This window comes from Arachis stenosperma, chromosome 7, assembly GCF_014773155.1.
Source record: "Arachis stenosperma cultivar V10309 chromosome 7, arast.V10309.gnm1.PFL2, whole genome shotgun sequence".
Taxonomy (NCBI): Eukaryota; Viridiplantae; Streptophyta; class Magnoliopsida; order Fabales; family Fabaceae; genus Arachis; species Arachis stenosperma.
In genome coordinates, this window is record NC_080383.1 from 72,476,799 (window position 1) to 72,548,887 (window position 72,089).

A 72,089-nucleotide genomic window follows, 5' to 3' on the forward strand; every position below is an offset into this window, starting at 1 on the left:
AGGACATGTGAAAGTATGCCAACGTATGTAAATATGGTATTATGGACATTTTTTTATTTATTTGTTACTTTGTTTGTGCTAACCTTTGACACTCTAATGTATTGTGTTTCATAGAAAAAGTTTATTCTTCTAATAAGCTCAAAACCGTGGGTAATACAAGGATTTAGTCGACCATGAAAAAAATACAAGGGCTAAATTAAAAAGGAACATTTTTTGAAGTACAACACAAAGAAAGAAATGATAAAGATCCAACCATTAGAGATTTCTGAGATTCAATTTCACAAACTAATTCGGTATTGGAGTCTTCCAACTATCAAAGTAATGTTATCTGTCTTCTATTTCTTCCTACGTACCATCAAGCCATACTATTATTATTATTATTATTATTATTATTATTTAGTTAGTTAGTTAGTTAGTTAGTTTAGTCCTTGGTTCTTTATGTGATTAGACTTGGTGTTTCAAAAAAAGTTGATGTGATTTTAAAAGAGAAAGAAACATGTTTGCTGAAAATTATAAGATCTCTTCTTCATGTTTATATTCAGGCTATGTCTACTAAGAATACTGAAAATAGGTCAAAGCAAACATGTCCTTACTAAATGGGATCCACAAACTTTGGAATAGTGCACAAAAAATTGGTAATATAACTTATTTTTTTGTGATTTCTCCTTTGTATCCATGGTGTAGTTGTCTAGTTAGTATGCTTCATGTAAGCTTTTCTTTTCATACTCTAGTGTGACTCTAAAGAGAACAATAAAGAACCATCAAGGACTGAAATGTTCACAATAACTCGCACAAGTGAAAAACAAAAAGAAATTGATCCTAAAACATAAACAACAGTTGTGAGTTGTTTGTGTTGTATTTGAATTTGAACAATATAGATTCTAAATAGATTTGTATTTATGTTAAGTTATTATGACTTTGTATTTCTATTAGTTATCACTTTTGATAGATTGAACTTTAAAACTGTATAGAGGCAGGAGAAAATCATGAGGATGTATTTGTAGCAGTGCTAGGAAAGGACCAACCAGGTCGAGTTCATTGTTATGGAGATTTGATTACAAAAAATTCTCTTAAAAAAGATGAGGAGATTTTCCAAGCCATAGTTGAATACATTCACAATGTCTTATCATTAGAGATGAAGATGGTTGCCGTATGTGGTCTATTAAAGGTGATGCTACACCAAATCAATGCTAGAATGAGTGATGAAGAGGTAGCAGCCTTAGTGTAAGCTGGCCAAAATTTTTCTTTGGATGCTTCAAGTAATAGATCAAGAAATGCTCTCCATTCTTTCGAATCAACTCACATTCCAGCCAACAATGATGTAAGTAACTATCTTTTTCATATTATTGTCATAGAGAGATACTGGTGAAAAAAAAAGGAAAAAAAAGATGGTCATTCCCTTATTGCTCTGGATTATAGAATTCTATTTCTATTGGTTGAATTTTCTGTTTGTAGTTCATGCAATTGTTTCTGGCTGAATATGCATTGTTGATTGTTGAATTTTCTGGTTGTGTAATTTTGATTGTTCTTTATTTTTCTTACAAATAATAAAGTTGACTAAACCTATCCATTAAGGCATTAAAAATTCAAGAGAGTGGAGAAAAATGTGCAACTATTTTTGTTACTTGATTTTATTATAAATCAGTTAGTTGTTAGTCCGTGATGTCTATGCATTATGTGGTGGAATTCGTATTAGTAGTTAGTGTATAAATAAGGCTTCAGCTTGTAGTTTTAGTTAGCTAGTTAGTTTTACAAAGTATATGCTTCTCTTAGTTAAGCTCAAAGTGTCATCTTAGCTCTTCTTTGTAATAATTCTATTTTGGTAATCACACAATAACAGTTTTTTTGCAATTCAAGCAATCACTGTTTTTCACTCCCCTTTACTATAGCTTTGATGATTTGACTGTTGTGTATTTTTCAAATAATAAAGTTTTTTAGGTTTCATTAAAAATAGTGATAAAATATAAGATGCACAATGGAGCTCACAATGGAGCATGGTAGTAGTGAAAATAATAGAGCTCACAATGGCTAAAATACTAATCATGAAGTTTGATATTTAATGAAGTATGTAAAGAAAGTAGACATGTAATAGTTGTTAGAATTGTAACCATGGGTAGTTGTTATCATGACTTTAATTTTTGGTATTTTGTTAGAATGTTGTCATGTAAAGAAAGTCTGGTTTTTTTGTGACACGTTTTATGTAGGTTGGATTGGTTGATTTAAAATTATATGTGTAATTTTTTTTGTCATTGTTTGAGTTATTCTTTCAAAATATGATTTAAAATTATATATGAATTTTACAAGTTTTTATCACGAAGATTAAAAAAAGTGTAACCATAGATTTTTTTAGCTAACTTGTAGCCACGGTTAAAATGAGTGGCCATATTATACTGTAGTCATCAATGATCACGCTTAAAAAAGTTGGCCATAACTGAAAACATTGGCACAGTTCAAAAGCGTAGCCATACCTTCATCTATTGACACACTTATGAATCGTTACCACAACCACATGTGGTAAGAAAGTGTGGCAGTATATTGATGAGAGAACTTTTGCGTGGTCTAGAAATTTGCGGATAAATCCTCGTTGCAAGTATAGTTTCTAAACCTTCAAAAGTCCTTTCATACAAACGTTTTGGGTGTCACAAGTAACAAACCCCTTTAAAAATTGTTAACCGAGTATTCAAAACTCGGGTCGTCTTCTCAAGAAACTGCGAGGAAGTATGTTCTTATTATTGGCTATAAAGGTTGTGAATTCGGGGTTTAGAAGGTGAGAAGCAAGTGATTTAAATGACAAGTAAAGTAAATGGCAATTAAAAATAAATAAATAAATGTAAAACAACTTTTGACAAGATGAGGGAATTTAGAGGTCTAACTTAGTTATCTCTCTCAACTATAATAAAAGTTGAATCTAAACTCCACTTGGTCAACCTTTACCAGGGCAAAGGAAAGTCAAGGGACTAATTAAATTGACCTTTGAATCCTAATTATTTCCTAAGAAAAGGTTGGGATTATTTAGGTTCAGCTCAATTAGCAAGATAACGATTATTAATTACGTTGAGTTCAATAACTGTTGAGTTACTAAATTATTAATCAGAACCAAAAGGGGAAAAAGTAAAATTGCTGGAATAAATAAAAATATCTTCAATTCGTAAACAATGATAATCATAAATTAACAAGAGCAATAATAAACTGAAAATACCTCAATATCATTAATTCAAATAATTATCTGTAACATGGAATAATTCATAAATTAAATTATAAAAGTAAATGATCAATTCAAATACTGGAATAAATAATTATAGAACTAAAATAAAAGAACATTTAAAACCTGGATCCAGAGTTACTCTTGAAACAAGAAGAAATCCTAAATCCTAAAAGAGAGAGAGAAAACCTCTCTCCAAACTAGATCTAAATCATTGAAAACTAAAATTATGAGAGGCCTGATTATGAATGGATGCATTCCCCCACTTTATAGCCTCTAATCTGTGTTCTCTGGGCCGAAAACTGGGTCAAAAACAGCCCAGAAATCACTTCCAGTGCTTTCTGGTCCGTACAGGTCGCGAAAAAGTGACGCGGCCGCGTCGTCCACGTGACCGCGCGGATTGGGTGTTGGCCAGGTCACGCGTCCGCGTGACCCACGCGTTCGCGTCGCCTGGCGTCGGGGAAACTATGGCAAATTATATATCAAATCGAAGCCCCGGACGTTAGCTTTCCAACGCAACTAGAACCGTGTCGTTTGGACCTCTGTAGCTAAAGTTATAGTCGTTTGAGTGCGAAGAGGTCAGGCTAGACATCTTAGCAGTTTCTCCAACTTCTTGCATTCCTTTCACTTTTGCATGCTTCCTTTCCATCCTCTGAGCCATTCCTGCCTTATAATATCTGAAAACACTTAACACACATATCAAGGCATCTAATGGTAATAAGAGAGGATTAATAATAAGCAAATATAAGAACAAAGAAGCATGTTTTCAATCATAGCATAAAATCAGGAAGGAAAATGTAAAACATGCGAATTGTATGAATAAGTGAGTAAAGAGTTGATAAAAACCACTCAATTGAGCACAAGATAAACCATAAAATAGTGGTTTATCAACCTCCCCACACTTAAACAATAGCATGTCCTCATGCTAAGCTCAAGAGAAACTATAAAGAGATGAAGAGGAATGGTGAAATGTATGAAATGCGACCTATGAATGCAACTACATGCTAAATGTTTCTACCTACTTGGTTAAGAGTAAATAAGTTCTCCAAGACAAAAATAATTCAAATCCCACTAATTCAAATCATATAAAATAAGGACAGGTAAACTTGTGAGAAGATAGCTCATGAAAGTAGGGAACATAGAATCAAGCATTGAACCCTCACTGGTAGTGTATATCACTCTAACTCTCAAGTGTCTAGGGTCAATCTCTCTATTCTTCTCTAGTCATGCTTTCTAAACTTTGTTCTTCATCTAACCAATCAACAAATATTTAATGTACCAATGCAAACATCATGAGGTCTTTTCAAGGTTGTAATGGGGCTAAGGTAAGGGTAATGGTATATATATAAGGCTAAGTGAGCTAGTGAAGTGAATCCTTGAGTAGTCTAAGATCTCACCTAACATATACATACTATATAAAAAATTTAAAATTATACTTAGCTTCCCATAATTTTTCCTACTTTTGTATTACATGCTCATGTATCAAATTTAATTTTGAATTTCGTCCTATGTGCATTGATCCTTTTTATTTTGCATTGGGGATAATATTACTTTTTTTGTTGTATCCCCTTATTTAATATATTTTTTATTTTTTATTTTTTTTTTCAATGCACATGGTAATTTAATTATTTTGACTTCACATGAGCATGCTTCCCAAAAATTTTATTTTGAATTATTTCATTCTTTTCAACTTCCTACCCTTTGTTTTTATCATCCATGTTCCCAATAGGTTTTCCACACTTAAACAATTACACAACTTCTATCTTAAGCTAACCAAGGATTCAACTTGGGATTTTAAATTTGTTTTTCTGCTTAAGGCTAGTGTTGTGATTTATAAAATAAGAGGGAATTAAAGGCTCAAGGGGGCTAACAAGAGTGATGTAAAAGGTAGGCTAATTTTGGGATAAGTAAGTTAGAATCAAACAATGGCCTCAATCATATGCAAGCATGTAGATATATTAAATATGGACATACAGAATGGAACAAAGCAAAGATTGCAATTCTAGAGAAGGAAACACACAAAAATAATTATGGTTAAATAATGTAACCATGTAAATAAGCTCAAAGTCTCACAGGTTGTGTGTTCTTTAGCTATAATTCATGTTCCAATTACAACTTCAAACAAATTTTTAACATAAAAATTTTCAATTTAAATTAGTGAAATTTTTCAAAAATAGGATCTTAAAAGAAATTTATTATTTTAACCAAGTAGTAACTAAATGCACAAAATCATCAAATAAATATGCAATCAAATATGCAGATGCAACAATGAACAAATAAAGAAAATAAGATTATTGGTGTTAAAAAGAAAGTACTAACCCACGGAGATCGGTATCGACCTCCCCACACTTAAAGATTGCACCGTCCTCGGTGCATGCTGAGATGTGCAGGTGGACGGGTCGTTTCAACTGAAGCTTTTCTTCAAGATTTTGCAGATGGACTTGTCTGTCTCCCCATGTAAACGTCTTCCGCTTCCCTTCCGGGTGGCCATCCTGAAAAAAAAAAAGGAAAGAAAAGTAACCCAAAAATAAAGATAGAAAGTAAATGAAATATGGGTTGAGTAATGCCAAATGATAATAGTCTCATTTACATGGAAGCTTCAACATGTTCGTGAGAAAATGATAGAAACCATGGCATACCAGTGGTATAAAATTTGCCACATAGGGGAGGAGAGTGTAAGACAATATAAATTCATGTCAATGCAAAATTAATACAAATAACATAAAAGATTAACATTGACTTAAATAGTATTGCCCAACAGTGTAAAACAAGTTACCAAAATAAATTCAAGAAAAGATGTAACAGTTGAATAAGAAGGGATATTTAACACCAATGGAAAAAAAAATTCAGAAAAGAAAATAAAAATATGCACAAATTTAAAATGCAATGAATGAGATATGCAAATAAATTAAAATAAAATAAAAAGAAAAATAAGAAGAATGAGAAGGGAAAGAAGGGAAGAGGAAGTAAATAAGAAAGGAGAAGAAAAATTAGGATTTGGAGGAGAGAAAGATAAGATATATGGCAATTTTAGGGTGAGCTGTGCGGCGCATGCGACGCGGCCGCGGAAGGCATGCGTTCGCGTGGGTACGCGTCAGGTAAGACAACGTGATCGCATCAGTCACGCGGTTGCGTGACCCGTGTTGCGCTGCTGGCGCGAGTGCAGCCTCGCTCCAGCACAACTCTCTGTTCGATTCAATTTAATTGCCAAAATTGGGTGACGCGATCGCGTGGGTCACGCGATCGCGTGAGTGTGCGTCAGAAAATAATTGACGCGGCCGCGTTGGCTACGCGGTCGCGTGACAAGGATTGTGCTTCCAGCACCAATCCAGCACCACTCTCGCACAATATGGCATTGTGCACCCTTTTACGTCGAAAATGCAGGGCACGCGGCCGCGCGGGGCACGCGGTCGCGTGGGAGGCCATACTTCCCATTCGATGCGGACGCGTCAGCGACGCGGTCGCGTGGGTCGATATGTGCCATTAGCACGCCTCCAGCCACGCTCCAGCGTGACTCTCTGTTCACTTTTAATTTTCCTTTCTCTCCAAGCGACGCGGATGCGTCGCTGATGCGATTGCGTCGCGTAGCGAATTTTTTTTTTTAAATGCATGAACAATGCAGAATGCAATGATTAATATGAGTGCTATGCATGATTCCAGGTTTACTAAAGTAAAATGAAAAGGAAATAAAAATAAAAATAAATAATGATGAAATAAACTGAAAAAGAAATGACCATACCATGGTGGGTTGTCTCCCACCTAGCACTTTTAGTTAGAGTCCTTAAGTTGGACATTGGAGGAGCTTCCGGTTAGGGTGGCTTATGTTTAAAGTCATCCAAAAATCTCCACCAGTGCTTGGAATGCCAATAGCCTCCGGGGTCCCAAACTAGGCATGTGAAGCTTCTGAACAGCTTCAAACAGATTTTTAGGTTCCCGGGGTGATAAATGTCAGAATAAACTCCAGGATTCCAAGCCTTGCTTTTAAATCCGCCTCCGTCCTGATCTACATGTCTCCATCCGGGCGGTTTAAAAAGTAGAATCTCACCGTGGTGTCCAAACGTTCTCCGTGATCCATGCAATTGAGTATGATACCAATCCGTGTACTTCGAGGTGAAGCGTGGAACCTTATTGAACCTTGTGCACCAGCTCTGAGTACGAGCCATTTCCCTCTTACTCTTAAAGCCGCAGAGTGCTCTAAGCTGGCCATCTGTTTCAAGCAAACCATATTCAAGTGAATAAGTGAAGGTATAAATTAAGGATTGTACCCACTTGAAGCTTGTATTAGGTGATAGTGGCCTTGGGATAGGTGTTTTTGGTGGTTCTGCAAGTTCTGTTTCCTTGTGCTCCTCTGTGAATTCCTCCACTTCCTTGCAAAGATCTTCAATTGTACCTGTATCCTGGTCAAAGTCTTCTATGTCTTCCTCATCACTCAAGTCATAGATTGGAGGTTGAGAGAAATCCACCTCTGCATCATCTTCATATTCACTTGGGGAAGATTCTTCGATTTCAGAGAATTCACTTGCGGATGCAAGTTCATCACCAAGAGAGCTAGACTTATGAATATCATCATCAAGGGAATTTGCTTCTTGGATTATTCCGTCTAATTCTTTATAAACGACTTGCCTTGGAGATTGCACAGTATCTTCCTTAGCATCAACTGTAGTATCCTGGACGGAGTTTTCCTCAATTCTGGATTCCCAAGGAAGTTCAGCATCGCCTAGATCTTCAACCAACTCTTCTTCTTGAACAATGACAGCTTCTTCCGCTTGTTCTAGTACGAATTCATTCTCTGCCTTGTCCACTAGAGTCTCTAGTATTTCTTTCATGCTACGCTCTTCATCGGGTGGTCCACATGGAGCTGTGGTTGATCCTTGTATATTTGAGCGTTTAGTGGCCCATTGGATTAGTGCGTGCTCCAGTTGTTGAATGGTTGTTTGAAATTTAGTTATTGTTTCTTTTAGGCGATCCTCTGCTTCGTGGTTTGCTGGACTTAGACATGATACATAGGGAAGTAGTGATGACTGGGAACGATTGGATTGGTATTGGGGTAAGGAAGGATCATATGATGGCGAATGGTGAAGAGAAGCTTGTGAGTGTGGTGGTTCGAGGTTATGTTGAAAGGACGGTTCATATGCACGGGGTGGGGCATGTTGGTAGTTACAAGGTTGTCCACCATGTCTTTCAGCTGGGTATGCGCGGTAGAATGGTCTTTGTCCAGGATATTTCGGAGGGTGTTGCTGCCAAAAGGGTTGATTAGATCCTCTTGGTTCCATCCATCCTTGATTGGTCTGACCTTGATGCACATTCCTGCTGTAACTTCTATTTCCTTTAACAATATTAGAACCAAACTCAAAGCGAGAGGGGGTGAGAGTTCATAGTAGCAAATAAAGATAAAAAGGAAAAACGAAAATAAATAAACAAGCAAAAGAAAAATATTTACAATAACCAATAATAAGGCACACGTTAGCAGTTCCTCGGCAACGGCACCATTTTGATGAGAGAACTTTTACGTGGTCTAGAAATTTGCGGATAAATACTCGTTGTAAGTATAGTTTCTAAACCTTCAAAAGTCCTTTCATACAAACGTTTTGGGTGTCACAAGTAACAAACCCCTTTAAAAATTGTTAACCGAGTATTCAAACCTCGGGTCGTCTTCTCAAGAAACTGCGAGGAAGTATGTTCTTATTATTGGCTATAAAGGTTGTGAATTCGGGGTTTAGAAGGTGAGAAGCAAGTGATTTAAATGACAAGTAAAGTAAATGGCAATTAAAAATAAATAAATAACTGTAAAACAACTTTTGGCAAGATGAGGGAATTTAGAGGTCTAACTTAGTTATCTCTCTCAACTATAATAAAAGTTGAATCTAAACTCCACTTGGTCAACCTTTACCAGGGCAAAGGAAAGTCAAAGGACTAATTAAATTGACCTTTGAATCCTAATTATTTCCTAAGAAAAGGTTGGGATTATTTAGGTTCAGCTCAATTAGCAAGATAACAATTGTTAATTACGTTGAGTTCAATAACTGTTGAGTTACTAAATTATTAATCAGAACCAAAAGGGAAAAAAGTAAAATTGCTGGAATAAATAAAAATATCTTCAATTCGTAAACAATGATAATCATAAATTAACAAGAGAATTAATAAACTGAAAATACCTCAATATCATTAATTCAAATAATTATCTGTAACATGGAATAATTCATAAATTAAATTATAAAAGTAAATGATCAATTCAAATGCTGGAATAAATAATTATAGAACTAAAATAAAAGAATATTTAAAACCTGGATCCAGAGTTACTCTTGAAACAAGAAGAAATCCTAAATCCTAAAAGAGAAAGAGAAAACCTCTCTCCAAACTAGATCTAAATCATTGAAAACTAAAATTATGAGAGGCCTGATTATGAATGGATGCATTCCCCCACTTTATAGCCTCTAATCTGTGTTCTCTGGGCCAAAAACTGGGTTAGAAACAGCCCAGAAATCACTTCCAGCACTTTCTGGTCCGTACAGGTCGCGGAAAAGTGACGTGGCCGCGTCGTCCACGCGACCGCGCGGATTGGGTGTTGGCCAGGTCACGCGTCCGCGTGACTCACGCGTTCGCGTCACCTGGTGTCGGGGAAACTATGGCAAATTATATATCAAATCGAAGCCCCGGACGTTAGCTTTCCAACGCAATTGGAACCACGTCGTTTGGACCTTTGAAGCTAAAGTTATAGCCGTTTGAGTGCGAAGAGGTCAGGCTGGACAACTTAGCAGTTTCTCTAACTTCTTGCATTCCTTTCACTTTTGCATGCTTCCTTTCCATCCTCTGAGCCATTCCTGCCTTATAATATCTGAAAACACTTAACACACATATCAAGGCATCTAATGGTAATAAGGGAGGATTAATAATAAGCAAATATAAGATCAAAGAAGCATGTTTTCAATCATAGCATAAAATCAGGAAGGAAAATGTAAAATATGCGAATTGTATGAATAAGTGAGTAAAGAGTTGATAAAAACCACTCAATTGAGCACAAGATAAACCATAAAATAGTGGTTTATCATATATCCACCAGACAGCACGCTTAGAAAACATGGCTATATGTTTATATATACAACCACGCTTTTAAAGCGAGGCAATAGGTAACATCGTGGCAACAAAGTGAGCGTGCCATAGCTAAATAAAAGCGTTCCGATAGAGTAACAGGCACAATCGCGTATGTGACCCTGCAAAAGCGTGGTCATAGCTAAAAAGGCGTTGCCAAAAATTGTGGCTACGCTTTTTCCCCCCTTTTGACACGCTTTAAAAGTGTGGCAAAATACAAATTTTCTTGTAGTGACTACAGGGTGGGTCTTTTGAAAATGCACATAAATCACTATAAGTTATTATGGTTTATGTGAAGAACGAAACAAAGCACAAACCGCTATACCGCTACATCCTATAGCGGTTTATGAACAGAATAGATCAAAGCATAAACCGCTATAAGGTGTAACAGTTTATGAACAAGCAAAATCAACTAGTAAATCGCGATAGGGACTCGAGGTTTATGCACAAAAGCTAATCTTTTATTGGTTGTAGCGATTTATGAATGGAAATTATTTTATAAATACTGGTTGAAAGTGATTGTGATATGGAATAGCCAAATACAATGCCTGGTGAGGATAATTTTCACATCACAATCACCTTCAACTGGTATTTATAAAGCAATTTTCATTCATAAATTGCTATTAGATTTTGTGCATAAACCTCGAGTCCTTGTCGTGGTTTACTAATTGATTTTGCTTATTCATAAATCGCTATATTTTATAGCAATTTATGCTTTGATTTGTTCTGTTCATAAATTGCTATAGGGTTTATGCTTTATTTTATTTTCACATAAATTGCAATAGCCTTAACAATTTTTATGTGCATTTCCAAAAAAAATTTACACTCAGTAGTAATTTATATAGAATAAAAATAGAATTCAATTGTTACCATTTTTTCATTTATTGTATTTGGGTATTATTAGTTTGTGTTTTATTGAACTTTGTACATTACTTTTTTTATGACGACAACTAATTAATAGATTAAGGGGGAAACAGGGAGTAGATAGTGCAACAATAATTCAATGAAATGTCATATTCTAGCAATGAATATCGTCCCCGTAGAAGCAAAACTCTTTAATTGATGATTTTCTGATGGTTTTTGTATTACTCTCATTATATATTATGTCAATCATTTTGACTCGTTTAAAAGACACAACAACATCTTGAATAAATAGACAAAAATATACATAAGAGTTTAGAATAGACAATAATACACAAAAAAATTATAACAGTTCTGCTAGGTAGATAACAGAAAATCTGAACAACATGAATAATGAGCTAATTTCTTGGCCCATCGAAGATAAAAAAAACATCCACGCCAATTTAGTAACAAAAAACTCTTTTACTTAACCTTTTAAAATTTTTAAGCATCCGTTGCTGCTGTCTCTCCTGGAAACTCAGCTCGCCACTGAATTTGCAACAAGAACAACCATCCCTTTTTATGTAAAATGAATATCTATCTCTCTTGTATGTAAAATAAAATATAATAATAGATTTGCAACAAGAACAACCATCCCTTTTGTATGTAAAATAAAATATAATAATAGATTTGCAACAAGAACAACCATCCCTTTTGCATGTAAAATGAACATCCGCATGAAAATAAAACCTCCAATAAATACCTTGTCAAAAACTTGCACTTTCACAATATTACTATCTGAATGAGTATAATGATTACTGATGTAGGAAGATAGGGTTGTAGAACCTTCTTCACCGATTGAGAAATCCATTAACGGAACAAAAACTAACGTATACGAACCTAAACACGTTAATGAGGGTGTCCGGTAAAACAACGACGGCGATGAGCGGAATTGCTCTTCACGACTATGTCTGCACGAGCTGCGGAGGAACAGCGGCACACAGTTAGGTTGCAGCGATATCAGCGTAGAGGTGCAGCGGCGTCGACACAAGCTACGGGGGGACAGCGATGCAAGGTGAGGTTGCGGCAGTATGCTCCTGATTTAATTCCTTGAGCCAAGAAGACCTCTTGATTTTGTTCTTGATTTTGCCACTTGATGGAAGAGGTAAAACCTATGATGCACTAACACTGGCACTGACACGGACACGAGACACGACACGACACGGGACACACCGACATGCGAATTTTAAAATCTTATAAGACACGGGACATGCATATATATAAAATATAAATTAATTTTTTTAATTATTTTTAATGTCTTGTTATAATTATATCAAGTATTTAAAATATTTTTTTGTTTTAATAAATAATAATATATACTATATCTAAATTTATTTCAAGAATATATGTTAAGAATAAGACTGGACACACTGACATGTGATGGTATTTAGGTGTGTCCAAACGTGTCCGGAGAAAAATTTTTTATTTTTTATTAAGACACGGTTGGACACAGCAGATACGCATGTCGGATGAATATCGGTAAGTGTCGTATCCGAAATGTGTCCGACACGCAGACGCAACAACTCAGTAAAATATCCGTGTTTCATAAGGTAAAACACAATACAAAAGAGGCTAATAATGCAAAGAAAATAACATCTGGTCTATGAACTTACACCTCTCGGATAATAATCCTTTTTTCACTACTCTTAATTATTATTGCTATCTTTTCAATAAGAGAATTCTTGGTAAAACAAGTCAAAATTCATAATCTTTACTGTTATGGTTATTGTTTCTTGGGTAATGGTGTTTCGACTGTGTCTGAACGACGTTGGAGAGAACGGCAGCGTTATAATGCTTTAAGATGACAGTAAATTTTGGATGTAGACCAATGATAAAATTAAAAGTAATAATACCTAGTATAAATGTGTTTAATTGTTAATTTTAATTTTTTAAATTTTAATATTTAAAATTAAATAATTAATTAAAAATCTGATTTTAAATTTTAATTTATCTTCTTTTTCAAATTCATTATTTACAATCGTCATTATTTCTTTATACTTTCTCAAATTATAAATATCAAAATATATCTCAAATATTGTTTTTATTGTACAAAGTTACATCCCAAATCTTACATATTTATTACCAATATAACATTTTTGTTTATCAAAATTAATCTTCAGAGTATATTTTTTGTATTTATAAATTTTAATGTTGTTCACAACAAATTCTTTTATATATATTTTTATCGGTTCATTCCAAAAATTTTTTAGAGACTTAACACTTAAGGCAACCACATATATAGTTAATAATAATTAGTGATTGATTTAGTAATAAATTTTTGGGATCATTTAATTTCTACGGTTATATTTTTTAAAAGTTATTTATATTAAAAATAATTTTTTCAACCAGAATTGTAAAATACATGTGTCATGCTGATAATAATATTAATACGGATGAAGTACAACATTGTATCGAAGGATAAATATACGGATTTTTTTTTTAAATAAAATAAAAAATAATTTTTAAAATTTTATTTTTAACTTTAATTTTTTAAATACGATATTTTTTTTAATTTAGCACAAATTCGTCGCACTTTCGACGAACTTCATTAATTCTATAAAGTTTGTCTAATTCCGGCAAATTTCACCTCAATTTTTTTTTAAATAAATAAAACTCAAATTTTCAAGTCATTATCACAGTCTAATACATAAGAGTGCACAAAATTACATAAACAACAAATATGACTTTAACATTGTTAACAGCAATGACAACTATTACGATCGTCTCTAAAAAAACACTGATACAAAAATAAACTATATTTAACAAAAATTTTTTTATTATAAATTAAAAAATCATTATTTTTCATTAAAAATATGACTTATTCCTATATACTCTTGTGGACTCTTACTATGTACTCTGATAATAGTTATCATTATCCATTATGAAACTTAAGAATTTGAGTTAGCCATATTTTTTAGAATTTAAACTAAAGTTTGTTGGGATTAGACGAATTTTATATAAATGATAGAGTTCACCGAGGGTGCAACCAAGTTGCGATAAAAAAAAAAATATATTTAAAAACTTAAAGTTAAAAAATAGAATTTAGGAAAATTATAATTTTTTTATTTTATTTCAAAAAAAATCCATAAATATATTTGCACCTAAATAATTTTTAGTTAATAACAACAACCACCATAACAACACCAACAACCACAATAATAATAATAATAATAATAAAGGCTATATCATTTAATGCGTCCTGATTTATTTTTTTAAGAGAACGCATGCTTAAAAAAGATTTTTTTTTTTTTTTAATTTTGATGGTTGTTGCACTTATCTATAATTGCATCGTCACGCACAACAAAGTAACTCAACTCGGAAGTCTACTCACTCGCATCCAAACTAGATCCAAACCCTTATTATACTCGGCTATATCTCAGTATAGTATGTAATAAAAATGTAAATTACTGTAAAATATCCTTAGTTTTTATTATCCTCTTATATGCGTTAAAAATATTTTTTTAGTTTATTATCTTAACTAATATTTTAAGATTTTTATTCTCGTAAAATACATTAAGAAAAATAATTTTTTTATTATCTTCACTATTAATATCCTTAAAATACTTGTTAGTAAATCCTAATAAAATTTGATAGTTGTGAACTCATCAAGAATGATGTGGCCTGCTTCACTCTCTGGATTCTAAAACATCCAATGTGCTATTAATGTTAAAAATATTCAGTCAATCAGTCAACCATTTACCTACTTTCAATCCTTAACTCCACTATTATATATATATATATATATATTGTAATTTTGTTTTAAAATAAGGACACTCCAATCTATGAATATTAGATTTCTATTATTTTTGTAACAATAAAAGTAGAACTTCCACCTTAGTTTCACTAAACAACTGTAAACAATGGCAACTGGCCAGGTAATCATAATACAAGAGATACACAGTCAATTTAACATAAATAAAGCTCGCACTAACTACATGTTACTTTCATCCATTATTAACTATTTTTTATGTATACATTATAAATTTTGACTCTTTGGTGTGTATTTTTATTGCTTTCAAATTTTGTTATACGTATTTTTGTCTATTTATTCATAATTTTTTTCACCAGAATTTAGATATTTTTTAATTTGAATAAAAAATGTTTATTTACCAATTTAAATTAGAATACAAAAGTTTATCAATTTAAATATTTAGTGTCATTTTCGCAATTAATAAATACAAAATCAATTTTTACTTTTATATTTTCACACACTTTCAACGAAAATGACAACTTTTTCTCTGTTTAAGTTTCCGTTGGCAGTGAGAATGTGTGTTTATGCATGTAAGAAAAAGAATGAAATGATTCTGGAAATGAATATTGGTAGCGAAAATGGATATTTTTATTTAATGGATATGTGACAGCAAAATCACCTTCGGTCCCAAATTAAAACAAGGGTAATTTATTTTAATAAAATGATTGGCCAACAAAATTACGCAGATGTTATGATTTTAGTTTGGTTATAGATTTGTCCGAATTAGTTAAGCTTGATTTACTAATTTGTACATAAATCAAATAAACCAACTTTGATTTATGTTCAAAAGACTGAAACGTGTGAATAAAATTGGTTTCATTTAATTTAGTAGTATAGAAATTTAGAATTTAGTGACCTATTAAATCAATGTAACCAAATTCGATTTACAGAAAGAAAGTATATATAGATAAATTGAATCAGGCCAATTCGATTTATACCTTAACATATTATAAAGTAAGGCAATTTGAATAAAAATTTATTAAGAATAATTCATAACAAATTTTACACAATTAACAAATAAGTAGAATAAAAAAATTTAATAACAAATTCCTAACTTATTGAAAAAATTATATAATATCTTAATTTTATAATTATATATTAACCACTTTTAATAAAAAGTGATGACAACCTTATCTTAAAAAGTTAAACTCGAATCATGTTATTATATATAAAATTTAATCTTAGTAACTCCACCACATATACTAGCCTTTAGCCATATTCCTAGAAATTAAATTTTCACAATTCTAATTTAACTATCACTATCACTATTATTATCCGTTTAAATTTAACTATGATCAACAATTTTTAATTATTACTATCACTAATATTTTTAATTTAAAAATTCTAATAAACAATTTTAAATAATTACTTTAACTAACATTTCTAATTTAATAATTCTAAGTCACTACAGTGGCTAACATTTCTAATCTAACTTGAACAAAAAAAGTTTGTATACTACTCATAGAAAATTGATAGAATTCCGATTTACCTTTAGCTCTTATTCGTGCATAAAATTGTTTTGCCAACAATGATTTACTAGGATAGAAAAGTCTAAATTTCTAAAACGAAGCACTCTCCCCTACACTCCTAAATTTAACGAGGCCAATTTGATTTATATATTTCGAGCTTTTAATCATAGGTCGATTCGATTGATTTATGTGTAAATTCACAAATTGAATTTAATTAATTCGATTTATATAGATTAAGAATATTTTTATAATTTTGTTGCCAAATTATTTTATTAAAACAAATTTGCCTATGCTTTTTCATAAAAATTTTAAAGTTATTTTTTTATTTATTAGTGTATCTTATTAATTTTTATTTTATAAGATCGTTTACTCTCTTTTATCATATAAGAAAAAAATGGATATATATAAGTTATTTTATTATCTAAAATATTCCTTAGAAAGTTGTCATATGAAAAATATTTGTTTCGAAAAAATAAATATTATAGGAGCACCGAATAGGTAATAATCTATGTATAGACTACAGATACATGTGATACATGATTTGTTTTAACTTGCTTTGAAAAATGATAATTAAATATATGGTCCATAAACACCGGCGTCTATCTTGCACAGTTGAACCATGTGAGGCTGTATTTATTTCTAATACTTTTCAAGGAAAAAATATTGCAACTTGAAGAAAAGGTTAACCCTGTAGTAATGTGTTTAATTTTTTCCTCAAAAAAAAAAAGGTTGAAAATTGAATTTTCTATTTTTAAATTTTGACTACTTTATAAAAATATTTTCCGGTAAAGGAAAAAGAAATTAGCCCGAAATATGCGTAGTATTGTTTATTTATTAGTTAGTATACTGTATAGAAACTGAAAATATTATGGTTTTTCACTGAAATAAAATAAAAATAATTATATTTATCAAATTGTCTATTTATTATATAATTTTTTCATCATTTATATACATTATTACTAAATAATAAATGTTATTATTTAATATTTATGCATAAACGGTACTATTCTGTTGCTATTTGTAATTTATGAAAAATATTTTATTGCTTCTAAGTAGTCTCTAACTATCTTTATTCGTTTTTGTTTTTGTTTTGTTCTTTTTTTTTTTTTTGGCTGAGCCTCTAACTCTAAGTCTAAATATCTGTAAGACTGTAACAACTCACGTGTTAATACTTAATTCATGCTAGTTTATTTATTTCTCCTGATGCCTGATCTGTCCGATATTATAAAATATTATTCACGTGTTAATATTATAAGATATTTATTAAAAATATTTTATTGCCTCTATGTAGTCTCTAACTATTTTTGTTGGATTTTGTTTTTGTTTTGTTCTTCTTTTTTTTTTTTTTTTTTTTGACAGAGCCTCTAAAATATATGTAAAACTGTAACAACTCACGTGTTAATACTTAATTCATGCTAGTTTATTTATTTCTCCTAATGCCTGATCTGTTCGATCACTGTATTGCCATGAAACTTCGATTATTATTTTTCTTCATTTTTCCAAGGATTATATGTTCCTGCAACTATATAGTATTGCTAATTTATTACTTCTATGTAAGTTATGTGTTAAGTTTGCGTATCACACTAATTAATAGAATTTCGGGTAAATGACTTTGATAAATCAACTGGCAACTAAATTTACGTGAATCACCCAAAATAAAAAATGATACGTAGACTTTTTAAAGTATGTAATTATATAAATTGAATTAGTATAATTTAAATTATAAGTTATAAAAATAAATCGTATTAATTTGTATCAATTTAATAAAAAATTAACACAACACTTTTACTAATTGATGGTGGTTTTATAATAAAAATTTTTGAAAATCTCTCCAACATCATTTATTTATAGCAATTTACAAAATTTTTCCTAAATAAATTTGCACATCTTAAAATAATCACACCTAAAGGCTCACCCAAATAGTTCAAAGTCCATACCAAAGATGCAAAATAGGGCTAGTTTCGAGTGAAAGGAAAGTGATAAAGACCTGGTAATTAAAATCCTAAATTGTAGTCGTCGACGTTGCCGCTGCCGCCGCCGCCACCACCACGCACCACCACAGCCATTCATCTCCTTGCCGTTAGCGCCAATACCACCACATGCTTTGACAATCTCTTTTTCCGTTGTCTCTTCTGTCGACGCGTCTCTTGTGGTCGCATCAAGGGTAACTTTTGAGATCTCCTTCCGCATTCTTTTATGCATTCCTATGGAAGCTTTTTTTTTTTTGTTAATTTTGTGATTTCCTCCACATTAAATTAGATTGATTGATTACTCCTCTAATTTTGGATTTGGCTTATTACTTTTGCGATTATTCAGTAATTTGATAGTGATACAATTTCTATTGATGTTTTTGCTTACTGATTTTGCGACAAAATTTTTGTTATAATGCAAGAAAGAAATTCGGTTCAGACACTATTGAAATTTTGAGAAAACAAAGTTAATGTGTGATAACATGCTCAAGTGGAGGAAGGAATTCGGTTCGGACACTATTGTAGAGGTATTTCTTTGAATTCGTTAGATATGTCATATTATCATGATTAATTGTTAGTTTGAGTTAGGGTGTGTTGTTGTATAAGACTTTGATGACAAGGAAATCAATGAAGTGATAAGCCTGTCGTTTTATTCTGTGAATACTTTCTGCTTTCTGTTTCATATATGCTAAATTTCAAACATAGATGAACGGTGTACACTTTTCTACACCATGCTAATACTCACGATGCTTACTTAAGTTTATGTAAGTTTTAACATATAGGGTTAAGTAGGTAATTGCAAGATTACTGTATTACCACTACTTTTACCTATGCTGATGCATGATTGCTTATCTATTGTCGCTACTTGCATGGAAATTCGTTTTACCTATGTTGATGCATGATAGCTTTAATCCTTCTTTAAGGACCTGATTGTTGATTTGTTGTCCTCGTTGCTGTCTTTTTTTCCCCTTATATATGAATATGAAGCTTGCATCTCTTGCCCTTCTAAAAAAGATGATTATCTGTAGTTCTCTTTGAAATCTAAATTGCATAATGACAGTATTCTCTCTTTGTTTTGCTGACTTTTCAATTGTTGCTGCATGTTTATATGAGGCTGGTTTTATTTCAATTAATACTTTTGTCTCATTTTTCTGTAGACTGTTTTGACAAAGAAAAATACTATCACCAAAATTGAATATCGAAATGACCCCACCATTTTTGGGTGGGAATTTATTAATGAACCCCATTGCATATATGATCCTTCTGGTGACACTTTTCAAGTAAGTCCTATATCTTATATTTAAATATGCTAATTAAAAGTTAGGGTAAGTATTATTTTGGTCCCTAAAGTTTGAGGTCAAAATCAAAACCGTCCTGAATCTTTTTTTCTATTTAAAATGATCTCCAACGTCATATTTAAGTATTAAAATCAAATTTTTGAAAGATTTACCCTTTATAAAATTTAATAATTAAAAAAAATTCTTACTTGCTCTGTTCATCATCTTCTTCATCCTCTGGTGCGCGAAATTAGAACTTGCCCAACTGAACCGACAAGTGCACAGGTTGTCCAAGTAATACCTCAGGTGAGTGAGGATCGATCCCACGAGAATTGTTGGATTGAGTAAGCAACAATTATCTTGCTGAACTTAGTCAGGAGAATAGAAAAGAGAGCTGTTATTGTAAACGCATAAAACAGAATAATAAAGAAAGCAATACTGAATTGGTGTAGAAACAATGATGAGAAATCGGTTAAGGCCTCAGAGATGCTTTTCCTTCCAGATTAGTACTTTTTACTGACTACTTTAACAATGAATGATTCATTCTATGGCAAGACTGTAAGCGATTAAAGCTGGGGCTAGTGATCATTAATCTCCTCTGATCCACATCAAACGCCGGTGCTAATGGTCATTCAATCTGAACGAGGGTGAAGCTCACGCAATTCAATCTCTAATGATTCTACTCAAAACGCCACAGTCAAGGTCAGATCTTCTGGATTGGTGAATTGGTGCGCGAAATTAAAATTTGCACAACTGAACCGGCAAGTGCACTGGGTCGTCCAAGTAATACCTCAGGTGAGTGAGGGTCGACCCCACGAGGATTGTCAGATTGAGCAAGCTGTGGTTATCCTGCAGATCATCGTCAGGCGAATAGGATAGATGGTTGTTGATGTAGGCGCATAAAACAAAATAAGAAAGAAAACAATACTAAATTGGTGTAGAAATAATGATGGAGAATCAGTTAAGGCCACGAAGATTCTTATCTTTCCAGATTAATACTTCTTACTGTCTACTTTAACAACGAATGATTCATTCAATGGCAAGGCTGTAAGTGATTAAAGCCAGGGTCAGTGGTCATTAATCTCCTCTAATCCACACCAAACGCCAGTATCAGTGGTCATTCAATCTGAATAAGGGTGAAGCTCACGTAATTCAATCTCTGATGATCCTACTCAAAACATCACAGACAAGGTCGAATCTTTCAGATCAGAGAATGAAGCTCTATGATTCTAGCCTTAGCGCCACAGAAACCTCAATTACCCATGACTAATGAGATTTTATGTCATTTATCCCAATTAGCCCAGATACTCTCTTGGAATCTGTGATGCACTCTCAAGCTACAGCTCAATACTATCCTGTCAGGGACTCGTAAGAACTCATGTAGAATAAGGGGTCATACTTCCGTTTCTCCCCAGATTCATAAAGACGAGGAACAAAAAATTCATCATAGAATAGAATCAAATGTTTATTAAAGTAGAAAAGTAATGATATTAATCCATGGAAATAAGTAGAGCTCCTATCCTTAACCTAGGAGGTTTAGTTTCTCATACTTTACAGAAAAGAATATGAAAACTGTGTAAACTGTCAAAAGGTCCCTGAACAAGGGTGATCCTTGTTCTATTTATACTAATCTAATAATTAAAAATTACAAAAATAAAATAACTAGGCTAAAGGTGTGAAAATTCACTTTTGGGCCCACTTTGGTGAGTGTTTGGGTTGAGCTTGGCGTCCAACTTGAGGAATGGGCGTTGAATGCCCATTAGAGGGGTGTCCATGCTGCCTTGCACTCCCTCGGTGGTGTTGAACGCCAGGTTTGGGCGTTCAATGCTGGGCTTGGTCCTCCTTGGGCGTTGAACACCAGAAAGGGGGTGGTTTGGGTGTTCAACGCCCGTTTTGGGCAGTTCTCTCCAAAGAAAAGTATAGACCATTATATATTGCTGGAAAGCCCTGAAAGTTATCTTTCCAACGCCATTGAGAGCACGTCCATTGGACCTCTGTAGCTCAAGGTATGCTCATTGGAGCATCTGTTGTCCTTTCTTTGCCTCTGAATCAGACTTTGTCAAAACATGCCAATTCCACCCAAAAATCACCTAAAATCATAGTAAAACTACAAAAACTCATAGTAGCATCCAAAAGGTGAATTTTGCACTAAAATCTACTAAAACACAATAGAACATAACTGAAAACGCTAAGAAAATAGTGCCAAAAAGGTTATAAAATATCCACTCATCAAGAATAATGCTCATTATTCTAGTTTGAATGCCACAGAGACCTCAATTACCCATGACTAATGAGATTTTATGTCACTTATCCCAATTAGCCTAGATAACTTATTGGAATCTGTGATGTATTCTCAGGCTGCAGCTTAATACTATCGGCTAAGGCTTCACAAGAGCTCATGTAGAATAAGGGGTCATACTCTCGTTCCACCCCAGTGGAAGAGCTCATAATTTACAGAAAATAAAAAATAATAAGTGATATGTTCCGAAGATCCTAAACATGGGTAATCTTCTCCTATATATACTAATCTAATAATTAAAAGTTACAAGAATGAGATAAGCTGAACTAAAGGGTGCAAAAATCCACTTCTGGTCACACTTGGTGAGTGTTTGGGTTGAGTCTGGCGTCCAACTTGGATGAGTGGGTGTTGAACGCCCACTAGGGGGTGTCCACACTGCCTTGTGCTCCCTTGGTGGCGTTGAACACCAGTTTTGGGCGTTCAATGCTGGTTGGTGCGCGAAATCGTGATCACTACAACTTCGCACAACTAACCAGCAAGTGCACTGGGTCGTCCAAGTAATAAACCTTACGCGAGTAAGGGTCGATCCCACGGAGATTGTTGGTATGAAGCAAGCTATGGTCACCTTGTAAATCTTAGTCAGGCAAACTCAAATGGGTATAGATGATGAATAAAACATAAAGATAAAGATAGAGATACTTATGTATATCATTGGTGAGAGCTTCAGATAAGCGTATGAAGATGCTGTCCCTTCCGTCTCTCTGCTTTCCTACTGTCTTCATCCAATCCTTCTTACTCCTTTCCATGGCAAGCTTATGCAAGGGTTTCACCGTTGTCAGTGGCTACCTCCCATCCTCTCATTGGAAATGTTCAACGCATCCTGTCACAGCACGGCTATCCATCTGTCGGTTCTCAATCAGGCCGGAATAGAATCCAGTGATTCTTTTGCGTCTGTCACTAACGCCCCGCCCTCAGGAGTTTGAAGCACGTCACAGTCATTCAATCATTGAATCCTACTCAGAATACCATAGACAAGGTTAGACCTTCCGGATTCTCTTGAATGCCGTCATCAGTTCTTGCCTATACCACGAAGACTCTGATCTCACGGAATGGCTGGCTCGTTTGTCAGGCGAGCGCTCGGTTGTCAGGCGATCAACCATGCATCGTGTATCAGGAATCCAAGAGATAAACATTAGAGCCTCGTTTGCTTGTAGAAAAAAAGTGGTTGTCAGTCACTTTGTTCATAAGTGAGAATGATGATGAGCGTCACATAATCATCACATTCATCAAGTTCTTGAGTGCGAATGAATATCTTAGAATAAGAACAAGCAGAATTGAATAGAAGAACAATAGTAATTGTATTAATATTCGAGGTACAGCAGAGCTCCACACCTTAATCTATGGTGTGTAGAAACTCCACCGTTGAAAATACATAAGAACAAGAGTGATCATTGGTTTCGGTCCCAAAGAGGGAACCAGAAGAACCAAGATGAAAATACAATAGTAAAAGGTCCTACTTATAGGGAACTAGTAGCTTAAGAATTACAAAGATGAGTAAATGACATAAAAATCCACTTCCGGGCCCACTTGGTGTGTGCTTGGGCTGAGCAATGAAGCATTTTTCGTGTAGAGACTCTTCTTGGAGTTAAACGCCAGCTTTTATGCCAGTTTGGGCGTTTAACTCCCATTTTGGTGCCAGTTCCGGCGTTTAACGCTGGGAATTCTGAGGGTGACTTTGAACGCCGGTTTGGGCCATCAAATCTTGGGCAAAGTATGGACTATCATATATTGCTGGAAAGCCCAGGATGTCTACTTTCCAACGCCGTTGAGAGCACGCCAATTAGGCTTCTGTAGCTCCAGAAAATCCACTTCGAGTGCAGGGAGGTCAGAATCCAACAACATCTGCAGTCCTTTTCAGTCTCTGAATCCGATTTTTGCTCAGGTCCCTCAATTTCAGCCAGAAAATACCTGAAATCACAGAAAAACACAAAAACTCATAGTAAAGTCCAGAAAAGTGAATTTTAACTAAAAACTAATAAAGATATACTAAAAACTAACTAAATCCTACTAGAAACACACTAAAAACGATGCCAAAAAGCGTATAAATTATCCGCTCATCACAACACCAAACTTAAATTGTTGCTTGTCCCCAAGCAACTGAAAAATCAAATAAGATAAAAAACAAGAGAATATACTATAGACTCCAAATTATCAATGAAACTTAGCTCCAAATTAGATGAGCGGGACTAGTAGCTTTTTGCCTCCGAACAGTTTTGGCATCTCACTTTATCCTTTGAAATTCAGAATGATTGGCTTCTTTAGGAACTCAGAATCCAGATAGTGTTATTGATTCTCCTAGTTAAGTATGATGATTCTTGAACACAACTACTTATTGAGTCTTGGCCGTGGCCCAAAGCACTCTGTCTTCCAGTATTACCACCGGATACATACATGCCACAGACACATAATTGGGTGAACCTTTTCAGATTGTGACTCAGCTTTGCTAGAGTCCCCAATTAGAGGTGTCCAGAGTTCTTAAGCACACTCTTTTTGCCTTGGATCACACTTTATTTCTTTCTTTTTCTCTCTTTTTCTCTTTTTCCTTTTTCTTTTTTTTTTTGAATTCACTGCTTTTTCTTGCTTCAAGAATCATTTTTATGATTTTTCAGATCCTCAGCAACATGTCTCCTTTTTCATCATTCTTTCAAGAGCCAACAATTTTAACATTCATGAACAACAAATTCAAAAGACATATGCTCTGTTCAAGCATACATTCAGAAAACAAAAAGTATTGTCACCACATCAAACTAATTAAGCTAGTTTTAAAGATGAATTTGAAATCCTGTACTTCTTGTTCTTTTGTGATAAAAACAGTTTTCTTTTAAGAAAGGTGATGGATTCATAGGACATTCATAATTTTAAGGCATAGACACTAAGACACTAATGATCATAAGACACAAACATAGACAAATATAAGCATGAAAATTTCGAAAAACAGAAAAACAAAGAACAAGGAGATTAAAGAACGGGTCCACCTTAGTGATGGCGGCTTGTTCTTCCTCTTGAAGATCCTATGGAGTGCTTGAGCTCCTCAATGTCTCTTCCTTGTCTTTGTTGCTCCTCTCTCATGATTCTTTGATCTTCTCTAATTTCATGGAGGAGAATGGAGTGTTCTTGGTGCTCCACCCTTAGTTGTCCCATGTTGGAACTCAATTCTCCTAGGGAGGTGTTGATTTGCTCCCAATAGTTTTGTGGAGGAAAGTGCATCCCTTGAGGCATCTTAGGGACTTCATGAGGGGGAGGATCTCTTGTTTGCTCCATCCTTTTCTTAGTGATGGGCTTGAGGTCATGCCTTCTCAGTTGAACCGGCTTCCCTCTTGAATTTCTCTTCCATTGGGCGTCCTCTTCACAGATATCTATGAGGACTTGGTCCAACCTTTTGATCAAAGTTGACCCTTCTTCATGGCCACAACTTCATAGAAGTGGTCTTGATGCACCCTTGAGATGAATCTCTCCATCTCTCATGACTCGGAGGTAGAAGCTTTTGCCTTCCCTTTCCTCTTTCTAGAGGTTTCTCCGGCCTTGGATGCCATAAATGGTTATGGAAAAACAAAAAGTAATGCTTTTACCACACCAAACTTAAAAGGTTTGCTCGTTCTCGAGCAAAAGAAGAAAGAAGAGAGTAGAAGAAGAAGAAATGAGGAAGAAGGGAATGGCTTTGTGTTCGGCCAAAGAGGGGGAGAAGTGGTGTTTAGGTGGTGTGAAAATGAAGGAGTGAAGAAGGGTTTATGGGGAAGAGGTATTGAGGTGATTGGTGAATGGGTGAAGAAGAAAGAGGGTGGTGGGGTTGGTGGGGATCCTGTGGGGTCCACAGATCCTGAGGTGTCAAGGAAAAGTCATCCCTGCACCAAGTGACAAGAAAATTTGCGTTTTGTGCCAAATCTGGCGTTAAACGCCGGGCTGGTGCCCATTTCTGGCGTTTAACGCCAGGTTCTTGCCCTTTCCTGGCGTTTAACGCCAGTCTGGTGCCCCCTTTCTGGCGTTAAACGCCCAGAATGGTGCCAGACTGGGCGTTAAACGCCCATCTGCTAGCCTCACTGGCGTTTAAACGCCAGCAACATCTTCCTCCAGGGTGTGCTGTTTTTCTTTCTGTTTTTCATTCTGTTTTTGCTTTTTCAATTATTTTTGTGACTTCTCATGATCATCAACCTACAAAAAACATAAAATAACAAAGAAAAAATAGATAAAATATAACATTGGATTGCCTCCCAACAAGCGCTTCTTTAATGTCAGTAGCTTGACAGTGGGCTCTCATGGAGCCTCACAAATGCTCAGAGCAATGTTGGAACCTCCCAACACCAAACTTAGAGTTTGAATGTGGGGGTTCAACACCAAACTTAGAGTTTGGTTGTGGCCTCCCAACACCAAACTTAGAGTTTGACTGTGGGGGCTCTGTTTGACTCTGTCTTGAGAGAAGCTCTTCATGCTTCCTCTCCATGGTGACAGAGGGATATCCTTGAGCCTTAAACACAAAGGACTCCTCATTCACTTGAATGATCAGTTTACCTCTATCAACATCAATCACGGCCTTTGCTGTGGCTAGGAAGGGTCTGCCAAGGATGATGGATTCATCCATGCACTTCCCAGTCTCTAGGACTATGAAATCAGCAGGGATGTAATGGTCTTCAATCTTTACCAAAACATCCTCTACAAGTCCATAAGCTTGTTTTCTTGAGTTGTCTGCCATCTCTAGTGAGATTCTTGTAGCCTGCACCTCAAAGATCCCTAGCTTCTCCATAGAGGCATGAGGTTTACACTTGACCCTAAGTCACACAGAGCCTTCTTGAAGGTCATGGTGCCTATGGTACAAGGTATTGAAAACTTCCCAGGATCTTGTTTCTTTTGAGGTAATTTCTGCCTAGACAAATCATCCAGTTCTTTGGTGAGCAAAGGAGGTTCATTCTCCCAAGTCTCATTACCAAATAACTTGTCATTTAGCTTCATGATTGCTCCAAGGTATTTAGCAACTTGCTCTTCAGTGACATACCCATTCTCTTCAGAGGAGGAATACTCATCAGAGTTCATGAAAGGCAGAAGTAAGTCCAATGGAATCTCTATGGTCTCATTTTGAGCCTCAGATTCCTATGGTTCCTCATTGGGGAACTCAGTGGAGGCTAGTGCACGCCCAGTGAGGTCTTCCTCAGTGGCATTCACTTCCTCTCCTTCCTCTCCAAATTCGGCCATGTTGATGGCCTTGCACTCTCCTTTTGGATTTTCTTCTGTATTGCTTGGAAGAGTACTAGGAGGGAGTTCAGTAACTTTCTTGCTCAGCTGTCCCACTTGTGCCTCCAAATTCCTAATGGAGGACCTTATTTCAGTCATGAAACTTTGAGTGGTTTTGATTAGATCAGAGACCATGGTTGCTAAGTCAGAGTGGTTTTGCTTAGAATTCTCTGTCTGTTCCTGAGAAGATGATGGAAAAGGCTTGCCATTGCTAAACCTGTTTCTTCCACCATTATTGTTATTGAAACCTTGTTGAGGTCTCTGTTGATCCTTCCATGAGAGATTTGGATGATTTCTCCATGAAGAATTATAGGTGTTTCCATAGGGTTCTCCTAGGTAATTCACCTCTTCCATTGAAGGGTTCTCAGGATCATAAGCTTCTTCTTCAGATGAAGCATCCTTAGTACTGCTTGGTGCATTTTGCATTCCAGACAGACTTTGAGAAATCAAATTGACTTGTTGAGTCAATATCTTGTTCTGAGCCAGAATGGCATTCAGAGTATCAATCTCAAGAACTCCTTTCTTCTGACTTGTCCCATTGTTCACAGGATTCCTTTCAGAAGTGTACATGAATTGGTTATTTGCAACCATTTCAATTAGCTCTTGAGCTTCTGTAGGCGTCTTCTTCAGATGAAGAGACCCTCCAGCAGAGCTATCCAAAGACATCTTGGATAGTTCAGAGAGACCATCATAGAAAATACCTATGATGCTCCATTCAGAAAGCATGTCAGAAGGACATTTTCTGATCAATTGTTTGTATCTTTCCCAAGCTTCATAGAGGGATTCTCCTTCCTTTTGTCTGAAGGTTTGGACTTCCACTCTAAGCTTACTCAATTTTTGAGGTGGAAAGAACTTTGCCAAGAAGGCATTGACTAGCTTTTCCCATGAGTCCAGGCTTTCTTTAGGTTGTGAGTCCAACCATGTCCTAGCTCTGTCTCTTACAGCAAAAGGGAATAGCATAAGTCTGTAGACCTCAGGGTCAACCCCATTAGTCTTGACAGTGTCACAGATTTGAAAGAACTCAGCTAAAAACTGATGGGGATCTTCCAATGGAAGTCCATGGAACTTGCAATTCTGTTGCATTAGAGAAACTAATTGAGGCTTAAGCTCAAAGTTGTTTGCTCCAATGGCAGGGATAGAGATGCTTCTCCCATAGAAGTCGGGAGTAGGTGCAGTAAAGTCACCCAGCACCTTCCTTGCATTGTTGGCATTGTTGTTGTTTTCGGCTGCCATGGGTTCTTTTTCTTTGAAGATTTCTGTTAGGTCCTCTATAGAGAGTTGTGTCTTAGCTTCTCTTAGCTTTCGCTTCAAGGTCCTTTCAGGTTCAGGGTCAGCTTCAACAAGAATGCCTTTGTCTTTGTTCCTGCTCATATGAAAGATAAGAGAACAAGAAAATATGGAATCCTCTATGTCACAGTATAGAGATTCCTTGAGGTGTCAGAGGAAAAGAAAAATAGAAGGAAGAAGTAGAGAATTCGAACTTTAGTGAGATAGAGTTCGAATTGTGCATTGAGGAGGAGTGATACTCCGTAAATAGAAGGATGTGAAAAGAGAGGAAGAAATTTTCGAAAATTAAGTGAAAGATTTTGAAAACATTTTGAAAACTTTAATTGATTTTCGAAAACCAAGAGTGGGAAAGAAATCAAGTAATTTTTTGAAAAAGATTTTGAAATTAGAAATAAAAAAGATATGATTAAAAACTGTTTTGAAAAAGATGTGATTAAAAAGATTTGATTGAAAAGTTATGGTTTTTTAAAAAGATATGATTGAAAAGATATGATTTGAAAATAATTTAAAAAGATTTGATTTTAAAAATTAATGACTTGCCTAACAAGAAAGGATATGATTCAAACATTAAACCTTTCTCAACAGAAAAGGCAACACACTTGAAATGTTGAATCAAATCAATAATTGTTAGCAAGTATCTTTGAAAAGGGAAAAAAATTGATTTTGAAAAAGATTTGATTGAAAAGATTTGATTTTGAAAAACCTTGTAAACTTGGAAAAAATTGATTTGAAAACAAAATCTTCCCTCTTGTGCCATCCTGGCGTTAAACGCCCAGAATGGTGCACATTCTGGCGTTTAACGCCCAATGCTCTACCTTTTTGGGCGTTAAACGCCCAACCAGGCACCCTGGCTGGCGTTTAAACGCCAGTCTGTCCTTCTTCACTGGGTGTTTTGAACGCCCAGCTTTTTCTGTGCAATTCCTCTGCTGTATGTTCTGAATCTTCAATTCTCTGTATTATTGACTTGAAAAGACACAAATCAAAAATATTTTTGGATTTTTAATAATGAGGAATAATCAAAATGCAACTAAAATCAATTAACAATGCATGCAAGACACCAAACTTAGCAGTTTGTATACTACTGACACTAACAAGATGAGAATGCACATGAGAAACAACAAAACACTCAAGTCAATAGAATTCAAAGATCAAAACAAGGAAATCATCAAGAACATCTTGAAGATTAATGAAGACACATGAATGAATGCAAGAAGAACAGAAACATGCAATTGACACCAAACTTAACATGAGACACTAGACTCAAACAAGAAGCATACAATATTTTTTTGATTTTTATGATTTTGTAAATTTTTTTTTGTGCTTTTTTGAAAATTAAGTGGAAAAGAAAATAAGGTATCAAATTTCTTAATGAGAATTCCAGGAATCATGCAATGTTAGTCTAAAGCTTTAGTCTAAAGGAATTAGACATGGCTAGCCAAGCTCCAGCAGAACATTGCATTCAAGAGCTAAATTGATGAAGATCAATCAGCTTTGGTGATGATAAGAACATCACCTTGAAACACTAGAACTCATTCTTAAGAACTCTGAAAAAAAAATACCTAATCTAAGCAACAAGATGAACCGTCAGTTGTCCATACAAGAAACAATCCCCGGCAACGGCGCCAAAAACTTGGTGCGCGAAATCGTGATCACTACAACTTCGCACAACTAACCAGCAAGTGCACTGGGTCGTCCAAGTAATAAACCTTACGCGAGTAAGGGTCGATCCCACGGAGATTGTTGGTATGAAGCAAGCTATGGTCACCTTGTAAATCTTAGTCAGGCAGACTCAAATGGGTATAGATGATGAATAAAACATAAAGATAAAGATAGAGATACTTATGTATATCATTGGTGAGAGCTTCAGATAAGCGTATGAAGATGCTGTCCCTTCCGTCTCTCTGCTTTCCTACTGTCTTCATCCAATCCTTCTTACTCCTTTCCATGGCAAGCTTATGCAAGGGTTTCACCGTTGTCAGTGGCTACCTCCCATCCTCTCATTGGAAATGTTCAACGCACCCTGTCACGGCACAGCTATCCATCTGTCGGTTCTCAATCAGGCCGGAATAGAATCCAGTGATTCTTTTGCATCTGTCACTAACGCCCCGCCCTCAGGAGTTTGAAGCACGTCACAGTCATTCAATCATTGGATCCTACTCAGAATACCACAGACAAGGTTAGACCTTCCGGATTCTCTTGAATGCCGCCATCAGTTCTTGCCTATACCACGAAGACTCTGATCTCACGGAATGGCTGGCTCGTTTGTCAGGCGAGCGCTCGGTTGTCAGGCGATCAACCATGCATCGTGTATCAGGAATCCAAGAGATAAACATTAGAGCCTCGTTTGCTTGTAGAACAAAAGTGGTTGTCAGTCACTTTGTTCATAAGTGAGAATGATGATGAGCGTCACATAATCATCACATTCATCAAGTTCTTGAGTGCGAATGAATATCTTAGAATAAGAACAAGCAGAATTGAATAGAAGAACAATAGTAATTGTATTAATATTCGAGGTACAGCAGAGCTCCACACCTTAATCTATGGTGTGTAGAAACTCCACCGTTGAAAATACATAAGAACAAGAGTGATCATTGGTTTCGGTCCCAAAGAGGGAACCAGAAGAACCAAGATGAAAATACAATAGTAAAAGGTCCTACTTATAGGGAACTAGTAGCTTAAGAATTACAAAGATGAGTAAATGACATAAAAATCCACTTCCGGGCCCACTTGGTGTGTGCTTGGGCTGAGCAATGAAGCATTTTTCGTGTAGAGACTCTTCTTGGAGTTAAACGCCAGCTTTTATGCCAGTTTGGGCGTTTAACTCCCATTTTGGTGCCAGTTCCGGCGTTTAACGCTGGGAATTCTGAGGGTGACTTTGAACGCCGGTTTGGGCCATCAAATCTTGGGCAAAGTATGGACTATCATATATTGCTGGAAAGCCCAGGATGTCTACTTTCCAACGCCGTTGAGAGCACGCCAATTGGGCTTCTGTAGCTCCAGAAAATCCACTTCGAGTGCAGGGAGGTCAGAATCCAACAACATCTGCAGTCCTTTTCAGTCTCTGAATCCGATTTTTGCTCAGGTCCCTCAATTTCAGCCAGAAAATACCTGAAATCATAGAAAAACACACAAACTCATAGTAAAGTCCAGAAAAGTGAATTTTAACTAAAAACTAATAAAAATATACTAAAAACTAACTAAATCCTACTAGAAACACACTAAAAACGATGCCAAAAAGCGTATAAATTATCCGCTCATCACTGGTCTTGGTCCTTCTTGGGCGTTGAACGCCAAAAAGAGTGTAAGTTGGGCGTTCAACACCCGCTTTGGGTAGTCCAATCCAAATAAAAGCATAGACTATTAAATATTTCTGGAAAGCCTTGGAATTTAGCTTTTCAACTCCATTAAAAACGCATTAATTGGACCTTTATACCTCAAGAAATGCTCGTTGGAATGTACGGAGGTCAGAATTTGACAGCCATCTGCTATCCTTTCTTTGTCTCTGAATCAGACTTTTCCAAAACTTGCCAATTTCATCCAAAAATCACTTGAAATTATAAGAAAAACACAAAACTCAAAGTAGCATCCAAAAGATGAATTTGCACTAAAACATACTAAAACTTAATAAAATATAACTAAAAACACTAAAAAAATAATACCAAAAAGGGTATAAAATATCCACTCATCAGAATACCAAACTTAAACTGTTGCTTGTCCTCAAGCAACCAAAAAAAAGATAAGATTAAGTAGAGAAGAATACAATATGTCTCAAATTTGTCAATGAAGCTCAATTCCTATTATTGAATGGGGCTATTAGCTCTTTGCTTTTGAACAGTTTTGACATCTCACTTTTCTTTGAAGCTCAGAAATATTGACATCCCTTGGAACTACAATCCGGATAATATTATTGATTCTCTTCTTTTAGCTTTTCTTGATTCTTGAACACAACTTTTTCTTTTGGTGCTTTGCACCTTTTTGAGCCTAGTTGTGACTCTAAGCATTTTGTTTTCAAGTATTACCACCGGATACATAAACGCCACAAGCACTTAACTGGGGGAACCCTTGGGATTCGAATTTTGCCTTGCTTAAATTCCCAGACAGTGGTGCTCAGAGTTCTTAAGCGTACTCTTTATAGCTTTGGATCAAGACTTTAACTGTTCAGTCTCAAACTTTTTACTTGACACTTTCACACCACAAGCATTTAATTAGGGATAGCAACTCATTTGAGCTTTTTAGGCCAATTTTGAGCCTTCTAACTATTGATGTCCAAAGCCTTGGATCCTTGCTTTTTGAATTTTTCTTCTCTTTTTTTTTTCTAGTTTTATTTTTCTCTTTTTTTCTTTTGGCTATTTCTTTTGCTTTAAGAATCAATATTTTTTATTCTTCAGAGAACCAATAATACTTCTCTAAATTCACTGTTCTTTAAGAGCCAATACCCTCAATTCCAATATCAATCATGCACAGTTAATTCATACATTTAGAAAATAAATGCAAGGCCACCACATCAAGATAATTGGAATAACTCATGATGTAACTCCAAACTTATGTACCTCACTATTTATTTTTCAAATAAATTTTTCTTTTAAGTTTGATGCGGGATACTTAGGATATCTTATAACTAAAACAAAGGAAAGGAATTAACACTAGAAAGGAATGAAATACTAAATGTGGTCATGCACTAGAAAAGAAAAAAGAAAATAAGATAAAGGAAGGGATAATGAAACTTAACCACCTCAGTTATGGTGGCTGCTGATCTTCCATGAAGATGATTCACCTTCCTTTGGTGCTATTAACGATAACATGAACCCAGAGCTTGCTTTGCAACACCAAACTTAAAAAGTTTGCTTATCCCCAAGCAAAGAAAAATTGATCTTCTCTGTTCCCTTATGGGCGTTGAACACCCATATTGCTCATATTCTGGCGTTCCACGCCAGTGATGTATCCTTAATGGGCGTTGAACGCCCATCGTCCCTCCTTGTTTGGCGTTCAATGCCAGGAATGCTCCTTAATGGGCATTGAATGCCCATAGGGGACCAAGGAATGGTTCTTCCCAGCTCCTGAATGGGCGTTGAACGCCCAACTTCCTCCTTGTCTGGCGTTCAATGCCAGTAAGGGGCTCTCCCCAGGGTGTTCTATTTTCCATCTCGAGCATCTTTGTCTCTGTTCTAACTTCTGTGCATGATCATAAACGTTAAGAAGCAAGGAAAAACTATGGAAATCAACTAAAATGAAAGCAAATGAAGATAAACAAAAGAAATAAGAACAATAGTACTCTACTCATGGTTGGATTGCCTCCCAACAAGCGCTTCTTTTCCGTCATTAGCTTGACGGGCAGCTGCTTTACGGAGGTTGATAGGGGCTCAGATCTTCACCCCTCATGGTGAACTTCTTTCTTGTGCTCTCATGAATCAGCGCAACATGTTTTAGAGACAGGATCCGGTTCACTGTGTGTGGAATGACTGGACTCTTAGTGAAGACAACTCTCATGCCAGGTGAGAGGCCTTCTGTTGGAATTTTCTTATTCTGCTAGCCTTTGAGTACCTTCTTCTTAGAACCTCCTTCCTCAGTAGTTGATGATGGGTGCCCAACACCAAACTTAGGTTTGATGTCAGGGGGCTCTATAAGGCTCTGCACTGAGAGGGAATGTTGAAATACTAAGTGTTGCATAATGATACCTCCTTTGTTAGAGGGAGACTGAGGGTTGGGGATCTTAAACAAGATACAGTCTTCCAAGAGCCTCAATACCATTTCTTCCTTTTCCACATCGATTAAGGCCTTTGCAATAGAAAGGAAAGGCCTTCCAAGGATGATGGAGTTGTCTCTGTCCTCCTCAGTGTCTAGTATCACGAAGTCCGCAAGGAGGTAAAGGTCTTCAACCTTCACAAGGATGTCTTCAACCATGCCATATGCCTTTTTTAGGGACTTGTCCAGCATCTCCAGTGAGATTTTGTCAGGCTGCACATCTTGAATTTCCAGCCTCTTCATCACAGAGAGAGGCATGAAGTTGATGCTTAAGCCAAGGTCGCATAATGCCTTCTCAAGGTGATGGTCCCTATAGTACAAGGAATAAGGAAGCTTCTGGGATCTGGCAGCTTCTGAGGTAGTTTTTTTTGGACTAAGGAACTGCACTCCTTGGTCAGCACCACAGTCTCATCTCTCTTTAAAGTCTTCTTTTTGGGGATCATGCTCTTTGGACATGCCATGGAGGGAGGGTTCTTCTCTAACACCTCTGCACAGGAGGAATTGGCTTTCAGCTTCCTGAGAATTGCCAAGAATTGAGCAATTTGCTCTTCTTTAGATTCCTCTAACACGTCTGGAAAGGGATGTTCTTCAGGCTCCTCTATCTGCATAGGGGTGTGCATGGTAACATTTTCAGTCTCCTCATGAGTCTTGATCTCCTTCAGTTCCTCAGTCATAGGCTCCTCCTTGGGTTCGGCCTTAACTTCCACATTGAGGGCCTTGTACTCTTCCTTTGGATTTACTTCTGTGTTACTGGGGAGAGTGCTAGAGGGGATCTCTGGGATCCTCTTACTTAGCTGACCAATCTGTAACTCCAAGTTTTGAATGAAAGACCTAGTTTCTTCCATGAAACTATGTGTGGTTTTGGAGAGGTTAGAGACTATAGTAGCCAAGTTAGAGAGACTCTGTTTGGGTGTCTCCATCTGCTACTGAGAGGGTTCGAATGGTCTATTATTGAACTTGTTCTGGTTCGTTCCACCCTGATTGTTGCTGAACCCTTGCTGAGGCCTCTGATGTTCTCTCCAACCAAAACTGGGGTGGTTCCTCCATCCCTGATTGAAAGTATTCAAATAGGGACTGTTGTTGGAGTTCCTGGAGGAGTTTCCCATGTAGTTCACCTCCTCCATTGTGTTCCAGGCATTGTCACTAACGTCCACTTTATAGGCTGCCTCTGGAGAGTAGGCAGCTAAGCTCTACGCCCCACTCAAGTGCTGAGGGATCATGTTGATCTGCTGGAACATGAGCTTGTTCTGGGCCAAAATGGTGTCCAAAGTGTTTACTTTTAAGACTCCTCTCTTCTGAGCAGCCCCATTATTTACAGGATTTCTCTCAGAAGTGTACATGTATTGGTTGTCTTGCTTCTTAGATCAGGTACTTTTTATTAGTTATTCTTTGATTGTTTTTCTTATTAAAAAATTTTGGAACTTTCTTATTTATTTTTTGAAAAAATTCGAATTTAGTCGCCCTTTTTATTTTTTTTGAATCGTGTGTCAAATTTTAAGTTCGGTGTCTGATGAGCGGATAATTTATACGCTTTTTGGCATTGTTTTTAGTATGTTTTTGGTATGTTCTAGTTAGTTTTTATTATATTTTCATTAGTTTTTAGTTAAAATTCACTTTTCTGGACTTTACTATGAGTTTGTGTATTTTTCTGTGATTTCAGGTATTTTCTGGCTGAAATTGAGGGACTTGAGCAAAAATCTGATTCAGAGACTGAAAAGGACTGCAGATGCTGTTGGATTCTGTCCTCCCTGCACTCAAAGTGGATTTTCTGGAGCTACAGAGACCCAATAGGCGCGCTCTCAATGGCGTTGGAAAGTAGACATCCTGGGCTTTCCAGAAATATATAATAGTTCATACTTTGCCCGAGATTTGATGGCCCAAACTGGCGTTTCAAATCAGCTCAAAACCGCCCGGCGTTAAACGCCGGAACTGGCATAAGAATGGGAGTTAAACGCCCAAACTGGCACAAAAGCTGGCGTTTAACTCCAAGAAGAGTCTCTACACAAAAATGCTTCAATGCTCAGCCCAAGCACACACCAAGTGGGTCCGGAAGTGGATTTTTATGTCATTTACTCATCCTTGTAAACCCTGAGCTACTAGTTATCTACAAATAGGACCTTTCACTATTGTATTTTGGATATCTTGAGATCTTTGAATCTTTAGATCACGTTTTGGGGGCTGGCCTCACAGCCATGCCTAGACCTTGTTCTTATGTATTTTCAACGGTGGAGTTTCTACACACCATAGATTAAGGTGTGGAGCTCTGCTGTACCTCGAGTATTAATGCAATTACTATTGTTCTTCTATTCAATTCAGCTCATTCTTGTTCTAAGATATCACTTGTTACTCAACTTGATGAATATGATGATCCATGACACTCATCATCATTCTCACCTATGAACGTGTGCCTGACAACCACCTCCGTTCTACCTTAGATTGAGTGGATATCTCTTGGATTCTTTAATCGGAATCTTCGTGGTATAAGCTAGAATTGATGGCGGCATTCAAGAGAATCTGGAAGGTCTAAACCTTGTCTGTGGTATTCTGAGTAGGATTCGAGGATTGAATGACTGTGACAAGCTTCAAACTCCTGAAGGCTGGGCGTTAGTGACAGACGCAAAAGAATCAATGGTACGCTCAATTGCAATCTCAATGGTACGCTCAATCAGGTTGGAATAGAATCCATTGATTCTTTTGCGTCTGTCACTAACGCCCAGCCTTCAGGAGTTTGAAGCTTGTCACAGTCATTCAATCCTCGAATCCTACTCAGAATACCACAGACAAGGTTTAGACCTTCCAGATTCTCTTGAATGCCGCCATCAATTCTAGCTTATACCACGAAGATTCCGATTAAAGAATCCAAGAGATATCCACTCAATCTAAGGTAGAACAGAGGTGGTTGTCAGACACACGTTCATAGGTGAGAATGATGATGAGTGTCACGGATCATCACATTCATCAAGTTGAGTAACAAGTGATATCTTAGAACAAGAATGAGCTGAATTGAATAGAAGAACAATAGTAATTGCATTAATACTCGAGGTACAGCAGAGCTCCACACCTTAATCTATGGTGTGTAGAAACTCCACCGTTCAAAATACATAAGAACAAGGTCTAGGCATGGCTGTGAGGCCAGCCCCCAAAACGTGATCAAAAGATTCAAAGATCTCAGGATGTCCCCAAAATACAATAGTGAAAGGTCCTATTTGTAGATAACTAGTAGCTTAGGGTTTACAAGGATGAGTAAATGACATAAAAATCCTCTTCCGGGCCAACTAGGTGTGTGCTTGGGCTGAGCATTAAAGCATTTTCGTGTAGAGACTCTTCTTGGAGTTAAATGCCAGCTTTTGTGCCAGTTTGGGCGTTTAACTCCCATTCTTGTGCCAGTTCCGGCGTTTAATGCCGAGCAGTTTTGAGCTGATTTGGAACGCCGGTTTGGGCCATCAAATCTCGGGCAAAGTATGGACTATTATATATTGCTGGAAAGCCCAGGATGTCTAATTTTTAACGCCGTTGAGAGCGCGCCAATTGGGCTTCTGTAGCTCCAGAAAATCTACTTCGAGTGCAGGGAGGTCAGAATCCAACAGCATCTGCAGTCCTTTTCAGCCTCTGAATCAGATTTTTGCTCAGGTCCCTCAATTTCAGCCAGAAAATACCTGAAATCACAGAAAAATACACAAACTCATAGTAAAGTCCAGAAAAGTGAATTTTAACTAAAAACTAATAAAAATATAATAAAAACTAACTAAAACATACTAAAAACATACTAAAAACAATGCCAAAAAGCGTATAAATTATCCACTCATCACAACACCAAACTTAAATTGTTGCTTATCCTCAAGCAACTGAAAATCAAATAGGATAAAAAGAAGAGAATATACAATGAATTCCAAAAACATCTATGAAGATCAGTATTAATTAGATGAGCAGGACTTTTAGCTTTTTGCCTCTGAACAGTTTTGAAATCTCACTTTATCCTTTGAAATTCAGAATGATTGGCTTCTATAGGAACTCAGAATCCAGATAGTGTTATTGATTCTCTTAGTTAAGTATGATGATTCTTGAACACAGCTACTTTATGAGTCTTGGCCGTGGCCCAAAGCACTCTGTCTTCCAGTATTACCACCGGATACATACATGCCACAGACACATAATTGGGTGAACCTTTTCAGATTGTGACTCAGCTTTGCTAGAGTCCCCAATTAGAGGTGTCCAGGGTTCTTAAGCACACTCTCTTTGCCTTGGATCACAACTTTATTTTTTTCTTCTCCTTGTTTTTTCACTGCTTTTTCTTGCTTCAAGAATCATTTTTATGATTTTTCAGATCCTCAGTAACATGTCTCCTTTTTCATCATTCTTTCAAGAGCCAACATTCATGAACAACAAATTCAACAGACATATGCACTGTTCAAACATACATTCAGAAGTCAAAAGTATTGCTACCACATCAAAATAATTAATCTGTTATAAAATTCAAAATTCACGCAATTCTTTTCTTTTTCAATTAAGAACATTTTTCATTTAAGAAAGGTGATGGATTCATAGGACATTCATAACTTTAAGGCATAGACACTAAGATACTAATGATCATAAGACGCAAACATAGACAAACATAAGCATGAAAATTCGAAAAACAGAAAAATAAAGAACAAGCAGATTAAAGAACGGGTCCACCTTAGTGATGGCGGCTTGTTCTTCCTCTTGAAGATCTTATGGAGTGCTTTAGCTCCTCAATGTCTCTTTCTTGCCTTTGTTGCTCCTCTCTCATGATTCTTTGATCTTCTCTAATTTCATGGAGGAGGATGGAATGTTCTTGGTACTCCTCCCTTAGTTGTCCCATGTTGGAACTCAATTCTCCTAGGGAGGTGTTGATTTGCTCCCAATAGTTTTGTGGAGGAAAGTGCATCCCTTGAGGCATCTCAGGGATTTCATGATGAGGAATCTCCTCATGTCCATGAGTGGGATCTCTTGTTTGCTCCATCCTCTTCTTAGTGGTATCCATGAGGACTTGGTCCAACCTTTGATCAAAGTTGACCCTTTTTTAGTTTGAAAGGGACCTCGGGGATCACCTTCTTCATGGCCACAACTTCATAGAAGTGGTCTTGATGCACCCTTGAGATGAATCTCTCCATCTCCCATGACTCGGAAGTGGAAGCTTTTGCTTTCCCTTTCCTCTTTCTAGAGGTTTCTCCGGCCTTAGATGCCATAAATGGTTATGGAAAAACAAAAAGCAATGCTTTTGCCACACCAAACTTAGAAGGTTTGCTCGTCCTCAAGCAAAAGAAGAAAGAAGAGAGTAGAAGAAGAAGAAATAGAGGAGATGGAGGTGGCTTTGTGGTTCGGCCAAGGGGGAGAAGTAGTGTGTAGGTTGTGTGAAAATGAAGGAGTGAAGATGGGTTTATATAGGAGTGGAGAGGGGGTGTATGGTTCGGCCATTATGGGTGGGTTTGAGAGGGAAAGTGGTTTGAATTTGAATGGTGAGGTAGGTGGGGTTTTATGAACGATGGATGTGAGTGGTGAAGAGAATAGTGGGATTTGATAGGTGAGGGGTTTTTGGGGAAGAGGTGTTGAGGTGATTGGTGAATGGGTGAAGAAGAGAGAGAGTGGTGGGGTAGGTGGGGATCCTGTGGGGTCCACAGATCCTGAGGTGTCAAGGAAAATTCATCCCTGCACCAAGTGGCAAGCAAAAATGCTCTTTCAGCCAATTTTGGCGTTAAACGCCGGGCTGGTGCCCATTTCTGGCGTTTAACGCCAACTTCTTGCCCCTTCCTGGCGTTTAACGCCAGTCTGGTGCCCCTTTCTGGCGTTAAACGCCCAGAATGGTGCCAGACTGGGCGTTAAACGCCCATTTGCTGCCCTTACTGGCGTTTAAACGCCAGCAGAGTTTCCTCCAGGGTGTGCTGTTTTTCTTTCTGTTTTTCATTCTGTTTCTGTTTTTTCAATTGATTTTGTGACTTTCCATGATCATCAACCTAAAAAAAACATAAAATAACAATAGAAAATAGATAAATATAACATTGGGTTGCCTCTCAACAAGCGCTTCTTTAATGTCAATAGCTTGACAGTGGGCTCTCATGGAGCCTCACAGATGCTCAGAGCCATGTTGGAACCTCCCAACACCAAACTTAGAGTTTAAATGTGGGGGTTCAACACCAAACTTAGAAGTTGGTTGTGGCCTCCCAACACCAAACTTAGAGTTTGACTGTGGGGGCTCTGTTTGACTCTATTTTGAGAGAAGCTCTTCATGCTTCCTCTCCATGTTTACAGAGGAATATCCTTGAGCCTTAAACACAAAGGATTCTTCATTCACTTGAATGATCAATTCTCCTCTGTCAACATCAATCACAGCCTTTGCTGTGGCTAAGAAGGGTCTGCCAAGGATGATGGATTCATCCATGCACTTCCCTGTCTCTAGGACTATGAAATCAGCAGGGATGTAATGGTCTTCAACCTTTACCAGAACATCCTTTACAAGTCCATAAGCTTGTTTCTTTGAATTGTCTGCCATCTCTAGTGAGATTCTTGTAGCTTGTACCTCAAAGATCCCCAGCTTCTCCATTACAGAGAGAGGCATGAGGTTTATGCTTGACCCTAAGTCACACCGAGCCTTCTTAAAGGTCATGGTGCCTATGGCACAAGGTATTGAAAACTTCCTAGGGTCTTGTCTCTTTTGAGGTAATCTCTGCCCAGTCAAGTCATCCAGTTCTTTGATGAGCAAAGGGGGTTTATCCTCCCAAGTCTCATTACCAAATAACTTGTCATTTAGCTTCATGATTGCTCCAAGGTATTTAGCAACTTGCTCTTCAGTGATATCTTTGTCCTCTTCAGAGGAAGAATACTCATCAGAGCTCATGAATGGCAGAAGCAAATCCAGTGGAATCTCTATGGTCTCAGTGTGAGCCTCAGATTCCCATGGTTCCTCATTAGGGAACTCATTAGAGGCCAGTAGACGTCCATTGAGGTCTTCCTCAGTGGCGCTCACTGCCTCTTTCTCCTCTCCAAATTCGGCCATGTTGATGGCCTTGCACTCTCCTTTTGGATTCTCTTCTGTATTGCTCGGAAGAGTACTAGGAGGGAGTTCAGTAACTTTCTTGCTCAACTGACCCACTTGTGCCTCCAAGTTTCTAATGGAGGACCCTGTTTCAGTCATGAAACTTTGAGTGGTTTTAATTAGAACAGAGACCATGGTTGCTAAGTCAGAGTGGCTCTGCTTAGAATTCTCTGTCTGTTACTGAGAAGATGATGGAAAATGCTTGCCATTGCTAAACTTGTTTCTTCCACCATTATTGTTGTTGAAACCCTGTTGAGGTCTCTGTTGATCCTTCCATGAGAGATTTGGATGATTTCTCCATGAAGGATTATAGGTGTTTCCATAGGGTTCTCCCATGTAATTCACCTATTCCATTGAAGGGTTCTCAGGATCATAAGCTTCTTCTTCAAATGAAACATCCTTAGTACTGCCTGGTGCAGCTTGCATTCCAGACAGACTTTGAGAGATCATATTGACTTGCTGAGTCAATAGTTTGTTCTGAGCTAATATGGCATTCAGAGTATCAATTTCAAGAACTCCTTTCTTCTGATTCGTCCCGTTGTTCACAGGATTCCTTTCAGAAGTGTACATGAATTGGTTATTTGCAACCATTTCAATGAGTTCTTGAGCTTCTGCAGGTGTCTTCTTCAGATTAAGAGATCCTCCAGCAGAGCTGTCCAATGACATCTTGGACAGTTCAGACAGACCATCATAGAAGATACCTATGATGCTCCATTCAGAAAGCATGTCAGAAGGACACTTTCTGATCAATTGTTTGTATCTTTCCCAAGCTTCATAGAGGGATTCACCTTCCTTATGTCTAAAGGTTTGAACTTCCACTATAAGCTTACTCAATTTTTGAGGTGGAAAGAACTTTGCCAAGAAGGCATTGACTAGCTTTTCCCAAGAGTTCAGGCTTTCTTTAGGTTGTGAGTCCAACCATATCCTAGCTCTGTCTCTTACAGCAAAAGAGAATAGCATAAGTCTGTAGACCTCAGGGTCAACCCCATTGGTCTTGACAGTGTCACAGATTTGCAAGAACTCAGCTAAAAACTGATGAGGATCTTCCAATGGAAGTCCATGGAACTTGCAATTCTGTTGCATTAGAGAAACTAATTGAGGCTTAAGCTCAAAGTTGTTTGCTCCAATGGTAGGGATAGAGATGCTTCTCCCATAGAAGTCGGCAGTAGGTGCAGTAAAGTCACCAAGCACCTTCCTTGCATTGTTGGCATTGTTGTTGTTTTCGGCTGCCATGAGTTCTTCTTCTTTGAAGATTTCTATTAGGTCCTCTACAGAGAGTTGTGCCTTAGCTTCTCTTAGCTTTTGCTTCAAGGTCCTTTCAGGTTCAGGGTCAGCCTCAACAAGAATGCTTTTGTCTTTGCTCTTGCTCATATGAAAGAGAAGAGAACAAGAAAATATGGAATCCTCTATGTCACAGTATAGAGATTCCATGAGGTGTCAGAGGAATATAAAAATAGAAGGAAGAGGTAGAAAATTCGAACTTATCAAGGAAAGATGGAGTTCGAATTGTGCATTGAGGAGTAGTGTTAGTCCATAAATAGAAGGATGTAAGAAGAGGGGAAGAAATTTTCGAAAATTAAAGTGAATTAATTAAAAGAAATTTTGAAAAAAAGTAATTGATTTTCGAAAACTAAGATAGGGAAAGAAATTAAGTGATTTTGAAAAAGATTTTTGAAAGTAGAAATAAAAAAGATATGATTGAAAACTTATTTTGAAAAAGATGTGATTAATAAGATATGATTGAAAAGATATGATTTGAAAAATAATTTAAAAAGATTTGATTTTGAAAACTAATGACTTGGCTAACAAGAAAGATATGATTCAGACATTAAACCTTTCTCAACAGAAAAGGCAACATACTTGAAATGTTGAATCAAATCATTAATTGTTAGCAAGTATCTTTGAAAATGGAAAGAAATTGATTTTGAAAAAGATTTGATTGAAAAGATATGATTTGAAAAAGATTTGATTTTGAAAAATTTTGAAAACTTGAAAAAAATTTGAATTAAAAACAGAATCTTTTCTTTTGTGCCATCCTGGCGTTAAACGCCCAGAATGGTATCCATTCTGGCGTTTAACGCCCAAAACACTACCCTTTTGGGCGTTAAACGCCCAGCCAGGTATCCTGGCTGGCGTTTAAATGCCAGCTTTCCTTCTTCACTGGGCGTTTTGAACGCCTAGCTTTTTCTGTGTAATTCCTCTGCTGAATGTTCTGAATCTTCAATTCTCTGTATTATTGACTTGAAAAGACATAAATTAAAAATTTTTGGATTTTTTAATGATGAGGAATAATCAAAAGATCAAATAAACAATGCATGCAAGACACCAAACTTAGAAGTTTATATACTATTGACACTAACAAATTGAGAATGCATATGAGACACAACAAAACACACAAAACAAGAGAATTTAAAGATCGGAGTAAGCAAATCATCAAGAACAACTTGAAGATCAATGAAGACACATGCATGAATTCGAAAAATGCAAGAAGAACAGAAACATGCAATTGACACCAAACTTAAAATGAGACACTAGACTCAAACAAGAAATATTTTTGGTTTTTTATGATTTTGTAATTTTTTTGGATTTTTTGAAAATTATATGGAGAAGTAAAATAAAGGTTTCAAAATTCTTAATGAGAATTCCAGGAATCATTGCAATGCTAGTCTAAGACTCCGGTCCAGGAATTAGACATGGCTTCACAGCCAGCCAAGCTTTCAAAGAAAGCTCCGGTCCAAATTACTAGACATGGCCAATGGCCAGCCAAGCCTTAGCAGATCATTGCTCACAACAGCAGAATTGATAGAAATCAACAAGCTCTTGTGCTGATAAGTTGAAACCTCGGTCCAATAAGATTAGACATGGCTTCACAGCCAGCCAAACTTCAACAGATCATCATGAAACTCTAGAATTCATTCTTAAAAATTTTGAAGAAAAATACCTAATCTAAGCAACAAGATGAACCGTCAGTTGTCCAAACTCAAACAATCCTCGGCAACGGCGCCAAAAACTTGGTGCACGAAATTGTGATCATCAATGGTGCCATCAACATGGTACGCTCAATTGCAATCTCAACTCTTTATCACAACTTCGCACAACTAACCAGCAAGTGCACTGGGTCGTCCAAGTAATAAACCTTACGCGAGTAAGGGTCGATCCCACGGAGATTGTTGGTATGAAGCAAGCTATGGTCACCTTGTAAATCTCAGTCAGGCAGACTCAAATGGTTATGGAGGATAACATAGAATATAAAATAAGGATAGAGATACTTATGTAATTCATTGGTGAGAATTTCAGATAAGCGTATGGAAATGCTTTGTCCCTTCCATCTCTCTGCTTTCCTATTGTCTTCATCCAATCCTTCTTACTCCTTTCCATGGCAAGCTGTATGTTGGGCATCACCGTTGTCAGTGGCTACAATCCCGTCCTCTCAGTTAAAATGTTCAATGCGCTCTGTCACAGCACAGCTAATCATCTGTCGGTTCTCAATCAGGTTGGAATATAATCCATTGATTCCTTTGCGTCTGTCACTAACGCCCAGCCTTCAGGAGTTTGAAGCTCGTCACAGTCATTCAATCCTTGAATCCTACTCAGAATACCACAGACAAGGTTTAGACCTTCTGGATTCTCTTGAATGCCGCCATCAATTCTAGCTTATACCATGAAGATTCCGATTAAAGAATCCAAGAGATATCCACTCAATCTAAGGTAGAACGGAGGTGGTTGTCAGGCACACGTTCATAGGTGAGAATGATGATGAGTGTCACGGATCATCACATTCATCAAGTTGAGTAACAAGTGATATCTTAGAACAAGAATGAGCTGAATTGAATAGAAGAACAATAGTAATTGCATTAATACTCGAGGTACAGCAGAGCTCCACACCTTAATCTATGGTGTGTAGAAACTCCACCGTTGAAAATACATAAGAACAAGGTCTAGGCATGGTCGTGAGGCCAGCCCCCAAAATGTGATCAAAAGATTCAAAGATCTCAAGTGTCCAAAATACAATAGTGAAAGGTCCTATTTGTAGATAACTAGTAGCTCAGGGTTTACAAGGATGAGTAAATGACATAAAAATCCACTTCCGGGCCCACTTGGTGTGTGCTTGGGCTGAGCATTGAAGCATTTTCGTGTAGAGACTCTTCTTGGAGTTAAACGCCAGCTTTTGTGCCAGTTTGGGCATTTAACTCCCATTCTTGTGCCAGTTCCGGCGTTTAACGCCGGGCAGTTTTGAGCTGATTTGGAATGCCGGTTTGGGCCATCAAATCTCGTCGAAAGTATAGGCTATTATGTATTGCTGGAAAGCCCAGGATGTCTACTTTCTAACGCCATTGAGAGTGCGCCAATTGGGATTCTGTAACTTCAGAAAATCCACTTCGAGTGTAGGGAGGTCAGAATCCAACAGCATCTGCAGTCCTTTTCAGCCTCTGAATCAGATTTTTGCTCAGGTCCCTCAATTTCAGCCAGAAAATACCTGAAATCACAGAAAAATATACAAACTCATAGTAAAGTCCAGAAAAGTGAATTTTAACTAAAAACTAATGAAAATATAATAAAAACTAACTAGAACATACCAAAAACATACTAAAAACAATGCCAAAAAGCGTATAAATTATCCGCTCATCACAACACCATACTTAAATTGTTGCTTGTCCCTAAGCAACTGAAAATCAAATAAGATAAAAAGAAGAAAATATACAATGAATTCCAAAAACATCTATGAAGATCAGTATTAATTAGAGGAGCGGGGCTTTTAGCTTTTTGCCTCTGAATAGTTTTGACATCTCACTTTATCCTTTAAAATTCAGAATGATTGGCTTCCATAGGAACTCAGAATCCAGATAGTGTTATTGATTCTCCTAGTTAAATATGATGATTCTTGAACACAGCTACTTTATGAGTCTTGGCCGTGGCCCAAAGCTCTCTGTCTTCCAGTATTACCACTGGATACATACATGCCACAGACACATAACTGGGTGAACCTTTTCAGATTGTGACTCAGCTTTGCTAGAGTCCCCAATTAGAGGTGTCTAGGGTTATTAAGCACACTCTTTTTGCCTTGGATCACTTTAGATCTGAGATCACGTTTTGGGGGCTGGCCATTCGGCCATGCCTAGACCTTGTTCTTATGTATTTTCAACGGTGGAGTTTCTACACACCATAGATTAAGGTGTGGAGCTCTGCTGTACCTTGAGTATCAATGCAATTACTAGTGTTCTTCTATTCAATTCAGCCTATTCTTGTTCTAAGATATTCATTTGCACCCAAGAACATGATGAATGTGATGATTATGTGACGCTCATCATCATTCTCACTTATGAACGCGTGCCTGACAACCACTCCCGTTCTACAAGCAAACAAGGCTTGAATGTTTATCTCTTGGATTCTTTAATCGGAATCTTCGTGGTATAAGCTAGAATTGATGGCGGCATTCAAGAGAATCCGGAAGGTCTAAACCTTGTCTGTCGTATTCTGAGTAGGATTCAAGGATTGAATGACTGTGACGAGCTTCAAACTCCTGAAGGCTGGGCGTTAGTGACAGACGCAAAAGAATCAATGGATTCTATTCCAACCTGATTGAACATCCTGGGCTTTCCAGCAATATATAATAGTCCATACTTTGCCCGAGATTTGATGGCCCAAACCGGCGTTCTAAATCAGCTCAAAATTGCCCGGTGTTAAACGCCGGAACTGGCACAAGAATGGGAGTTAAACGCCCAAACTGGCACAAAAGCTGGCGTTTAACTCCAAGAAGAGTCTCTACACGAAAATGTTTCAATGCTCAGCCCAAGCACACACTAAGTGGGCCCAGAAGTGGATTTTTATGTCATTTACTCATCCTTGTAAACCCTGAACTACTAGTTATCTACAGATAGGACCTTTCACTATTGTATTTTGGACATCTTGAGATCTTTGAATCTTTTGATCACGTTTTGGGGGCTGGCCTCACGGCCATGCCTAGACCTTCTTCTTATGTATTTTCAACGGTGGAGTTTCTACACACCATAGATTAAGGTGTGGAGCTCTGCTGTACCTCGAGTATTAATGCAATTACTATTGTTCTTCTATTCAATTCAGCTCATTCTTGTTCTAAGATATCACTTGTTACTCAACTTGATGAATGAGATGATCCGTGACACTCATCATCATTCTCTCCTATGAACGTGTGCCTGACAACCACCTCCGTTCTACCTTAGATTGAGTGGATATCTCTTGGATTCTTTAATCGGAATCTTCATGGTATAAGCTAGAATTGATGGCGGCATTCAAGAGAATCCAGAAGGTCTAAACCTTGTCTGTGGTATTCTGAGTAGGATTCGAGGATTGAATGACTGTGACGAGCTTCAAACTCCTGAAGGCTGGGCGTTAGTGACAGACGCAAAAGAATCAATGGATTCTATTCCAACCTGATTGAGAACCGACAGATGATTAGCCGTACTGTGACAGAGTGCGTTAAACATTTTTATTGAGAGGACGGGATTGTAGCCACTAACAACGGTGATGCCCAACATACAGCTTGCCATGGAAAGGAGTAAGAAGGATTGGATGAAGACAGTAGGAAAGCAGAGAGACGGAAGGGACAAAGCATCTCCATACGCTTATCTGAAATTCTCACCAATGAATTACATAAGTATCTCTATCCTTATTTTATATTCTATGTTATCCTCCATAACCATTTGAGTCTACCTGACTGAGATTTACAAGGTGATCATAGCTTGCTTCATACCAACAATCTCCGTGGGATCGACCCTTACTCGCGTAAGGTTTATTACTTGGACGACCCAGTACACTTGCTGGTTAGTTGTGCGAAGTTGTGATAAAGAGTTGAGATTGCAATTGAGCGTACCATGTTGATGGAGCCATTGATGATCACAATTTTGTGCACCAGTGTCCATTTGGTTTTTGTTGATTTTTATTTTCTTGAATTTTTCGAAAAGTGTTCTTGGGTTCTTTCCTTTTTGTTCGAAATTTTTGTGTTGTTTTCTTTTACTTGAATTCAAAATTTTTAAGTTTAGTGTCTTTTGGTGTTCTTCTACCCAATTTTTGAAATTAGTGTTACTTAATTTCAAATTTTTTTAGTTTGGTGTGTCTTTAGTGTTTTCCTTTTCATTTTGAATTTTAAAATTTTCAAAACCCTTTCTTTTAATTTTCGAAATTTTAATTTAATCTTTATCTTATCTTTATTTAAATTCAAATTTTTAGTCTGGCGTCCCTTTAGTTTGTTTTCTTTTTGAATTTCAAAAAAAAAAAATCTTAAAAACCCCTTTCCTTTTAAATTTTAAATTTCAAAAAAACTTTTAAGATAATTCTTGAATCTTTATATTAATTTTAATTTCAAAATTTTAAAGTTTGGTGTTTCTTGTTAGTGATTTTTAAATTTTCAAATCATATCTTATTTTTTTTTTATTCTTGATCTTTGTCTTGTTTATCTTTTGATTTTCAATTCTCACTTTAGTTATCTTATTTTTAATTTCAAAATTTTAAGTTTGATATTTTCTCTTTATTTCCTTTTAAAATTTTAAAGTTTGGTGTCCTGTTAGTAATCTTTTTATTTAAATTTAATTTTCTTGCTTATCTTTTCCTCTTCGATCTTTATCTTATCTTTTTCTTTGATTTTAAAATTTTGTTATCTTATCTTTTTTTTAAATTCAAATTTTAAAAGTTTTATATTTTGTTGGTTTTTCTCTTTTTCAATTTTGAATTTCAAAATCTCTTTTGACTTTCTCTTTTCGATTTTCAAAACTTTTTAAAATCAAATCTCCTATCTTAATTTTCAAATCTTATCTTGTCTTGTTTCCTTCTCTTAACTTTTTCTTTCTAATTTTGAAATTCAAAATCTTTATTTGACCTTTTTCTTTTTAATTTTCGAAAAATAATTTAAGAACCAAATCTTCTATCTTTATTTTCAAATCTTTTTAATTAATTGTTTGCTTTATCTTGTTTAAGTTTTTACGTTTGATGTTTTTTTAGTCTTTCTTTCAAATTTGAATTTTAGAATTTTTATTTGAGTTTTTCCTTCTAATTTTCTTAATTTTCAAAATTTCTTATCTTATCTTGTTTTCATTTAAATTCAAATTTTAAATTTCGGAGTTTCTTTAGTGTTTTCTCTTTCTTTTTAAATTTCAAAAATTTTTAAACCCTTTCCTTTCTAATTTTTTTTTAAATTTTTTGAAATTTCTAGTTATTTTTTATTTCCTATTTTTTTATTATTTTTGATTTTTTTTAAAAAAATATCTAATTCTTATTTCTTCTGGATATCTCACTGGGAGCTCTCTAGACTTTGACATAAAGACTCCCACTTTTCTTTGCCTCTTGCTTATACAGAAATACTACAATAACTATGGATCTAATTGGGAATGCACAACCCAGAAGAACTCTGGGATCTTATACAGCTCCCACTTTTGACTTTTATTGAAAGAGCATTTGTGTGTCTCCTATCAAAGTAGACAATTTTGTGCTTAACCCACAATTGATCACTCTAGTGCAGCAGAACTGCCAGTTCTATGGACTCCCACAGGAAGAACCCAATGAGTTCCTCACTAATTTTTTGTAGATCTGTGACACTGTGAGAACCAATGGAGTAGACCCTGATGTCTACAGGCTGCTACTCTTTTCGTTTGCTGTGAAAGATCAAGCAAAGAAATGGTTGGATGCTCAACCTAGAGAAAGCTTGAACACATGAGGTAAAGTAGTAGACAAGTTTCTGAATAAATATTTTCCACCAAGGAAGCTGACTATATTGAGGATAGACATTCAGACCTTTAAGCAAGGAGAGAGCGAGTCCCTCTATGATGCTTGGGAGAGGTACAAGCTGATGCTCAGAAGATGCCCCATTGAAATATTTTCAGATTGGGTCAAGTTAGATATCTTCTATTACGGACTCTCTTACATAGCTAGGATATCCCTGGATAACTCTGTGGGTGGCTCCTTACACATGAAGAAGACAACTGAAGAAGCTGATGAACTCATTGATGTGGTGGCCTTGCATTTATTTTCTGAATGTATGAATTAACTGTGCATGATTGATATTGGAGTTGAGGGTACTGGCTCTTGAAGAATAGCGAATTTAGAAAAGTATTATTGGTTCTTTGAAAAATAAAAAATATTAATTCTTAAAGCAAAATAAACAGCGAAAAGAAGAAAAAGAGAAAAATAAAAATAGAAAAATTCGAAAAGTAAGAATCCAAGGCTTTGAGCATCAATTGTTAGGAGGGTCAAAATTGGCCTAAAAAAGTTCAAATGAGCTGCTATCCCTAACTAAATGCTTGTGGTGTGAAGGTGTCAAGAAAATCTTGAGAAAGAGCATTTAAAGTCGTGATCCAATGCTAAAAGAGAATGCTTAAGAACTCTGAGCACCATTCTCTAGGAATTTAAGAAAAGCTAAATTCAAGAATCAGTAATATAATTCAGATTCTAGTTCCAAGGGATGTCAATATCTCTGAGCTTCGAAGGAAAGTGAGACGCCAAAGCTGCTCAGAAATAAAAAGCTAATAGCCCTATTCAATATTTAGAACTGAGCTTCATTGACAACTCTAAGACCTAATGTATTCTTCTTTTTTAATTAGTCCTATCTTGTTTTTGGTTGCTTGAGGACAAGCAATAGTTTAAGTTTGGTGTTATGATGAGTGGATATTTTATACCCTTTTTAGTACCATTTTCTTAGTGTTTTTAAGCATATTTTATCAAGTTTTAGTATGTTTTAGTGCAAAATTCACCTTTTGGATGATACTTTGAGTTTTTATTTTTTCTTATGATTTCAGGTGATTTTTGGGTGAAATTAGCAAGTTTTAGTAAAGTCTGATTCAGAGGCAAAGAAAGGATAGCAGATGCTGTCAAGTTCTAACCTCTGTGCATTTGAATAAGCATTTCTTGAGCTACAGAGGTCCAATTGATGCGTTCTCAATGATGTTGTAAAGCTAACTTCTAGAGCTTTCCAGAAATATATAATAGTCTATACTTCTTTTCCAGATCACTGCCCATAACTGGCGTTGAACACCCACATCTGGAGTTCAATGCCCCAAAGGGAGCAAGCTCAGCGTTGAACTCCCAAAACTGGCATTCAACGCCCAAGAAGAATCAAGCCCAGCATTGAACACCTAAAGCTGGTGTTCAACGCCACCAAGGGAGCAAGGAAACACCGCGCTCACCCCCCTAATGGGCGTTCAACGCCTAGAAGCCCAAGTTGAACGTGTAAGAAGCGGAATAACTGCTTTAATAAAATAATAATTTAATTGCTCAAAATCGGTTCAAAAGTATAAAAATGTTCTTTTTAAAACATAAAGGTAAAATTTGATTTCAATGAATTTTTCAGAGTTGGAAAATGTATCTTTTGTGAAAGATTTTTGTAAAAATGTGTGCCGATACTTAAGCCGACAGTACCGACTCTAGACTGTTTGGTATCATGTTTTGAGAAAAATAAGATTTTGAAAATTGATTCATTGTTTTGAAAGGATAAAAAATAATTTGAAATCGAAAACCGGGCGTTAATCTTAAAGTTTTTGGCCCAAAGTGGGCCAAACGGGAAAAAACTGCTAACGGGTTGGACCGGTCCTAAACCGGGCCCAAGGTCCAACATATAAATATCCATTTAATAAGCTTTAAGCTCATTTTGATGGAAAGGGAGAGAGAGAGAGAGAGAGCTCGGATAGGTGATGGTGAGGAGTGAAACCCCATTGTCACTATTCATCATCACCTTCCGGGAGCCATAACTTGAGTTACGGAGCTCCGATTGACAAGCTGTTTGTGGCCATGCGAAGCTCTCATCAAGGTCTTCATTTCTATCTAAGTTTTGCTGGTAAGAACTCGCATCTCATGCTCCATTCTTCTAGCCTAAGTGAGTTCGCATTTTTACGTTTGAGTTTTGAGTAGATTTTGTGATTTTGGTTGTTTATGGGTGATCTAGCATTGGAATATTGTTGGGTTTTGCCCCTAATGCCTTTGGATGAATTAAGGTTTCATAAGACCCTTGTGTTTAGTTATTTTTGGGAACCCTAGATTTGATGTAATATGTTATATGATGTTAAATTGAGTTTTGGTGTTTGTTGGAGTTGGTTTGAGGCTTTGGATCGAGCTTGGTGGCTTCGTTTTGGTGTTTGGTGCATTTTGGGAATCGGCCAAGGTATGGTTTCGGTTTTCTTTATGTAATATATAATATTTCTGGAAACTTAGGCTAGTTGACCTTAATATAGGTTTGAATGAAGCGATTGTATGATTAATTGTATATAAATGTTATGCTTGATGATAGTTTGGATGGAGGTTGAATAAGTGTGAATGTGATGCCATATATGTTGTTAGATGATGATTATTGATGAGTTATGTTGGTGGATGTTAATGATGATTTTGATTGTTGGTTATTGTGGTTCATGTTGAAAGTAAATGAGTGAGGAGGTTTGATGAGTTGAATGGATTGGTGAAAATTTTGAATAATGATCATGAGTGTTGATTAATGATTGAATTGGAAATTATGGATTTGTAGTGATTTATGGTGTAATGGTTGAGTGGATTTGGTGTGGATTTAATGGAAATGATATGAAATGGTAAGTTTTTGTGTGTGGTAGTGTTTTATGATAGTTGAGTAGGCTTTGAGTTGGTTTCAAATTGAGAGTTTTGGTGAAATTGAGTTTTCAAGATTTTTGGTAAAAAATAGATTTTTGACGAACTTTGGCGAATCATATCTTGAGCTACAGTTTTTGAAATGAGTTGAATTTTATATCAATTAAAAGATAATTCAAAGAGCTTTTAAACGGTATAGATTTTGTAGAAATCGAAATTTTATAGAAAGAGATATCATCGTTAGGAAAAGATTTAATTTTAAAAAGTTTAAAATTGAAATATGAATTTTTATTTTAAAATTTTCGAAAATAAAGGTTAAATAAAAATAGAAAAGATACTTTTTTTTATTTTTGAATTTAATGATGAAAGAGAAAAATAAGTAAAAGACACAAGACTTAAAATTTTTAGATCTAGCATCCCAAGTTTTTGAAAATTTAAGGAAAAAACACAAAGAACACATAAGAACACTTTGAAGACTAACAAGAACACAAAGAACAAGACTCAAGAAATTTAAAGAACACAAGAACATGTAAAGGACACCAAACTTAAAATTTTTGAAAACCAAACATAAAATTTTCAAAAAATATATGAAATTGCACAAAAACACAAAAACTCATAGTAGAATCCAAAAATGTGAGTAACACTAAAACCTATAAAAGCTTAATAAAAATTAAACAAAACATACTAAAAACTATATGAAAATGATGCCAAAAAGCGTATAAAATATCCGCTCATCATAACCCCCCTTCCAACACACGTGGCACTCGGCCTTTATCAACCAAAGTTGATAAAATAAGGCTAAAATGCCATTTCTTCAGAAGCTCTATCAAGAGGAAAAAGATAAACAATTTGCTCACTTTGCAGATTATCTCAGAACACTAGAGATCAAGATCCCTTTTGCAGAGGCTCTTGAACAGATACCTTCTTATGCTAAGTTCATGAAGGACATCCTGAGTCATAAGAAGGGTTGGAGAGAGACACAAACAGTCCTCCTCACTGAAGAGTGCAGTGCAATCATTCAAAACAGCTTGCTAGAGAAACTTAAGGATCCTGGAAGCTTTATGATACCATGCACTCTAGGTGATGCTTGCACAAGGACAGCTCTATCTGACCTTGGAGCAAGCATCAATCTAATACATGTTTCATTAATAAGGAATCTTTGCTTGATTGATGAAGTCAAACTAATCCGCATATGTCTTCAACTTACTGATGGCTCTATTAAGATACCATCAGGCATGATTGAAAATATGATTGTTAGGGTTGGACCCTTTGCGTTTTCCACTGACTTTGTGGTGTTGGACATGGAAGGGCACAAGAGTGCATCCCTTATCTTAGGGAGACCCTTCCTAGGTATAGGACAGACCCTCATTGATGTTGAAAATGGGGAAGTAACCCTGAGAGTCAATGAGGAAAAGTTCGTACTGAATGCTGTCAAGGCTATGCAGCATCCAGACACCCCTGAGGAATGCATGAGCATTGACCTCATTGATTCCCTGGTGGAAGAAGTCAACATGGCCGAAAGTCTTAGAGGAACCTCTGGAAACCTCTGAGAAAAAGGAGAAACCTCCAAAGCTTGAGCTCAAGCGATTACCATCTTTCCCGAAATATGTATTTCTGGGAGATGGAGATACTTATCCTGTGATCATAAGCTCTAACTTAGAACCACAGGAAGAAGAAGCACTAATTCAAGTGCTCAAAATACATAAGACCACCTTTGGGTGGTCTATAATTGACCTTAAGGGCATTAGCCCAGCCCGATGCATGCATAAAATCCTGCTGGAGGATAATGCCAAACCAGTGGTGTAATCGCAAGGGCAATTGAATCCAGCTATGAAGGAAGTAGTACAGAAGGAAGTCACTAAGCTCTGGAGGCTTGGATTATTTATCCCATTTTTTATAGCCACTGGGTGAGCTCTGTCCAAGTTGTCCCCAAGAAGGGAGGCATGACAGTAGTTCATAATGAAAAGAATGAACTGATCTCTAAGAGGACAATTACAGGGTGGCGTATGTGCATTAACTATAGAAGACTCAATGTCGCCACCAGGAAGGATCATTTTCCTTTACCATTCATTGACCAAATGCTAGAGAGACTAGTAGAGCACGCTTTTTATTGTTTCCTGGATGGATATTCCGGGTACAATCAAATAGCAGTGGATCCATAGGATCAAGAGAAGACAACATTCACATGCCCATTTGGCGTGTTTGCCTACAGGTGAATGCCATTTGTCCTGTGCAATGCACCTGCCACTTTTCAGAGATGTATGTTATCCATCTTATCTGATTTGGTAGATGGTGCACGAAATTGTGATCACTACAACTTCGCACAACTAACCAGCAAGTGCACTGGGTCGTCCAAGTAATACCTTACGCGAGTAAGGGTCGATCCCACGGAGATTGGTGGTATGAAGCAAGCTATGGTCATCTTGTAAATCTCAGTCAGGCAGACTCAAATGTATAATGGTGATGAACGAAAATAACATAAAAGATAAAGATAGTGATACTTATGTATATCATTGGTGTAAGAGCTTCAGACAAGCGTATGAAGATGCCTTCCCTTCCGTCTCTCTGCTTTCCTACTGTCTTCATCCAATCCTTCTTACTCCTTTCCATGGCAAGCTCGTATAGGGTCTCACTGTTGTCAGCAGCTACCTCCCATCCTCGCAGTGAAAGCTAATGCTCAATACTCTGTCACAGTACGGCCAATCACCGGTTCGGTTCCCTCCCCTACCGGAATAGAATAACTCTTTTGCGTCTGTCACTAACGCCCAGTAGGTTACAGGTTTGAAGCACGTCACAGTCATTCAGTCATTGAATCCTACTCAGAATACCACAGACAAGGTTAGACCTTCCGGATTCTCTTGAATGCTGCCATCAAGTCCTGCCTATACCACGAAGACTCCGAAGAATTCAAGAGATATTCACTAAGCCTCAGATGCTTGTAGAACAAGAATGGTTGTCAGTCACCTTGTTCATGGGTGAGAATGGTGATGGGCGTCAATCATCACCTTCATCATGTTGAAGAACAAGTGATATCTTGGATAAAGAACAAGCGGAATTGAATGGAAGAACAATAGTAATTGCATTAATACTTGAGGTACAGCAGAGCTCCACACCTTAATCTATGGTGTGTAGAAACTCCACCGTTGAAAATACATAAGAACAAGGTCTAGGCATGGCCGTGAGGCCAGCCTCCCAATGAGGGTTTAATCATCAAAACATGATCAAAAGATGATCAAAGGATCAAAAACAATCCAAAGATTCTAAGATCGATGAAAATACAATAGTAAAAGGTCCTATATATAGAAAACTAGTAGTCTAGGGTGTACATAGATGAGTAAATGACATAAAAATCCACTTCCGGGCCCACTTGGTGTGTGCTTGGGCTGAGCAATGAAGGAATTTCGTGTAGAGACGTTTTCTGGAGTTAAACGCCAGCTTTTAATCCAGTTTGGGCGTTTAACTCCCAATTAGGTGCCAGTTCCGGCGTTTAACGCTGGGAATTCTTGGGGTGACTTTGAACGCCGGTTTGGGCCATCAAATCTTGGGCAAAGTATGGACTACCATATATTGCTGGAAAGCCCAGGATGTCTACTTTCCAACGCCGTTGAGAGCGCGCCAATTGGGCTTCTGTAGCTCCAGAAAATCCACTTCGAGTGCAGGGAGGTCAGAATCCAACAGCATCTGCAGTCCTTTTCAGTCTCTGGATCAGATTTTGCTCAGGACCCTCAATTTCAGTCAGAAAATACCTGAAATCACAGAAAAACACACAAACTCATAGTAAAGTCCAGAAAAGTGATTTTAATTAAAAACTAATAAAAATATACTAAAAACTAACTAAAAGATACTAAAAACATACTAAAAACAATGCCAAAAAGCATACAAATTATCCGCTCATCACAACACCAAACTTAAATTGTTGCTTGTCCCCAAGCAACTGAAAATCAAATAAGATAAAAAGAAGAGAATATACTATAGACTCCAAATTATCAATGAAACATAGCTCCAAATTAGATGAGCGGGACTAGTAGCTTTTTGCCTCCAAACAGTTTTGGCATCTCACTTTATCCTCTGAGGTTTAGAATGATTGGCTTCTTTAGGAACTTAGAATCCAGATAGTGTTATTGATTCTCCTAGTTAAGTATGATGATTCTTGAACACAGCTACTTATTGAGTCTTGGCTGTGGCCCAAAGCACTCTGTCTTCCAGTATTACCACCGGATACATACATGCCACAGACACATAATTGGGTGAACCTTTTCAGATTGTGACTCAGCTTTGCTAAAGTCCCCAATTAGAGGTGTCCAGGGTTCTTAAGCACACTCTTATTGCCTTGGATCACAACTTTATTTCTTTCTTTTTCTTTCTTTTTCTTTCTTTTTCTTTTTCTCCCTTTTTTCGTTTTTTTTTTTTTTTTTTGTATTCACTGCTTTTTCTTGCTTCAAGAATCATTTTTATGATTTTTCAGATCCTCAGTAACATGTCTCCTTTTTCATCATTCTTTCAAGAGCCAACAATTTTAACATTCATGAACCACAAATTCAAAAGACATATGCACTGTTTAAGCATACATTCAGAAAACAAAAATATTGCCACCACATCAAACTAATTAAGCTAGTTTTAAAGATGAATTTGAAATCCTGTACTTCTTGTTCTTTTGTGATAAAAACAGTTTTCATTTAAGAAAGGTGATGGATTCATATTCATAGCTTTAAGGCATAGACACTAAGACACTAATGATCATAAGACACAAACATGGATAAACATAAAGCATAATTTTCGAAAAACAGAAGAATAAAGAACAAGGAGATTAAAGAACGGGTCCACCTTAGTGATGGCGGCTCTTTCTTCTTCTTGAAGATCCTATGGAGTGTTTGAGCTCCTCAATGTCTCTTCCTTGTCTTTGTTGCTCCTCTCTCATGATTCTTTGATCTTCTCTAATTTCATGGAGGATGATGGAGTGTTCTTGGTGCTCCACCCTTAGTTGTCCCATGTTGGAACTCAATTCTCCTAGGGAGGTGTTCAGTTGCTCCCAGTAGTTTTGTGGAGGAAAGTGCATCCCTTGAGGTATCTCAGGGATTTCTTGATGAGAGGGGTCTCTTGTTTGCTCCATCTTCTTCTTAGTGATGGGCTTGAGGTCATGCCTTCTCAGTTGAACCGGCTTTGGATGCCATAAATGGTTATGGAAAAACAAAAAGCAATGCTTTTACCACACCAAACTTAAAAGGTTTGCTCGTCCTCGAGCAAAAGAAGAAAGAAGAGAGTAGAAGAAGAAGAGATGGAGTAGATGGAGGTGGTGAAGAGGTATTGAGGTGAATGGTGAATGGGTGAAGAAGAAGAGAGAGTGGTGGGGTTGGTGGGGATTCTGTGGGGTCCACAGATCCTTAGGTGTCAAGGAAAAGTCATCCCTGCACCAAATGGCATCAAAATCCACGTTTTGAGCCATTTCTGGCGTTAAACGCCGGGCTGGTGCCCATTCCTGGCGTTTTAACGCCAGGTTGGTGCCCTTTACTGGCGTTTAACGCCAGTCTGGTGCCCCTTTCTGGCGTTAAACGCCCAGAATGGCACCAGACTGGGCGTTAAACGCCCATCTGCTAGCCTGACTGGCGTTTAAACGCCAGCAGGTTCTTCCTCCAGGGTGTGCTGTTTTTCTTCCTGTTTTTCATTCTGTTTTTGCTTTTTCAATGGATTTTGTGACTTCTTATGATCATCAACCTACAAAAAACATAAAATAACAAAAGAAAATAGTCAAAATATAACATTGGGTTGCCTCCCAACAAGCGCTTCTTTAATGTCAGTAGCTTGACAGATGGCTCTCATGGAGCCTCACAAATGATCAGAGCAATGTGGGAACCTCCCAACACCAAACTTAGAGTTTGAATGTGGGGGTTCAACACCAAACTTAGAGTTTGGTTGTGGCCTTCCAACACCAAACTTAGAGTTTGACTGTGGGGGCTCTGTTTGTCTCTGATTTGAGGGAAGCTCTTCAAGCTTCCTCTCCATGGTGACAGAGGGACATCCTTGGGCCTTAAACACCAAGGATTTTTCATTCACTTGAATGATTAGTTCACCTCCATCAACATCAATCACAGCCTTTGCTGTGGCTAGGAAGGGTCTGCCAAGGATGATGGATTCATCCATGCACTTCCCAGTCTCTAGGACCATGAAATCAGTAGGGATGTAGTGGTCTTCAATCTTAACCAAAACATTCTCTACAAGTCCAATGGAATCTCTATGGTCTCATTTTGAGCCTCAGATTCCCATGGTTCCTCATTTGGGGAACTCAGAGGAGGTTGGTGCACGCCCATTGAGGTCTTCCTCAGTGGCGTCCACTTCCTCTCTTTCCTCTCCATATTCGGCCATGGTTGTGGCTTTGCACTCTCCTTTTGGATTTTCTTCTGTATTACTTGGGAGAGTACTAGGAGGGAGTTCAGTAACTTTCTTACTCAGCTGACCCACTTGTCCTTCCAAATTCCTAATGGAGGACCTTGTTTCCATAGGGTTCTCCTAGGTAATTCACCTCTTCCATTGAAGGATTCTCAGGATCATAAGCTTCTTCCTCAGATGAAGCTTCCTTAGTACTGCCAGGTGCATTTTGCATCCCAGACAGACTTTGAGAAATCAAATTGACTTGTTGAGTCAATATCTTGTTCTGAGCCAGTATGGCATTCAGAGTGTCAATCTCAAGAACTCCTTTCTTCTGACTAGTCCCATTGTTCACAGGATTCCTTTCAGAAGTGTACATGAATTGGTTATTTGCAACCATTTCAATCAGCTCTTGAGCCTCTGTAGGTGTCTTCTTCAAGTGAAGAGATCCTCCAGAAGAGCTATCCAAAGACATCTTGGATAGTTCAGAGAGACCATCATAGAAAATACCTATGATGCTCCATTCAGAAAGCATGTCTGAGGGACATTTTCTGATTAATTGTTTGTATCTTTCCCAAGCTTCATAGAGGGATTCTCCATCCTTCTGTCTGAAGGTTTGGACTTCCACTCTAAGCTTACTCAATTTTTGAGGTGGAAAGAACTTTTGCCAAGAAGGCATTGACTAGCTTTTCCCATGAGTCTAGACTTTCTTTAGGTTGTGAGTCCAACCAAGTCCTAGCTCTGTCTCTTACAGCAAAAGGGAATAGCATCAGTCTATAGACCTCAGGGTCTACCCTATTAGTCTTGACTGTGTCACAGATTTGCAAGAATTCAGCTAAGAACTGATGAGGATCTTCCATTGGAAGTCCATGGAACTTGCAATTCTGTTGCATTAGAGAAACTAATTGAGGCTTAAGCTCAAAATTGTTTGCTCCAATGGCAGGGATAGAGATGCTTCTCCCATAGAAGTCGGGAGTAGGTGCAGTAAAGTCACCCAGCACCTTCCTTGCATTGTTTGCATTATTGTTGTTTTCGGCTGCCATGTGTTCTTCTTCTTTGAAGAATTCGGTCAGGTCCTCTAAAGAGAGTTGTGTTTTGGCTTCTCTTAGCTTTCTCTTCAAGGTCCTTTCAGGTTCAGGGTCAGCTTCAACAAGAATGCCTTTGTCTTTGTTCCTGCTCATATGAAAGAGAAGAGAACAAGAAAATATGGAATCCTCTATGTCACAGTATAGAGATTCCTTGAGGTGTCAGAGGAAAAGAAAAGTAGAAGACAGAAGTAGAAAATTCGAACTTATCAAAGAAGATGGAGTTCGAATTTTGCATTAAGGGATAGTGTTAGTCCAAAAGTAGAAGGATGTGAGAAGAAGGGAAGTAATTTTCGAAAATTAAGTAGAAGATTTTGAAAACATTTTGAAAAACACTAATTGATTTTCGAAAACAAAGGTGGGAAAGAAGTAAAGTGATTTTTGAAAAAGATTAGAAATTAAAAAGATTTGATTGAAAACTATTTTAAAAAAAATATGATTAAAAAGATTTGATTGAAAAGTTATGGTTTTTAAAAAGATGTGATTGAAAAGATATGATTTGAAAACAATTTTAAAAGATATGATTTGAAAACAATTTTAAAAGATATGATTTTAAAAATTAATGACTTGCCTAACAAGAAAAGATATGATTCAAACATAAAACCTTCCTCAACAGAAAAGGCAAAAAATGTTCAATCAAATCATTAATTGTTAGTAAGTATCTTTGAAAAAGGAAAGAAATTGATTTTGAAAACATTTGATTGAAAAGATATGATTTGAAAAAGATTTGATTTTGAAAAACTTTGAAAACTTGAAAAAAAATTGGTTTGAAAACAAAATCTTCCCCCTAGCACCATCCTGGCGTTAAACGCCCAGAATGTGCACATTCTGGCGTTTAACGCCCAAACCTATACCTTTTTGGGCGTTAAACGCCCAACCAGGCACCCTGGCTGGCGTTTAAACGCCAGTCTGTCTTCTTCACTGGGCATTTTCGAATGCTCAGCTTTTTCTGTGTGATTCCTCTGCAGTATGTTCTGAATCTTCAATTCTCTGTATTATTGACTTGAAAAGACACAAATTAAAAATATTTTTGGATTTTTAATAATGAGGAACAATCAAAATGCAACTAAATAACAATGCATGCAAGACACCAAACTTAGCAGTTTGTATACTACTGACACTAACAAAATGAGAATGCATATGAGAAACAACAAAATACTCAAGTCAATAGAATTCAAAGATCAAAACAAGAAAATCATCAAGGACAACTTGAAGATTAATTAAGACACATGCATAAATGCAATAAGAATAGAAACATGCAATTGATACTAACTTAAGATGAGACTCTAGACTCAAACAAGACATATTTTTGGATTTTATGATTTTGTAATTTTTTTTTGGCTTTTTTCGAAAATTAAGTGAAAAGGAAAATAAAGGTATCAAAGTTCTTAATGAGAATTCCAGGAATCATGCAATGTTAGTCTAAAGCTTTAGTCTAAAGGAATTAGACATGGCCGGCTAAGCTTCAGCAGGACATTGCATTCAAGAGCTAAATTGATGATGATCAATCAGCTTTGGTGATGATAAGAACATCACCTTGAAACACTAGAATTCATTCTTAAGAACTCTGAAGAAAAATAATGCCTAATCTAAGCAACAAGATGAACCGTCAGTTGTCCATACACAAGAACAATCCCCGGCAACGGCGCCAAAAACTTGGTGCACGAAATTGTGATCACTACAACTTCACACAACTAACCAGCAAGTGCACTGGGTCGTCCAAGTAATACCTTACGCGAGTAAGGGTCGATCCCACGGAGATTGGTGGTATGAAGCAAGCTATGGTCATCTTGTAAATCTCAGTCAGGCAGACTCAAATGTATAATGGTGATGAACGAAAATAACATAAAAGATAAAGATAGTGATACTTATGTATATCATTGGTGTAAGAGCTTCAGACAAGCGTATGAAGATGCCTTCCCTTCCGTCTCTCTGCTTTCCTACTGTCTTCATCCAATCCTTCTTACTCCTTTCCATGGCAAGCTCGTATAGGGTCTCACTGTTGTCAGCAGCTACCTCCCATCCTCGCAGTGAAAGCTAATGCTCAATACTCTGTCACAGTACGGCCAATCACCGGTTCGGTTCCCTCCCCTACCGGAATAGAATAACTCTTTTGCGTCTGTCACTAACGCCCAGTAGGTTACAGGTTTGAAGCACGTCACAGTCATTCAGTCATTGAATCCTACTCAGAATACCACAGACAAGGTTAGACCTTCCGGATTCTCTTGAATGCTGCCATCAAGTCCTGCCTATACCACGAAGACTCCGAAGAATCCAAGAGATATTCACTAAGCCTCAGATGCTTGTAGAACAAGAATGGTTGTCAGTCACCTTGTTCATGGGTGAGAATGGTGATGGGCGTCAATCATCACCTTCATCATGTTGAAGAACAAGTGATATCTTGGATAAAGAACAAGCGGAATTGAATGGAAGAACAATAGTAATTGCATTAATACTTGAGGTACAGCAGAGCTCCACACCTTAATCTATGGTGTGTAGAAACTCCACCGTTGAAAATACATAAGAACAAGGTCTAGGCATGGCCGTGAGGCCAGCCTCCCAATGAGGGTTTAATCATCAAAACATGATCAAAAGATGATCAAAGGATCAAAAACAATCCAAAGATTCTAAGATCGATGAAAATACAATAGTAAAAGGTCCTATATATAGAAAACTAGTAGTCTAGGGTGTACATAGATGAGTAAATGACATAAAAATCCACTTCCGGGCCCACTTGGTGTGTGCTTGGGCTGAGCAATGAAGGAATTTCGTGTAGAGACGTTTTCTGGAGTTAAACGCCAGCTTTTAATCCAGTTTGGGCGTTTAACTCCCAATTAGGTGCCAGTTCCGGCGTTTAACGCTGGGAATTCTTGGGGTGACTTTGAACGCCGGTTTGGGCCATCAAATCTTGGGCAAAGTATGAACTACCATATATTGCTGGAAAGCCCAGGATGTCTACTTTCCAACGCCGTTGAGAGCGCGCCAATTGGGCTTCTGTAGCTCCAGAAAATCCACTTCGAGTGCAGGGAGGTCAGAATCCAACAGCATCTGCAGTCCTTTTCAGTCTCTGGATCAGATTTTTGCTCAGGACCCTCAATTTCAGTCAGAAAATACCTGAAATCACAGAAAAACACACAAACTCATAGTAAAGTCCAGAAAAGTGATTTTTAATTAAAAACTAATAAAAATATACTAAAAACTAACTAAAAGATACTAAAAACATACTAAAAACAATGCCAAAAAGCATACAAATTATCCGCTCATCAGTAGAGAAGTTCCTTGAAGTGTTCATGGATGACTTCTCTGTTTTTGGAGACTCATTTGACTCCTGCCTTGATCACCTGGCCCTAGTTCGGAAAAGATGCCAAAAGACAAACCTAGTTCTAAACTGGGAGAAATGCCACTTCATGGTAACTAAAGGCATTGTTCTCAGACATCGGATCTCAAACAAGGGGGATAGAAGTAGATCAAGCTAAGGTGGAAGTGATTGAATGATTGCCTCCTCTTACTAATGTCAAGGCAATCAGAAATTTCTTAGGACATGCAGGATTTTACAAGAGGTTCATAAAAGATTTTTCTAAAATCGTAAAACCCCTGTGTAATCTCTTGGCCAATGATGTTCCATTTGTCTTTGACCAAGAATGCTTGCATGCCTTTGAAACCCTGAAAACCAAGCTTGTCACTGCTCCTATCATCTCTGCACCCAACTGGGACTTGCCATTTTAACTGATGTATGATGCTAGTGACCATGCCATTGGCGCAGTTCTGGGGCAGAGACATGACAAGCTTCTGCATGTCATTTATTATGCTAGTCGTGCACTAAATGATGCGCAGAAGAATTACACTACTACAGAAAAGAAATTACTTGTAGTGGTTTATGCCATTGGCAAGTTAAGATCCTACTTAGTAGGATCTATGGTCATTATCTATACTGACCATGCTGCTCTAAGGTATCTACTCATAAGCAGGACTCTAAGTCCAGACTCATAAGATGGGTATTGCTCCTGCAGGAGTTTGATATAGAAATTAGAGACAGAAAAGGCACAGAAAATCAAGTGGCTGACCACTTGTCTAGGATTGAACCAGTAGTAGGACTTCTCCTCCCTCTACTAACATATCCGAATCCTTCTCAGATGAGCAACTCTATGCCATCCAGACATCACCTTGGTTTGCAGAGATAGCAAATTACAAGGCTATAAGATTCATTCCCAAAGAGTACAACAGGCAGCAAGCTCGAAAACTCATGCATGATGCAAAGTATTACCTTTGGGGTGAGCCATATCTCTTTAAGAGATGCTCGGATGGAATAATTCAACGATGTGTGTCTGAAGAAGAGACACAGAGAATCCTATGGCATTGCCACGGCTCAGACTATGGAGGACATTTTGGTGGTGAGCGGACAGCCACCAAGGTTCTCCAAAGTAGCTTCTACTGGCCCACTCTCTTTAAGGACTCTAGAGAGTTTGTCCGTAACTGTGATAGTTGCCAAAGGGCTAGCGATCTCCCTTATGGTCACGGCATGCCTCAGCAAGGAGTTTTAGAGATTGATTTGTTTGATGTATGGGGTATAGATTTCATGGGACCCTTCCCACCTTCATACTCAAACACCTACATCTTTGTGGTAGTAGACTATATGTCTAAATGGGTTGAAACAATTGCATCACCCACTAATGACACTAGAGTAGTAATGAAGTTTCTCCAAAAGAACATCATTTGGTGTCCCTAGGACAATAATTAGTGACGGAAATACTCATTTCTACAACAGACAGCTGGATTCTGTCTTAAGCCCAGAAAAATGGGCAAGCTGAAGTCTCAAATAGGAAACTAAAGTGAATCCTAGAGAGGACTGTAAGCGCCAATAGAAAGGATTGGGCTAGAAAGCTTGATGATGCTCTATGGGCATACAGAACAGCTTTCAAAACCCCCATTGGAACTTCACCATATCAGCTGATATATGGAAAATCCTGTCATTTGCCAGTGGAACTAGAACACAAGGCCTATTGGGCTACTAGATTTCTCAACCTTGATGCTAAAGCAGTAGGAGAGAAATGACTGCTCCAACTAATTAAATGAGTTGGATGAATTCCGCTTAGCTGCATTTGAAAATACAAGGATCTATAAGGAAAAAGCAAAAAGGTGGCATGATAAAAAAATATCTTCCAGAGTCTTTGAACCAGGACAGAAGGTCCTACTCTTCAACTCAAGACTCAAATTATTTCCTAGGAAACTCAAATCCCGTTGGAAGGGACCCTATGTGATTACTAGGGTATCACATTATGGGCACATAAAACTTCAAGATAAAGGTCCTAAAAATAGGTTCACTATCAATGGACAGAGAGTTAAACATTACCTTGAAGGAGATATAAAGCCAGGAGGCTCAACACTAGTACTAAGTTAAGTACAGTGAAGTCCAGCTAAAGACATTAAAGAAGCTTGTTGGGAGGCAACCCGACCATAGTTATTATTTGTGTTTTCTTTAATTTAATTTTGTTTTTCTAGTTATTTTCTGTAGGGTCATGATCATGTGCAGCAGTTAGGGGTGGGCATGGTTTGAATTTTTATAAATCCAAACTGGATCCACTTCAGAACCAGTTTTATGGTTCATGAAACTGAACCAGAACTGGATTGAAGAGAGACACCAGTTTTAAACCAGTTTGATAAAACAAAAACCGGTTTTAAACTAATTTTAGAATTTAAATCCGATTTTACTTACAAACCGGTTTTTAATCCGGTTTTACTTGCAAACCGATTTTAAATCCATTTTTTATCCAAAAATCTAGTTTTAAAACCAGGTTTTGAAAATCCAGTTTTAAAACCAATTTCTTCAACCAAAAATCCAATTTTAAAACTAGTTTTTAAAAATCCAATTTTCAAACTAGATATTTTAACAAAAAATCCACTTTTAAAACCAGTTTTTAGAAATTCAATTTTCAAACCATAATTTTTTTAAAAGTAAAATTAATACTAAAGTCATTTTAAAGTGTATAGGTTCATTACAACTAGAATTTGGTTCTTTATAAATCTAATGACAATAGCTAATCTATATAACATTTAATCATTCTCAAAACATCAAAAGAATACCACCAAAAAATCTCTCTAAAACAACAACAACAAAGTATCAAAAGATGCCAAGTTGCCAACAAAATCATCAAATAAACAACCACAACCTTTGAGGAAAATATATCTGCAAATAACAAAATATATCTTTGTCATTTTAAAACAAATCTTTGAATGAAAGTACTAAACCAAATGAGAATATTAAGCATACCTAGTCATCATCAAGATTATCAATTGATGCCGCCATAGAACAAGCACCATCATTAGAGGAAATTATATCTGCCAAGGGAATCAAATTAATTATCAAGTCTATATTCAACAACTTTTAATTGGTAACTAATACCTAAATTCTAAATTAGAAAGGCGACAAAAACAAAAATAAAATAAAATGAGAAGAAATATGAACAAAATTCTATACCTTGATCAACTTGTTGAAGAACTTCACCATCATCATCTATAGCAGAGAAAAGATCTTCCTTAAGCCAATCTCCTGTGCAGACTAAGGCCTCTACCATTCTAGATGTTAAGGAACTGCAGTATGGATTGAGGACTCTTCCTCCAGTACTAAATGCAAACTCCGAAGCTACCGTAGAAACAGGTATAGTCAATACCTCACGAGCTATATTTCCAAGAATTGAAAATTGGGTTGAGTTGACCTTCCACCAGTTTAGTATATCGAACTTATGGGAGTATGACTCGCATTCTTTTTGTAAATATCTATCAAGTTCAGATCCTGTATTTGTTCTACGATCGGTTGCTTACAGAAAAATGCCCATGCCATGAAGATCGGTATTAATGTTGTTGGCTTGAACATCTTGCATATCAGCTTCACTTGCTTTCTCAGAACTTTGGTATTGGTGATAAAGTAACTTTGTACACTTGGACAACTTTGACTTCAATTCGCCTCCTTTTTCTTCTCCAAATAAGTAATCTAAGAAATAATTGACATACTCAATCTTTTGCATTAGATTAAGTACGATAGCAATCAATAACAACATATTCACCGAATCAAGATTGCCCCAATACTTCTCATACTTAACCCTCATCCTTTCTACCATTGACATAGTACTAAAATCAACAGAATCACAAGAATGATGAATAAATTGTCCAATTGCAAATACTTCCTTCATATACATATCACTGGTAACTGGTGCACGAAAATTATACTCACACTATGTAATCTCGCACAACTAACCAGCAAGTGCACTGGGTTGTCCAAGTAATACCTTACGTGAGTAAGGATCGATCCTACGGAGATTACCGGCTTAAAGCAAGCTATGGTTATCTTATTATTCTTAGTCAGGATATCAATAGTGGTTCTTAGTTTTACTTGTAAAAAGTGAAAGAGTATGAAATGAATACTTGTTATGCAGTAATGGAGAATGGGTTGGAGTTTTGGAGATGCTTTGTCCTTTGAATTTCTGCTTTCCTACTGTCTTCTTCTTCACGCACGCAGGTCTTCTTCCATGGCAAGCTGTATGTTGCTGGATCATCGTTGTCAATGGCTATCAGCCGTCCTCTCAGTGAAAAGGGTCCATGTACATGGCTAATCATCTGTTGGTTCTCACTAATGTTGGAATAGGATCCATTGATCCTTTTGCGTCTGTCACCACGCCCAGCATTCATGAGTTTGAAGCTCGTCACAGTCATCCCTTCCCGGATCCTACTCGGAATACCACAGACAAGGTTTAGAATTTCTGGATCTTAGGAATGCTGCCAATTGATTCTAACTTATACCACGAAGACTCTGATCTCACAGATTTGAATGCTCTGTTGTCAAGAGAGGCAGTCAAACTCGTGAGCCAGGAACCCAAGAGACATCCATTCAATCTAAGGTAGAATGAAAGTGGTTGTCAGGCACGCGTTCATAGGTTGAGAATGGTGATGAGTGTCATGGATCATCACATTCATCATGTTGAAGTGCGAATAAACATCTTAGAATAGAAACAAGCGAGATTGAATAGAAGACAGAAATACTTGCATTAATTCATCGAGACGCTGCAGAGCCCCTCACCCCCAACCATGGGGTTTAGAGACTCATGCCGTCAAAGATATAAATTCAGATGTGAAAAATGTCATGAGGTTCAAAATAAATCTCTAAAAGCAGTTTTTATACTCAACTTGTAACCTAGGTTTACAAAAAATGAGTAAACTAAGATAGATAGTGCAGAAATCCACTTCTGGGGCCCACTTGGTGTGTGCTGGGGCTGATCATTGAAGCTTTCACGTGCATAGGCTATTCTTGGAGTTAAACGCCAGTTTGTAACCTGTTTTTGCCGTTTAACTCTGGTTTGTAACTCGTTTCTGGCATTTGACGCCAGAATAGGGCAGAAAGCTGGCGTTGAACACCAGTTTGCATCGTTTAAACTTGGGCAAAGTATGAACTATTATATATTTCTGGAAAGCCCTAGATGTCTACTTTCCAACGCAATTGAGAGCACGCCATTTGGATTTCTATAGCTCCAAAAATTTCACTTCGAGTGCAGAGAGGTCAGAATTCAACAGCATCAGTAGTCCTTTGTCTGCCTCTGAATCAGATTTTGCTCAGGTCCCTCAATTTTAGCCAGAAAATACCTGAAATCACATAAAAACACACAAACTCATAGTAAAGTCCAAAAATGTGATTTTTGCATAAAAACTAATAAAAATATACTAAAAGTAGCTAGATCCTACAAAAAAATATATTAAAACACCCCCAAAAAGCGTATAAAATATCCGCTCATCGGTAACATATAAGGTTCCAGAAACACGTATGGTGGCATCATTGAACACTCGCAAAAATGGTACAATGGACTCAGCATACTCCCAGTCTGAATCAGAAGGAACACCTCTCCCTTTTCCTCCATTCATCTCTCCTACATAGGTATTATCTTTCAAAGCAAGCAACTCAAATGCTTTGCGATGCTTTAGAGCTACCTCTAACGTTTGATAGGTAGAGTTCCACCTAGTCTCAACATCCATGCAAGGCAAGCCTTTATATTGGATTTTTTCTAGTTCAACACACTTTTGAAACCTACTAGCTCTAGATGGAGAAGATCTAACATAGTTTACTGTACTGCGAATCCTCAAGACTGATTCATTAATCTCTTTCAACCTTTCTTTTACAATTAAGTTTATAATATGTGCACAACACCTCATATGAATAAATTCACCATTCAAAATAATACTATTTCAAGAATTCAATCGCTGCTTCAGATATTTAATTGCAACATCATTAGACGAGGCATTATCAACTGTCACACTAAATACCCGATTCAAATTCCAATTATTTAAACAAGATTCAATTGTTGCTCCTATAACCTCTCTTGAATGACTTGTCACTTGACAAAAATTAAGTATTTTTTATGTAATTTTCAATTCAAATAAACAAATTGTGCTGTCAAACTCATATAAGTAAAATTTTGAATTGAAGTCCAAGTGTCAGTGGTTAGACATACTCTACCACAATTTGCCGAGAGAAAATCTTGCAACTTTATCTTCTCTTCAGCATAAAGAGCTCCAATGTCACGTGCTAATGTAGTCCATGAAGGAACTTTGAAACTTGCTTGTAAGGCATACACAAATCTTCAGAATTTCGGGCTTTCAACGAAGCGAAATGGTAGCTCTTCCCCAATAAACATTTCCACAAGTGCCCTTCGAGCCTCCTCTTGGTCAAATTTAGAAGCACTGGATGAATTTAAAACACCACGCTCATCTATAGTCAGTGTGGTCATTGTTTTTCTTCTTTTGTTCGAATCATTATTAGGATTTTACTTGCATCTTCTCAAATGACCATCCATTGAGCTGGTTCCATTCCCATATTGTATTAAGCTACTATAATATTTGCATTTATCCTTTTTCTCGGTAGCATTCTCTACATCAAAATGATCCCAGATAGCTGACCGATTCTTTCGAACACCTGACAGTGGAGAAGATGGTTGAGTGCTAGCGGACATCTCTGCTGCTTCAATATTACTGTTTTCAGTCATCTTGCCCTGCATATAAAGCAAGGTGTACATAACTCAAAATTTGGTGCCAAACATGCTAAAATTAACACAAATTAATCAAAAGAAACAGCAGCCAATAAAACTTCAACATGATTCATAAACTAATCCATGTTCATATATCTCGCAAAGAAAAAACAGCCCAAAGATTATGAAATTAAAACTTCATATTAAGAATGATTTCAGCATGATTCATAAACTATACACAGCCCAAAGAGAGACAAACAACTGATTGTACCAACTTAGTATCTTGCATTTTATGAAAATAACATGATATTTGCAAAGAGATATATGAACATGGATTATGAGGCTATTTCACATAAACTTAAACAGTCTAAGCAAAAAATACTAAAATATTTTGCACTGGGCACGAGCCAAACAAGTCACAATTAGTTTGGCAACGAAATCATAAGATTGGTAAGGAACAACAGCAACTATATAAAAAGAGGATATATAAACTTTCTCTATATGAATCTGCTAAGAACCCAAAACGATATTAAATTTTGCAACAAAATGTCTTGTTACATTATTTAGCAACCTTTCCCTGCTAAAGGCTAAAGCCACTCCCTCAAAGTAGAAGCAAAGCTTCGATATAACTTTTGTTTCTTCCCCAGCCATATAAGAATGAAAAAGAATACAAAAAAAGGACAAAACAAAAATAGGGCATTGGATGAGAGATACAAATATTCAAACAAGCTTTGAAAAATTCAATAGTCTCGAGTTAAAAAAAAAGGGGATGGAAAACAATATGTAATAGGAGCAGTAGTCATAATTCCTCTAATCGGATAAGATAAAATCCTAAATAACATTCAGTCAACATAACATGCAGCGATCTTTTGACAAAATATCTAGAAAAGAAGAAGAAAAAATTAAACATGTGGTCGCTTGGTTAGCACCTTACTGCAAATAAGTATAGTATCTATTATCTATTGATCTTTTGACAAAATATCTAGAATCTTGGAAGTGAAGCGGTTCGTTCCCCCAAGAAACCCAACCAGCTGTCAGTTCTCTAGCAAACAGTTCTATGCATCGAGGAGGTCAGAGCCCAGGAACATAATCCAATAACAAATATGTTCATATTATAAAGAAAAGAAAAAATGAATTTGCATTCAAATCATACAAGGTTCTCAGCACAAATTAGTAACCACATAAAAGTAAAACATCCCAGCCCAGTTTCTCATCAAAACAACCCAGTTCCAGCAACAATTTTAGCAATTTTGAGTAGTAAATTTTAAACATAAGACAAGGAAAATCTAATATATCCCTACTTTTAAACAATCTCTATTTACACCAATATAAAAGGTTTAAAATTTCCAACAGGTAATCTCAGAACAGGATATAAAAGTTCCAATAACTTTGAGATTAACACAATACTAAAGAGGCCCTACAGTAGAGTAAGAGTGAACCAAATTGGTAGATGGGAAAAGGCCAGCGTTTACAGCAGTAATAAGAGAAAGGCCCACAAGAAAACACAAAAACACAAGGAATACAAGATCAAAATACTTGATAAACACCAGTGAGATATTTAGAGGAGAATAAACAGCACACAGGAAAGACATCAATAATTCAAAGTTCATGCGTTTCTAGTAAATGGATACTAAAATCTCAAACCAATGTTAGGGAAATGTATGATGTAACACCCCAATTACCCTAAGTCTTACCTCTAGCCGTAAGGCAAAGGTTAATCAAAGGTTACGACAATCCTAAGGCTTATACATATTTATATATAGAAGGAAATAATATAATCTAGAAGCCTGATGAAGGAGTAAGCTCAAAACAGAATTA

General features: G+C 36.8%; 2 protein-coding genes and 2 non-coding genes across 4 annotated transcripts; 3 read left to right on the top strand and 1 right to left on the bottom strand.

The window, feature by feature from the left end:
- The first annotated feature begins 27,900 nt into the window (after nucleotides 1-27,900).
- Nucleotides 27,901-28,008, top strand: LOC130942609 (small nucleolar RNA R71). The gene has a single exon (XR_009071175.1). It is a non-coding gene; the product is annotated as a small nucleolar RNA R71 (small nucleolar RNA).
- Nucleotides 28,009-34,478: 6,470 nt separating this feature from the next.
- On the bottom strand, nucleotides 34,479-35,129 carry LOC130939922 (uncharacterized). Its single transcript, XM_057867987.1, has one exon. The coding sequence runs from the start codon at nucleotides 35,127-35,129 to the stop codon at nucleotides 34,479-34,481; it is 651 nt and encodes a 216-aa protein (XP_057723970.1).
- An 18,490-nt stretch (nucleotides 35,130-53,619) lies between these two features.
- LOC130939923 (uncharacterized) lies at nucleotides 53,620-54,366 on the top strand. Its single transcript, XM_057867989.1, has one exon. It carries the CDS (start codon nucleotides 53,620-53,622, stop codon nucleotides 54,364-54,366), a length of 747 nt encoding a protein of 248 aa, XP_057723972.1.
- A 5,342-nt stretch (nucleotides 54,367-59,708) lies between these two features.
- LOC130943200 (small nucleolar RNA R71) lies at nucleotides 59,709-59,816 on the top strand. Its single transcript, XR_009071728.1, has one exon. It is a non-coding gene; the product is annotated as a small nucleolar RNA R71 (small nucleolar RNA).
- The last annotated feature ends 12,273 nt before the right edge of the window (nucleotides 59,817-72,089 follow it).

Bases quoted from the DNA above. Each gene is read 5' to 3' on its own strand.
- LOC130939922 (XM_057867987.1), bottom strand. From the start codon at position 35,129: ATGGAGACACCCAAACAGAGTCTCTCTAACTTGGCTACTATAGTCTCT.
- LOC130939923 (XM_057867989.1), top strand. From the start codon at position 53,620: ATGCCATTTCTTCAGAAGCTCTATCAAGAGGAAAAAGATAAACAATTT.